The sequence below is a fragment of the Salmo salar genome, chromosome 13, assembly GCF_965601325.2.
Source record: "Salmo salar chromosome 13, fSalSal1, whole genome shotgun sequence".
In the NCBI taxonomy this organism is placed as follows: Eukaryota; Metazoa; Chordata; class Actinopteri; order Salmoniformes; family Salmonidae; genus Salmo; species Salmo salar.
The window spans coordinates 93,430,041-93,502,129 of record NC_138303.1 but is presented as its reverse complement, the minus strand read 5'-3'; the positions used below and the strand labels follow the sequence as shown (position 1 = coordinate 93,502,129).

At 42.2% G+C, this 72,089-nt stretch overlaps 3 protein-coding genes across 4 annotated transcripts; all 3 read right to left on the bottom strand.

Annotated features, from left to right (window-relative positions):
• Positions 1 to 6,111: 6,111 nt before the first annotated feature.
• Positions 6,112 to 8,310, bottom strand: LOC106568216 (heat shock protein beta-1). Its single transcript, XM_014138362.3, has 3 exons — positions 7,448 to 8,310; positions 7,227 to 7,290; positions 6,112 to 6,962 (listed from the first exon to the last, which is right to left on the bottom strand). Exons 1-3 carry the CDS (start codon positions 7,848 to 7,850, stop codon positions 6,803 to 6,805), a joined length of 627 nt encoding a protein of 208 aa, XP_013993837.2. The 5' UTR covers positions 7,851 to 8,310; the 3' UTR covers positions 6,112 to 6,802.
• Positions 8,311 to 11,954: 3,644 nt separating this feature from the next.
• LOC106568204 (sushi domain-containing protein 2) lies at positions 11,955 to 26,526 on the bottom strand. Of its 2 annotated transcripts, none has more exons than XR_006758390.2 (16): positions 26,219 to 26,526; positions 25,312 to 25,510; positions 25,032 to 25,183; positions 24,717 to 24,884; positions 20,519 to 20,693; positions 18,922 to 19,123; positions 16,679 to 16,764; positions 16,334 to 16,602; positions 16,017 to 16,160; positions 15,733 to 15,891; positions 15,096 to 15,344; positions 14,720 to 14,903; positions 14,469 to 14,563; positions 14,133 to 14,353; positions 12,657 to 12,753; positions 11,955 to 12,508 (listed from the first exon to the last, which is right to left on the bottom strand). XR_006758390.2 is itself a non-coding variant. In XM_014138339.3 (16 exons), exons 1-16 carry the CDS (start codon positions 26,280 to 26,282, stop codon positions 12,448 to 12,450), a joined length of 2,481 nt encoding a protein of 826 aa, XP_013993814.3. In that variant the 5' UTR covers positions 26,283 to 26,526; the 3' UTR covers positions 11,955 to 12,447. The 2 variants fall into 2 exon arrangements, 1 of the variants encoding a protein (XP_013993814.3); XM_014138339.3 differs by having other exon boundaries at positions 14,177 to 14,353.
• Positions 26,527 to 40,035: 13,509 nt separating this feature from the next.
• On the bottom strand, positions 40,036 to 67,599 carry LOC106568205 (polypeptide N-acetylgalactosaminyltransferase 9). The gene is made up of 10 exons (XM_014138341.3): positions 66,678 to 67,599; positions 51,252 to 51,441; positions 50,987 to 51,153; positions 50,288 to 50,462; positions 47,212 to 47,409; positions 46,480 to 46,597; positions 44,181 to 44,366; positions 43,830 to 44,063; positions 42,044 to 42,211; positions 40,036 to 41,935 (listed from the first exon to the last, which is right to left on the bottom strand). The coding sequence occupies exons 1-10, from the start codon at positions 66,916 to 66,918 to the stop codon at positions 41,789 to 41,791; spliced, it is 1,824 nt and encodes a 607-aa protein (XP_013993816.1). The 5' UTR covers positions 66,919 to 67,599; the 3' UTR covers positions 40,036 to 41,788.
• Positions 67,600 to 72,089: the final 4,490 nt, after the last annotated feature.

Sequence of the window (72,089 nt, the reverse complement as noted above, 5' to 3'; positions counted from 1 at the left end):
CAGAACGCCGCAGCCCGTCTGGTGTTCAACCTTCCCAAGTTCTCTCACGTCACCCCGCTCCTCCGCACACTCCACTGGCTTCCAGTTGAAGCTCGCATCTGCTACAAGACCATGGTGCTTGCCTACGGAGCTGTGAGGGGAACGGCACCTCTGTACCTTCAGGCTCTGATCAGGCCCTACACCCAAACAAGGGCACTGCGTTCATCCACCTCAGGCCTGCTGGCCCCCCTGCCTCTGCGGAAGCACAGTTCCCGCTCAGCCCGGTCAAAACTGTTCGCTGCTCTGGCACCCCAATGGTGGAACAAGCTCCCTCACGGCGCCAGGACAGCGGAGTCAATCACCACCTTCCGGAGACACCTGAAACCCCACCTCTTTAAGGAATACCTAGGATAGGATAAAGTAATCCTTCTAACCCCCCCCCCTCAGATTGCTGAGGATTTTTTATTTTAATACATTTTAGAATAGGGCTGTAACTTAACAAAATGTGGAAAAAGTCAAGGGGTCTGAATACTGTTTATAACAAATCTAGTAAGTCTAGTCTTGTCTTACAGACAGAATGTACATATTTGTTTTTATTCATAATTTTTGCTTAAAGCATGTTGTTATGGATTCTTACACTGCCAGAAATAGGATAACAAATGCAGACATGATATTCAGCTGACACTGACTTGGGCTTCCAGGGGTTTATGGGGCTGAAGGTACTATCACTAGTTTCCTGTGATGCCCCAAACATAGGATTGTCTCGTTCAAGCTCGACTCCGCTTCTGGACACAAGTCTCACCTGAGGTAAATCATCAAATTTATAGTAGGCCAAATGTATATACAATAGGGCCAGGACTATACCAGTATTGCAATAGTTTTCGGTGTTTTCATAATTTTTCAACAATTCAAAAATGACTGAATCTCACTGGAGAAATCATCCAAGCAAGGGAAACAGCGCCCCCATGTCTCTATGTGTAGGCCATGTATCTGATGCTGTCTGGAACAAAATAGTATGACATATTTCCACCGTAGCATTTGACTGATTGATGCCAACAAGCATTTGGCCTCCCTTGATAAAAAAAATATATAATTAGCCAAACTGTGGATTGTCCTGGCGTAGCAAAACGCCCCCCAAGAGAGGCCAGTTTGGATTTGGCTGCACACCAATCAAATCACATCGTAAGCAAAACGTCATCATTGTCAGAAAACATGTCTGTTTCTCGTCTGCTTGTGTTGATGTCCTGCAGTAGCTAGCTTGCTAAATCGACCCTTTCCTAAGCCATGGATGGAGATGGAGATTTGTACTTGCAGTTTTGACTTCATTCTCTGTACAGGCCAATGATTATGACGCCGATTCTGATCTAACCATGAATTCATACATTGTGCCACTGGCCTGAGACTATTGAAATTCAATATGTAGCCTGGATGTAGGCTAGTAGGCTCACATTAACTAGCTAGTTAACTTAGCTGGTTCATTGTTGCACATGCGAGGAAGTTAGGCTAGCAAGCATTTTAGCTAGGTAGTGTATTGTATGACAGAGCCATAGACAGTTTTGCCAACATGAAAGAGAGGAGGATGGCATTGGCATTCAACTAGTCTACAATTAGAGTGAGTTAACTTTTTTTTTACTTGCATACACAGACAGACAGAAATCAGTACCATGGAGAGCCACATGATATTTAGAAACATTGATTGGAGTAAATAGTTTTTGGTATCTTTAAGTGTGTTTTCAGTGTATTAAACTAAGCATACTGTAGAGAGCCTTGTTGATTTGATGATGTTTAAGTGTAAATGGTGCTGGAATAACAGAGGCAGTGCTCCTGTTGTGTTTGTGCTGACTTGCAGTAACTCTGTGGTTCTAAATCAGTTATTTAGTAAACTGTCAAAACATTAACTTGCTTAACCATGCTGCAGGTCATATAACTGTTTGTTACATGCAATATTTGTTTTGTGGACTTCGCCGAACAGATGTTGCTCTCTGGTTTTGTGATAAAACAAACGTATGTGTAGTTTAATTTATTCCGCCACTATGTGACTGTCTTTTTGTTGTCATGGCCTTGTTGTATATCACGGTGACATATGAACTAATGAGTTCTAGAGCAAACAATGCAATTATCACAACATAGGTTGTAATATGGCCTTTTTACTGGCTTGGCTTTCTCAGTGATATTACCCACGCACTGCTACTGTTTTTTGCATGGGCTGCGTCTCAATCCACCACATCCACCTACAGTATGTCGGCCTTCCGCATCTTTGGTGGAAAGTGGCAGAGCTACAGCTTTGTTTGTCAGACTGGGAGCCATTTGAAAAATCTCACGAAAATGTCTGTAGCATCTGAACGGTTTGTCCATTTTGCTCTATGATCCCCACAAGTGTCACGGGACTCGTCTGAAGTCTGTACCACCGATTTGTGCCAACTTCTGTCAGTACCGTCTGAACTGTTTGGGCTACAAACTAATATGATCCCACTATGTAGTGTTGTTATGTTTGATACCGGAGCTCCGAGGTATGCGTCAAAATCGCTGAGCAGCTAACTTCAAAGCAATGTGCCTATGCCTGTATCACCACAGATAGAACAATGAGACAGATATTTCACCGGATGTATGTGTGGCATCCGCTTGGCGTTTCCACTCACTACCAAAAATGTACCCAGTGGCCGGCAGTGGAAGAAGATGGAACAAGATTGATTTTGGCAGACATTCAGACATTTTCTTGTCAATTAATTATTTGATCTCAACACAGTTTTCTGTTCCCGAAACTAGAATCTGTTAAGGACAGAGTGGACTAAGTTTTGGAGACTTTACCCTTTGCGTTGTTTAGAAGGAGTGCAAAATCGATTTGAGTTATTGCACACGTGCACTTCACATAGTAGGCGTTCACTAACGGAAATATGCAATTGTCTGCTAGAACGCGCCAACAGAATCTCGCTAACTCGTGCTTGGGTCTGCCCACCTCCTTGCTTGTTCTGCCCACTATGACTAATTTGTTCCCATTTGTAACGACAGGCTGTGGTCTATATTGGTTTAGTTAAAAAAATATTTGGTATCACTTTATCAGAAGTATGCCATCAATGATGCCCAAAGCATAGTTTGATCACGTGTTTTTTTAAACCATGTGTTGCAAAATGCGAGATCCTACTGATTTTGCCATGGTTCCAGGGGGATTTCTTCGATTCCAAGCTGCTTTCAAAAACCCACCTCTACCGGACACCTTACTTGCAAATATAGTTAGGATTTTATACAATTAGTTTTACCTGACCGGTAGCTTAGCAGGTAGAGTAGGGCACTATGGAATATTCATGGCCGTGGGGGTATAAGGTTGAATCCTGTTGAACACACACTATTTTGAAGACAAAAATGCATGTGAAACCACACTTTCTGCACGGTTGTTCAAATAATTTGATTTATTTAGCATAGTATAAGCTTCTGTCTTAAGCATCCTAAATAATACCAAAGATTCTGTTTTTGAAAAAGAGTCAACTTAAAGGCAAAAAAGGCTAAGCGTGATGATTGATGCAAACCTGGTATTCCAACTGATTATCAACTACTAAAACCAACGACTTACCGCTGCGCCACAGAGTTTCATTAAACGGAGAAGAAAAAAATATCTGATAATCACACGCTGCTGTTTATTGCTGACCAGCAGATGTCACTAATGTGCATTGTGAACAGAATTAAGCTCTGCATAATGATTCGTTTTTCAACACAATTTGGTGAAAATGCCAATGCCTTCAGAAAGCCTCGGTTTCTTATCAATACCACTATGGAAAGGGCAGACTCACGAAAGCGATTGTGTTTTCCATTTTTACTTTACTACCCCCACAAGTGGTAGAGGCGTCACTACAGACCCTGGTTGGTTCCCAGCCTGTGTCACAACCGGCCGTGATCGAGAGTCCCATAGGGCGGTGCACAATTAGCCCAGCGTCGTCCGGGTTAGGGGAAGGTTTAGCCAGGGGGTTAGGCCCATCATTGCAAATAAGAATTTGTTCTGAACTGACTTGCCTGGTTAAAAAAATAAAATGTAAAAATGTATACAGTGGCAAGAGAAAGTATGTGAACCCTTTGGAATTACCCGGATTTCTGCATAAATTGGTCATCAAATTGGATCTGATCCTCATCTAAGTCACAACAATAGACAAACATAGTGTGCTTAATCTAATAACACAAATGATTGTATTTTTCTTGCCTATATTGAATACAGTTGAGTTGTTTGGAAGGAACACACAACACTATGTGTGGAGAAAAAAGGCACAGCACACCAACATCAAAACCTCATCCCAACTGTAAAGTGTGGTGGCGGGAGCATCATGGTTTGCGGCTGCTTTGCTCCCTCAGGGCCTGGACAGCTTGCTATCATTGACGGAAAAATGTATTCCAAAGTTTATCAAGACATTTTGCAGGAGACATTTTGCAGGAGAATGTTATCTGGCTATCTGTCCGCCAATTGAAGCTCAACAGAAGTTGGGTGATACAACAGGACAACGACCCAAAACACAGAAGTAAATCAACAACAGAATGGCTTCAACAGAAGAAAATACGCCTTCTGGAGTGGCCCAGTCAGAGCCCTGACCTCAACTCGATTGAGATGCTGTGGCATGACCTCAAGAGAGCAGTTCACACCAGACATCCCAAGAATATTGCTGAACTGAAACAGTTTTGTAAAGAGGAATGGTACAAAAATACTCCTGATCATTGTGCAGGTCTGATCTGTAACTACAGAAAATGTTTGGTTGAGGTTATTGCTGCCAAAGGAGGGTCAACCTGTTATTAAATCCAAGAGTTCACATACTTTTTCCACCCTGCACTGTGAATGTTTACACGGTGTGTTCAATAAAGACATGAAAACATATAATTGTTTGTGTGTTATTATTTTAAGCAGACTGTGTTTGTCTATTGTTGTGACCATAGATGAAGATCAGATCAGATTTTATGACCAATTTATGCAGAAATCCAGGTATTTCCAAAGGGTTCACATACGTTTTCTTGCCACTGTATATATATTTTTTAAAGTGTCACTGGACTCGTCTGAAGGTAACCCATACAAATAAATGGAGGTATGGAGGTAGTTTTGTGGAAACAAAAAAAAGGGGTTAAATATGTGTCCAAAAATATATTTCCTGAGCTTTCTTATATCTCCTAGATATAGGACAGACACTTCAAACCTTAATTATTTTTTGACTGTCTTTTTTGCCATTCATGAATGTGTTATTCAATGCGTTTCTATGGTCTATTGTAGTAATTTAATTTAAAAATATATATATATATATTTTTATACTTACAGAGGACCTAAAATTTTAAATCAATTGCCTTTATGATCATTGGTATGACCATCAGTAGTTTGTATACAAAGAGTTTAACAGCTTACATAAGAGCCCCCAACCCTTTCAATATGGGTAGTTTTGCCATGGATTGTTAATTGCTTTTATTTAAAAAATATTACATTCATAGAAATAGCAATATTGAAATGTATGATTTGTAGAACTGTTTCAGCATTCTTAGAACTTCTTAGGGCTAGGCCCCTTTTTTCTCAATTTCTGCCTGAATGACATGGCCAAGGTAAACTGTATGTTGCTCAGGTCCTGAAGCCAGAATATGCATACAATTGGTACCATTGGAAAGAAAACACTTGGAAGGTTGTAGAAATGTTAAAATAATGTAGGAGAATATAACACAATAGATATGGTAGGAGAAAATCCAAAGAAAAACCAACCAGAATTGTTTTTGTTGAAGGAGACCATGCTCTTACAATGGAAAGTATAGGGGCATACTGAATTCTAGCTCCCATAGGGTGTCAGCAGTCTATGTTCAAGGTTTCAGGCTTGTAACTTCCAAAACGAATAAGAAATATCAGTTTTAGTAGAGGGACACAGTTTTGGAAATTCGTGTTTGGGCGCGGCATGAAGACAAGACGCACCTGCTAAAATCGGTTTCCTATTGAACATACTTCTTTCCGTAAGAAATATTATATCTTGATAACATTTTAGGGTATCTGAGGAGTAAATAGAAATGTATTTTGACTTGTTGAAACAAAGTTTAGGGGTAGATTTTCGGATTTCTTTCTCTGCATGTTGAACGAGTGGATTACTCAAATCGATGGCGCCAACTAAACAGACTTTTTGGAATATAAAGTAGAATTTTATCTAACAAAACGACACTACATGTTATAGCTGGGACCCTTTAGATGACAAAACGGAGGAAGATTTTCAAAAAGTAAGTGAATATTTAATCGCTATTTGTGAAAAATATTTTGATTTGGGGCGCCGTCCTCAAACAATCGCATGGCATGCTTTTGCTGTAATAGCTACTGTAAATCGGACAGTGCAGTTAGATCAACAATAATTTAAGCTTTCAACCAATAGAAGACACTTGTATGTACCTAAATGTTTAATATCCATAATTTCTATGATTATTTATTTGAATTGCGCGCCCTCCAGTTTCACCGGAAGTTGTCCCGCTAGCGGGATGCCTAGCCCTAAGCATGGTATTGTTTACTCCCAATGAATCTATAATTTGACAAATGAGAAAGTACATTTCAGCAGTCTTGGTTATTTCTGTTTATCTTGATTTTGCTAGTTAAATCATGGGACATGATTAACCAAAATGCATAGAAAAACCTGACAACCTTGTGGTTACAGTGAGAGTAAATTAAGTTATAGGTTTCAACAGCAATAGAAGCCACTATGTTTGTCATTTTGAATGACCAAGACCTAATACACAATCACATTTTTGTCAAAAGTTGTCAACACTGTCATTCGCTTCTAAGCTTTACCCCAAGCTTTATATCTAATTGTGATGGATCTCAGCATCTGGACAACTGGATTCACTCTTTCCCCTCCTGCTCGTGCTTGATCAGAATGGGGATGACCATGTCACTGGGGAGGATGGTGGTAGCTGAGCCTGGTAGAGGTGCTTCTACTAAGAGAACCCCTTCACCAGACAGAGATGAGCTGATGTGCTGCAAGTCCACACCAGGGGGCAGCCTTCAACAAACAAACAAACAACAACAATTTGCTTACAACACAGACAGGCTACAATGTGTTTACTGTGGTTCAAATGGCTGCATGTCATCTGTTTTAACAAATTGAATTAAACCGTAGGAAATGATTTAATGTCTCCTATAACAATCAGCACGAAGACTTTCAATTGCACACATTATTTATTAAGTTCTTAGTCTCATTACCAGGAGATGTCTTTGCCATAACATTGTGAGAGACCTTGTTTCCTATTCAACCATTACAACTTACTTGTATTTCCTTATAAAGCACCTTGAGACTGATCCATGTTCGTCTTCCCTTTCGTCATGTTGACCTTAATTTAAGTTGAGAACAATTATTGAAGTAATGGAATATGGAGCATGTGGACATCTTAACAACATTTCAACAGTAAATTGTCAAAGATATTTAACAATGGATGTTCCAAAAACCATACTCCATTTTTTTTTTTACCAGAGAAATAATGTTCCTACCTGCAATCTCCAGGAAGCCCCCCTTGGTTTTGATTGACATCTCCTCTGGTGAGAAGTAATTAACATCCAGGGTGATCCTCCAACTGCCCTGTCCCCTCCTGATCTCTGACACTCCTTCAGACAGTTGCCTCTGAAGCCTGGCTGAAGTCTGGGGTGCCACTGCAGCAGGGAGAACAGTGCTGAGGCTGAAGAGGGGATAGCGTGTGTACCCTGGCCAGGAGAATGATGCCAATGTATTCCTAGCCCAATCTATCCAGCTCACATCGCCTGGATCCAGGAAAGGAGGGAGGCCAAAGTCCTTCTCCATGATCATGTGGCTAGGCTGTGTCCACTCACGGAAAGGATCCCAATTTACATCTCGGAGGAAAAGAGGATGTGGTAATACCTTGTTGTGGTCAGCCATGACTTATGAATCACCTTCTGAGAGTGGTACTGGAGGGTGGAACCAGTCTCCTCTCTTAGTTTCCCCTTGGCTAGCTAATGTTATTCAATCTCTATCTATTTACAATGGCTAAGTCTGGTTTAATGACTTAGACTCGCTATACAAAAGAGCAGCTATATTTTCCCCCAAAGAGTTCAGGAAGGCTACCTCATAGTGGGAAGGATTGCCCTGGACAAATCAGCACCACACACAACATTTATATACCCAGCTGATCCATTCAAGCACCTATCAAGCAGTAAGTGTTATCCATGGGATGAGTTGATAGGCATGGTTAGAACTGTGGTGTTGCTCCTCTGTTGCCCTGGGACCTGCAGAGGATTACTCAAATTGTATTTATAGAGCAAATGGCAAGTAGTTGGTGGATGAATCCGGCAACATCAACGATGGGTTTTATTCAGTGATTGGCCTCTGCAGTCTTGTCATATACTGGTGCTCTTTGTCCTCTCCATAGTAATCGTATCGCTCTGCTATGTTCAGGGACAGCATGTACATTCACCACAGAAACTGCTAAGCAACCCCTGAGCTACAGTATAAACGGGGGGTTCCAGCCTCAAACTCCAAAACATTACCTTTCTGTTTACATAAGGTTATTTTGCAGTGACTTCAACTTCTATGTACATTCACTCACATGTTGACCCTGTGGCTCCTACATCTGAGGGGAGAGATGGAGTTCTAATAGAAAGACTGACGCTATAGAGAGGAGGTGGAGAATGTTGATATGACGAGCCTGTAGGTCTGTCCTCTGGGTTGCCCTGCTTCACTCACTTTCAGAGGGGAATGAATCTAATAAGCCTGTGCCAGTGTATGAGATGATCTAACATAATGTCAGCACCTCAAGCCTTCTCCATTCATTATGCTCAACTCCAGTCTCTTGGGGGAAGTTCCACTTGTTGATGTTTCTCTCCCACGTAATCGATAACTCAATGTTATTTAACTAGGCAAGTTCAGACCTAGGGATCAAACCCGGGTCTGTAGTGACACCTCTAGCACTGCGATGCAGTGCCTTAGACCGCTGCGCCAATCGGCCCCGTAAACTCCATTTTACATTTACATTTTTGTCATTTACCAGACGCTCTTATCCAGAACGACTTACAGGAGCAATTAGGGTTAAGTGCCTTGCTCAAGGGTACATCGACCAATTCTTTTCACCTAATCGGCTTAGGGACTCAAACCAGTGACCTGTCGGTTACTGGCCCAACGCTCTTAACCGCTAGCTACCAACTGTAGTAGGGAAATGTGGGTCAAAATTATGTCAGACAGCAAACATTAATTACAGAGTAATAGATTTGGAATGTGAGATAAGTAAAACGCTCTTAATTTTTACAGCTGAACTGAAACTAACATGAAAACTAATCATGAAAAAACAATTTAGTAAACTGAAGTAAAATAATGAACAAACCCATTACAATAAGGTTAACTATACTGAAACTATTATCTTTGACTCCAAAATGAACTAAAATAAAAACCATCCTGAATTATGTTCAGTTCTAGTTTTTTGGGGAGGGGTCAAAAATTGAATAGGTTTTCCAAAGGGGTTTTCCATCTTTTTTTTATGAGATTTTCAAGCTTCTGAATCTGGAGGGTCACATTAAGATTAACTTTATAATTTAAAGGTAGATTCAACGAGATGACGTTGCCAACGAGCAGCACCACAGATATTGGGTGTGTTTGAGTGGTAAGGCTAAATCAACCGACTGTCATGACGTTGGCCTCTTTTGGTACAGGGAGGACAGTTGACCCCCTCCCCTTTGTACCATTTCCCAACCTACCTTCCCCCCACCCAGTCCCTGTGTGAAGGAGTGGTAAAATTCCAGGAGAGTCTCTGTCCACATGGCCCATAGAGAGACAAAGGAAATTCTTCCAACTCACAGAATTGGGGAGCCAAGCGACATTTGTGTTCTGGAGAAGGTATGGAAGATTGGTGAAGAATCCAGCTACGAACTGGTCCGCTTGGTACAATTTTGTGATACTCAGAAGAGACAATGTAGCCATATTACCATAAAACTGTTTATATAATAGCCTCAGCTTGAGACTTGCATCATAATGGTTGTATAGAATGTATTAATAAGGATAAAGCTGTTATAATACATTGAGATGCTATGTACTGATGTTAATGTGATAGAATTGTATTTCTGTAACCAAGTCTAACTCAGTCATAGGCACGCCCCCAGGGACACATACAGGACCAGGCGTCATTTGACAAGCCTGTTCAAGGGTCACTATAAAACCCACCCTGATTTACATTTCTTTAGACCAGGCCTCCACTCCATGGCCAATAGGTTTTACCAACCAATTCCTCTATTGAAAGTGAACCATACCACGTGGTTAACTTTTAGACTATTGATACCGACAGAATAAGAACAAGTCTTTGATATTAATTATTAGTCTGCAGCTAAGTAAATTATATCATCGAACGCGAAGACCAACGAAACATCCATTCTATGACGACATTAATGAATGTCGCTTTGAAAGATCCATTCTAACTGAGAGAGAGAGAGAGAGAGAGACAAAACTCTCCACAGAACAACGCTCCAACAAGGATCTCGACGACACATGAGCGTAAATATATATTGATTGCAATTGTTCCCGAATGAGCGAGCCTTCAATTGTCAATTGTTAATATTAATGAACTCTGTGTACCTTCTCAGCTGACCGTTTATGACCCATTGTCTAACAGACCAGCCATGCCTGTTAGCCATTAGGGCACATTACGATACCAATCCTTTGTGACGATAATTACTGTTTGTATGTTTTCTGTTAATTACTTAGTGTAGTAAATAAATGATTTTAAGACAATTGATGTATGGATGATTTTAGTAAAGACTGGGTTCGTGCAGATACAACAATTTACGACGTTTGGAATGAGACTGAACACGAGGTAAAATACACCATTTAAACCAGAAGATAATCGGCCTATATTATCATATAGGTAAGTTATATTAGGAAAATTATAACTTTGTAATCTGAATATTCTCCTTGGTGCCCCGATCTCCTAGTTAATTACAATTAAACGATTAATCAGTTTAATCGCGTGATAATAATTACAGGGAGTTAATTGATAAACATGTCTTCAGTTTAATGGTACCCCAAAAACACGACAGACTCTAGACGAAAGTGGAGGAATGAAGTCGGAGAAGGTGCATCTGCGACAGCGTTAAGTTGGACATTAATGTGGTTTCCCAAAAGCAAGGCTCCGATCAACATGGCAATGTTGCCATTGTCGAAAAATAAACATGCACTGTATCTAAACCCCATATCCACTGTACACATAAATCAAGGTAAATTGGTTCCTGTTTCAGTCATGTCTTTGCTCACGCGTGGGTCAAATAAAAACACCCTAAAGATTGATTGACTAAAGAGCTTTCCACAATGCAGGCGATGGCTGCAGGATGAAGTTGGTGAAGAGCAACAGCAGAAACTCGCAGTAGACTGCAGTCAAAACTTGATGACCTTTTGAGCACATGATTTTTGTCAAGTTTATGCAGTTGATATGTAGGCGCAAGATCAGCTTGAACACGAGCACAATGCAAGACTTTGCTCTCACATCATGTGTACAGGTGTGCTTCACTCTACTACAACCTGGTAGCTACTGGACCAAAACAACAAAGAAGTTTAGCCTTGCGCTTCAACGCTCCTGGTTGTTGCAGAAACTGTTCGCTTTGTGCATCGACGTCATCTCACTGAGTCTACCTTTAAACCTAACCTAAGATCTGACCCATCACCAAATGCATTACTCCGCCACAGTGGTAAGAAGTGACATACTCAACTTATACAACTATACAGTAAATGGCTCCTGGCCTCCCACGCATAGGCTACTTTCTGTCCCTAACACTAAAACTAAAATTGAAATGAAATACTATTAATATATAAATATTTCTATAAAACTTAAACAAAATAAAAACCTGAATTAACTGAAACTAAACTGAATTTCAAATGAAAATCTGACAACTAATAGAAATAAAAATGAATATTAAACACAAAACTATAATAACCTTGGCTCAAACAAAGCCCAAAACATCTGTCATAAATAATTCAAACGATGAACCTCACACCTGACTCAATCGGTACCGTGAGTGTACAGTGATAGAGTTTATTAGTATGGTAGTGGAAGAGATATCATGAATTTCATTGCTGATATTATTACATGCCATACATTCATATTTTGCATTACAGAGTTAGAAGTGTGGATTTATGCATGTCATTAAGTACAGTACTGTTTTAAATCAACAGGTATTGTGATTTGCCATATAACTAGATACATTATGGTGCAATTAACTCTGTTTTCACTATCAGCAGTAGAATAAATGTATATGTTTGCAACTCTAACCTTGACACATATCTGAGTCCTTTATGCAAAAGTGGGTTACATACAAACATTTATGGAGTGTGTCTATTGAAGAATATAGCCTAGTACTGAAGGTTACTGAAAGGCTTTCTGTGAGACAGTCGAGGCTTTCTGTGACGCAGTCATTCTCTGTGCTGGTATTCTTAAACCAACTATTCTATGTACTGTAGAAGTGGCTGTAAAGAGAGATGTCTGGATCCTGCAGAATGTCTACTATAAAACCACACTGATCTGATCTTGTCCATCATCTGACACAGCAGACGCTGCAGTTTCTCTGAACAGAAAAATAAGAAAACAGACATGTTTAACTGCTGTAGCATTGAGCTCACAACCTTGAATGTACATGTATAGTGTAAAAGGTGTATTTTCCAGAGGAAGTGTGTAAACAAAAATGTAAGGCACTGAAGATCACTATACCCTACCTTTTATGTTGCCTGCTGTTGATTACGAGTGTTACTATCATTAGGATTAATGCTAGTGCTCCAATAACTGAACCAACCACAATTCCCCTGAGATTATCTGCAAAACAAAGAGCATATACTGTAATTTAAGTGTGACTTTAGCGGGAAAGATAAATCATTTTGTTGAGATAGAGTTGTGAGGGCTTTGAAATGCTTCTCTTTTCCATAAAGGAGGAGCCATTATCAGCTTGTCAAAAAGGAGAATGCAAACCTTTGATTTTCAGATACTCAATTTCATCCCTATGATATTCATGATGGGGGGCCTCACGCACTGTAAATAATAGTATAGTGGCTACAGCATCCTTCAGTAACATAACAGTACTATAGCTGGCCTATGCTATGAATATTTAAATAATTTTGTGAAATATATTGTATGTAATGATTCAAATTCACAGTCTGGTCTCATTGCCATAGCAATATGCCCCCATATCTGTCCCTGCCAACTCATGTCAACAGTATTATTGGAGGGATTGTAAAAGGGGTTTAAACAAAGCACATGAATCAGTGGTGAATTTATGATTTTTTGTATCATTTTGGGAAATCTAAAGAAGACAGGACACGCCGTACATAAAAAAGCAACTGATTTCAAACATTAAGCATGGTAAAGTTGATGTGATCTCACTGGCAAAACGCCCATGATATTGATCCTAAGCCAATATTGATTTCATTTTGCAGTAACGTTTTAGTGATAATTTGTTACCAGAATTATAGAGTATTTTGCTGTTGATTTTAGTGATCATTTGTACCAGAATTATAGAGCATTTTGCTGTTGATTTCAGCGATGATAAATACATTTTTACATTTACATTTTTGTCATTTAGCAGACACTCTTATTCATAGCGACTTCCAGTAGTGAGTGCATACTGTGGCATACAGCAGGTCAGCCACTAGGGGGAGACTCGTCAAGGCCTGGTGACAGACGGAGTGTACATCACGAGGCGATGGCTCTATCTGCTGGACGTGCCAGGTCTCGACGTGCTCTCTGGCCAGGACTAATTGGGGCTGATTGGGGATTGGTGAGTAATCAAGGGCTGATTGCTCACCAGCTGTACAAGTCCCATAAAGCTGCCAGAAGGGCAGCACACAGGGGAGAGACTGGAGAAGGAAAGGACTCCTGTATAGTTGGGGGATGGTACCAGAGGTAACAGGATAGAGTTTAGTGTTTGATCCCCACAGGATACAGCAAGACCCAGAGCCCAGAAGATGGTATCCCGGAGAGGGTCTCTTGGGGGAGACTTATTATTTTCTTTGGATTATTATTTTAATAAACACCTTTGAAACTGAGCTAATCATACTCTGTCCATGTCTGATCTGTGTAAATGTTTTGACCAAACCCCCTGGTCTGCCACAATACGTTTTCATACTTTTTCGTACTGGTATTTCCTACATACCAAGAGCATATATCATGTTGCTGTTGATTTCAGCGATGATTCATACCAGTAGCATAGAATTTTGCTGTTGATTTCAGCGATGATCCATACCAGCCACGCAGGTCGTGGTTTCACCAGACCATTGACCAGTCCCCAGGCATGTGTGCTCCTCTGACCCCCAGAGGAGATAGCCAGAGTCACAGGACAGCTTCACCACAGCTCCCTGTAAATATCTGGTCCCGTCCTTCTTTCCATTTGTGGGTGGAGAAAGCCAGCCACAGGACACCACTGAAGAGAATGAGATAAGATGGGCTTAATTTTCCACTATATTAATTCTATGACTAACGGTGCAAATGTGCTTATGTTCATTGTTTGTTATTTTGTTATACAGTAGGTTACCTACCTGGCTCTAGATCCTCCACTACAGACCTGTGGCTCTGAAAAGATACCCTGGTGGCATTGCCCATCTCCAGACTACGAGCCATCAGCGTATCATATCTACAATGCAATTATGATGAGTTATTTCAAAGCAATAAAACAGAAGAGAACATTATCTCTTTAGCTATAAAAAAGTATAGAGTCTCAGTGTACTGTGTGTGATAACAGAGGATGGCAGATGTCTGGCTAGATTCCTCTGATCCATGCTTGTCGTACCTACAGTACAGAGAGCCCTCTCCAGAGCACAGCTCAGAGGCCTGGCTGTCAAGAGGATCATTAGGATCCTCAGGGATGGAAAACACTGGACGGAAACTGGCGTCGTGTTTTGGAGCATGGAGATATGAGTTCAACAAGTGTTCCGAATCGTACGTGAAGAGCGTGGACTCGTTCAATATAGCCCCTGGAAAAATTAAAGTAAAAGCATATTTTTACTGAGTAAAAAATGTATTGACTGCATTTGTTGTGCACATGACAACTGTGTGCAATTGCATTATGAGTACACTGAACCTTAATTAGTGATTAACAATATCTCTGTAATCTGTCTGGAGAACATGTATGATATTAATTAGATGCAGACTTTGTATTTACTCACAGCTTTCCCCGAAATTAAACAGCCCCTCTGCATTGCCTTGATCAGACTCAGTCTGACCATCACTGGTAACCAGGTCATCTTTGGGATCACCGTTCATCTTTCCTAACAGTCCACCGGTAATATCCTTAAACACCTCCGGTAGAAGCACTGTGGTTGTCATGGTTCCCCCTCGCAGTCTCAGTTCCACTCCAGCTCCAGAGGGGAACATGACAGTCACATTTGTAGGGTTGGGCGAAAATACAAACACACCTGGAAAATAAGTATGATAGATCCCTATCTTAGAATTGCACATTTTTCTTATCTTATCTGGTTGACATTTTAGAAAATAGAATCTCCATTCTAGATTCTACATCCACATTTACAGCTCAGTGCAGACTTGGTGAATACTGCTGTCAAACATTTGAACTTGAAATTAAAGTTGAATCATTCTCTTTACGCAGGGAAGCTAGGACTTTAAAGCAGTTGTAAATATATGTTAGTAATTTCACAAGGGCACAGAGAGCCCTTATATCTCTTCATCAGTGAGCCAGCTCAGCCTTATCTCTGCTGCATTATCTCTCCACTGCATTGATTATTTTATGAAAACAATAGCTCTTCCATGAATCCAAAAGTTAATTAAAAAAGTCCAAGGTCTCACCCTTCAGATCCATCCAGCTCTGCTCAGAGAAGGAGAGGGAGGTTTGGTTCTGCAGCACCTGTAGGTGGTCCTGAGGGTTGCCGAGTCGCACCTCAATGATGTCAGAGGTCCCCTCTCTCATGGCAACCGCTGACAGCTTTGTTGCTTTCACCATGCTGCCTGTGAAATTAATGTTTATGAATAATAATAAATATAATAATAATTTCCCAAAATTTGAGGTCAACTGAGATTCTCTGAATTTCTTGTCTCTTTCATTCTAACTATAGGTTTTCTTAAAAACTCACCATTTGTCAGTATTACCGGCTCTGTTCTGCCCTGTATTGTCAGTTCCTTGCTTTCTGAGACCATAATGGTGTATTCCCCCTTTCCATTGAAGGAGTAACTGACGCCATCAAATGTTATGAAGTGGGGGTCTCCAAACACCACACCTAGTGATAAAAAATCCAATACCATTATTATAAATTATTCTAAGATGACATTGAAACGATAATAAATAACAGAAAAAAATATCTACATTTTAGACACTGTATAATATTATGTTCAGACAGCTGAAATGTCATGAATCAGACAGTCATAATATGGACCAGAGCCATTTTCTCACCTGCTTTTGGTGCTTGGTAGGTCCTGCAGTCACTGGAGGGTCTGTGTTTGAAGTAGTAGTGACAGTTGTCAGACCACAGGCAGCAGTAGTAGAAGCTGAGGACGTCGTAGACCCAGTGGGAGAACCCAGGGACTCTGGGGGGCTTTACAAACGGGGGTGAGCCCCAGTCATGGGCTCTGTCTGGGGTACTCCCGCCAATGGAGTCATCTGTCAAAACCTGGGCTCCCGTGTGGTCATAGCAACACTGCTGTCCTGCTGCAAACTTGGGGCTGTCAAACACAGGATACAAATAGGCCTTAAGGACTCTTAATGACTGACAAATCTTTAGATTGTTATGGGACTTACCTGGCTTGTATGGCCCGCACACAGTGCACACTTCCTGGGTGGTAGGTACACACACTCCCCTTCTCTATATCACAGCCATAATCTGTCTGTGGGTGAAAGGGAAAGCATTAATTAAAATGCACAAAGCAAACTGTATCATACTCTTTTATTTTACTGGTATCTATCATACATGTAAAGCAATACTGTATGTATGCTGTGCCTGCACTGTTGGGAGCACAAACATATGAGCCATTACTGATCAAGGTACAGGTGTAGGATCTTAATTTGTGCCAGTTTGCTACAGCAGGAAAATAATCCTGCAGCAACAGGAAATGTGAATTATTTGGATTGTAATTAATGGACATTTTTATAGAGGTTGATACATTCTTTGTATGGGAAAATCAAGTCTGATCACACTCTCCGCAGCCGATGTGGGTAAGACCTTTAAACAGGTCAACATTCACAAGGCCGCAGGGCCAGACGGATTACCAGGACGTGTACTCCGAGCATGCGCTGCCCAACTGGCAAGTGTCTTCACTGACATTTTCAACCTCTCCCTGTCTGAGTCTGTAAGACAAACATGCTTCAAGCAGACCATCATAGTCCCTGTGCCCAAGAACACCAAGGTAAAATGCATAAATGACTACCGACCCATAGCACTCACATCTGTAGCCATAAAATGCTTTGAAAGGCTGGTCATGGCTCACATCAACATCATTATCCCAGAAACCATAGACCCACTCCAATTTGCATACCGCACCAACAGACCCACAGATGATGCAATCTCTAGTGCACTCCACACTGCACTTTCACATCTGGACAAAAGGAACACCTAAGTGAGAATGCTACTCATTGACTACGCTGATCCCCAACACGGGTGCGTGCTCAGTCCCCTCCTGTACTTCCTGTTCACTCATGACTGCACGACCAGGGACGACTCATCAAATCAAATTGTATTAGTCATTTGCGCCGAATACTTACAGTGAAATGCTTACTTACGAGCCCCTAACCAACATTGCAGTTTCAAAAAATAGGGATAAGAATAAGAAATAAAAGTAACAAGTAATTAAAGAGCAGCAGTAAAAAATAACAATATATACAGGGGGGTGCCGGTACAGAGTCAACGTGCGGGGGCACCGGTTAGTTGAGGTAGTATGTACATGTAGGTAGAGTTAATATTAAAGTGACTATGCATAGATGACAACAGAGAGTTGGCAGTGGTGTGGAGAGGGGGGGCAATGCAAATAGTCTGGGTAGCCATTTGACTAGATGATCAGGAGTTTTATGGCTTGGAGGTAGAAGCTGTTTAGAAGCCTCTTGGACCTAGACTTGGCGCTCCGGTACCGCTTGCCGTGCGGTAGCAGAGAGAACAGTCTATGATTAGGGTGGCTGGAGTCTTTGACAATTGTTAGGGCCTTCCTCTGACACCGCCTGGTATAGAGGTCCTGGATGGCAGGAAGCTTGGCCCCAGTGATGTACTTGGCCGTTCACATTACCCTATGTAGTGCCTTGCGGTCAGAGGCCGAGCAGTTGCCATACCAGGCAGTGATGCAACCAGTCAGGATGCTCTCGATGGTGGAGCTGTAGAACCTTTTGAGGATCTGAGGACCCATGCCAAATCTTTTCAGTCTCCTGAGGAGGAATAGGTTTTGTCGTGCCTTCTTCACGACTGTCATGGTGTGCTTGGACCATGTTAGTTTGTTGGTGATGTGGACACCAAGGATCTTGAAGCTCTCAACCTGCTCCATTGCAGCCCCGTTGATGAGAATGGGGGCGTGCTCGGTCCTCTTTTACCTGTAGTTGACTAGTAGACTATTTGCATTGCCCCCCCCCCCCACCCTCTTCTATGCTGCTGCTACTCTCTCTTATTATCTATGCATAGTCACTTTAATAACTCTACCTACATGTACATATTACCTCAATTACCTCGACACTGGTGCCCCCACACATTGACTCTGTACTGGTACCCCCTGCATATAATCCCGTTATTGTTATTTACTGCTGCTCTTTAATTATTTGTTATTTTTTTCTCTTACTTTTTGGGGGGGTTGTAGGTTCTTAAAACTGCACTGTTGGTTAAGGGCTAGTAAGTCAGTATTTCACTGTACGGTCTACATCTGTTCGGCGCATGTGACAAATACAATTTGATTTGATTTGAAACTTCAGAAGCCTTTTTAAACCTCAAATACGTGGACAGTTCTCCTGCAACATGGTGATCAAATTAAGATCCTACATCTATACAATAGTTTACTGCTTTGACTTACATGAAACCTCCCAGTGTCTGCTCTAGCCTGAGCCAGTGTGCATGGACAGTCAATCATTTCAGAGAGGAAGTCTGGCAGTGTCTCCTCCAGCTGGTCCCAGGCTTTACACTTATCCAGTGCCCAGACGGCTGAGTCCTGCCTGAACTTGTCCTCCAGATGCCAGGCTAGAGCATGGTCATCAGTCCACACTGCCTGGACATTCCTATAGGACATTCATATCACGGAGACAGTTTACCTGTATGACTATGTATGCATACACTGATGGAGCATACTCAACTTATTTGCTCAACTTTATGTTGAACAATAACTTCATTTTCTTCATTTTCAGCCAACATGTATGTGGTTTATGACTAGGTAGCTAGCGTCGTTACAAAAACATGTATGTGGTTGATGACTAGGTAGCTAACGCAGTTACAACAACATGTATGTGGTTTATGACTAGGTAGCTAGCGCCGTTACAAAAACATGTATGTGTTTTATGACTAGGTAGCTAACGCAGTTACAACAACATGTATGTGTTTTATGACTAGGTAGCTAAAGCAGTTACAACAACATGTAGGTGGTTTATGACTAGGTAGCTAACACAGTTATAACAACATGTATGTGGTTTATGACTAGGTAGATAGCTCAGTTGCAACAACATGTATGTGGTTTATGACTAGGTAGCTAACGCAGTTATAACAACGTGTATGTGGTTTATGACTAGGTAGCTAGGGCAGTTACAACAACATGCATGTGGTTTATGACTAGGTAGCTAGGGCCGTTACAACAACATGTATGTGGTTTATGACTAGGTAGCTAGGGCCGTTACAACAACATGTATGTGGTTCATGACTAGCTAGCTAGCGCAGTTACAACAACATGTATGTGGTTTATGACTAGGTGGTTTATGACTAAGTTGCTAGGGCAGTTACAACAATATGTCTTCCAAGTATAGTTGGTTCCAGTGGTGTAAAGTACTTACATAAAAATACTTAAGCAGTTTTTGGGGGTATCTGTACGTTACTTTACTATTTATATTTTTGACTACTTTTACTTCACTACATTTCTAAAGAAAATGAAATACTTTTTACTCCATACATTTTCTCTGACACCCAAAAGTACTTGTTACATTTTGAATGGCTAGCAAGACAGGAAAATTGTCAAATTGATGCACTTATCAAGAGAAAATTCCTGGTCATCCCTATTGCCTCTGTTCTGGTGGACTCACTAAACATGATGTCTGAGTGTTGAAGTGTGTCCCTGGCTATCCATAAATACAAAAACTAGAAAATGTGGCCGTCTGGTTTGCTTAATATTGGCAATTTTAAATGATTCATACTTTTACTTTTACTTTCAATACTTAAGTATATTTCAGAAATTCCATTTACTTTTGATACTTAAGTATATTAAAAAGCAAATACTTTTAGACTTTTACTCAAGTAGTATTTTACTGGGTGACTTTCACTTTTACTTGAGTCATTTTCTATTAAGGTATCTTTCCTTTTAGTAGGACAATTGGGTACTTTTTCCACCACTGGTAGGTTGTGCTGCAAAAAAATGCTGTATGGTATTTTTGTTATCAGTTTAAATGTGTGTGTCGAGTCTTTTGCCGTACCATGTTCCATCTGGGTGAGTACTGGGGCTGATGCGTAGACAGCCGACCTCCCAGTCTGAGAAAGGCTTCCCTGCTGTCTTGGGCACAAATCTAAAGGCACCACTGTTAGGCTGGTCCCTCCCAAGAGAATACAGGTACTCCCATTTACCCTGCCAGGACTCTGAGTAGGGATCCCCTATGACATGAAAAATCAGTGAGTATCCTTGGAATGCCAAAAATCCTGAAATTTCCATCCTAACTGTAACATTTTCCGACAAGATAGAAGTGCCAAAGGGGGAGGAGTTGCAATCTACTGCAGAGATAGCCTGCAGAGTTCTGTCATACTATCCAGGTCTGTGCCCAAACAATTCGAGCTTCTGCTTTTAAAAATCCACCTTTCCAGAAACAAGTCTCTCAGCGTTGCAGCTTGTTATAGACACCATATGTGAATTGATCATCCCCCCCATCTATCTTCAGAGTTCATATTGTTAGGTGACCTAAACTGGGACATGCTTAACACCCCGGCCATCCTACAATCTAAGCTAGATGCCATCAATCTCACACAAATCATCAAGGAACCTACCAGGTACAGACCTAAATCCGTAACCATGGGCTATATCATCCTGACCAACCTGCCCTCTAAATAAACCTCTGCTGTCTTCAACCAGGATCTCAGCGAACACTGCCTCATTGCCTGTGTGCGTACTGGGTTCGCGGTGAAACGACCACCCCTCATCACTGTCAAACACTCCCTAAAACACTTCAGCGAGCAGGCCTTTCTAATTGACCTGGGCCGGTATCCTGGAAGGATATTGACCTCATCCCGTCAGTAGAGGATGCCTGGTTGCTCTTCAAAAGTGCTTTCCTCTCCATCTTAAATAAGCATGCCCCTTTAAAAAAATGTAGAACTAAGAACAGATATAGCCCTTGGTTCACCCCAGACTTGACTGCCCTTGACCAGCACAAACTCATCCTGTGGTGTACTGCATTTGCATCGAATAGCCCCCGTGATATTCAACTTTTCAGGGAAGTCAGGTACCAATATACTCAGTCAGTTAGGAAAGCTAAGGCTAGCTTTTTCAAACAGAAATTTGCTTCCTGCAGCACTAATTCCCAAAATTTTGGGACACTGTAATGTCCATGGAGAATAAGAGCACCTCCTCCCAGCTGCCGACTGCACTGAGGATAGGAAACATTGTCACCACCGATAAATCTACAATAATCGATCATTTCAATAAGCATTTTTCCACGGCTGGCCATTCTTTTCACCTGGCTACCCCTACCCTGGCCAACATCTCAGCACCCCGTGCAGCAACTTGCCCCCCCCCCCCCCCCCTGCTTCTCCTTCACCCAAATCCAGACAGCTGGATCCCTACAAATCAGCTGGGCTAGACAATCTGGACCCTCTCTTTCTAAAATTATCCGCAGAAATTGTTGCAACCCATTATACTAGTCTATTCATCCTCTCTTTTGTATTGTCTGAGATCCCCAAAGATTGGAAAGCTGCCGCGGTCATTCCCTCTTCAAAGGGGGAGACACTCTAGACCCAAACTGTTATAGACCTATATCCATCCTGCCCTGCCTTTCTAAAATCTTCGAAAGCCAAGTTAATAAACAGATCACCGACCATTTCAAATCCCACCGTACCTTCTCCACTATGCAATCTGGTTTCTGAGCTGGTCATAGGTGCACCTCAGCCATGCTCAAGGTCATAAACGATATCATAACTGCCATCAATAAAAGACAGTACTGTGCAGCCGTCTTCGACCTGGCCAAGGCTTTCGACTCTGTCAATCACCGCATTCTTATCGGCAGACTCAATAGCCTTGGCTTCTCAAATGACTGCCTCGCCTGGTTCACCAACTACTTCTCAAACAGAATTCAGCGTGTCAAATCGGAGGGCCTGTTGTCCGGACCTCTGGCAGTCTCTATGGGGGTGCCACAGGGTTCAATTCTTGGGCCGACTCTTTTCTCTGTAAATATCAATGATGTCGCTCTTGCTGCTGGTGATTCTCTGATCCACCTCTATGCAGACGACACCATTCTGTATACATCTGGTCCTTCTTTGGACACTGTGCTAACAAACCTCCAAACGAGCTTCAATGCCATCCAACACTCTTTCCGTGGACTTCAACTGCTTTTAAATGCTAGTAAAACTAAGTGCATGCTCTTCAACCGATTGCTGCCCGCACCCTCCCACCTGACTAGCATCACTACTTTGGACGCTTCTGACCTAGAATATGTGGACAACTACAAATACCTAGGTGTCTGGTTAGACTGTAATCTTAGGGATAGGGTCTAGTTTCCTGAATTTCCGCCTGACTGACGTGCCCAAAAATAAACTGCCTGTTACTCAGGCCCGGAAGCCAGGATATGCATATAATTGGTAGCATTGGATAGAAAACACTTCGAAGTTTCTAAAACTGTTAAAATAATGTCTGAGACCTTAACGTAATATGGCAGGTGAAAATCCGAAGAACATCCAACCGGAAATGTTTGTTTTTTGAGCTCCCAGGCTCTTATAATGGAAACCTATTGTTTCGATGTAAATCCATCTCCCAGATTGCAATTCCTATGGCTTCCACTAGATGTCAACAGTCGCTATTCAAGGTTTCAGGCTTGTTTTTTGAAAAACAAGCAAGAATTTGGAGTTTTGCTTACTCACTTTCCTTTCCTATTGAACATACTACTTTCCCTATGAAATATTATAGTTTATTTACATTTTCGAGTACCTGAGGATTAAATAGAAATGTTGTTTGACTTGTTTGGACGAAGTTTAGCGGTAGCTTTTTGGACGCCTTTGTCTGCATGTTGAACGAGTGGATTACTGAAATCGTTGGCGCCAACTAAACAGACTTTTTGGGATATAAAGAAGGATTTTATCTAACAAAACAACCATTCTTGCTGTAGCTGGAACACTTGGGATTGCAAACAGAGGAAGATCTTCAAAAGTAAGTGATTTATTTAATCGCTATTTGTGATTTTTATGAAGCCTGTGCTGGTTGAAAAATATGTTGATGAGGGGCGCCGTCCTCAGACAATCGCATGGTATGCTTTTGCCCTAAAGCATATTTGAAATCGGGCAACACAGTTAGATTAACAAGAATTTAAGCTTTTAAATGATTTAAGATACTTGTATGTTCATGAATGTTTAATATTACGATTATTTATTTGAATTGTGCGCCCTCGAATTTCACCGGATGTTGTCGGCTGGTGTCCCGCTAGCGGCATGCCTATCCCATCTCCAATCCAAAATTAAATCTAGAATCGGCTTCCTATTTTGAAACAAAGCCTCCTTCACTCATGCCGCCAAACATACCCTCGTAAAACTGACTATCCTACCGATCCTTAACTTCGGCGATGTCATTTACAAAATAGTCCCCAACACTCTACTCAGCAAACCGGATATAGTCTGTTACAGTGCCATCCGTTTTATCACCAAAGCCCCATATACTACCCACCACTGCGACCTGTGCGCTCTCGTTGGCTGGCCCACGTTACATATCCGTTGCCAAACCCACTGGCTCCAGGTCATCTACGTCTTTGCTAGGTAAAGCCCCGTCTTATCTCAGCTCATTGGTTACCATAGCAACACCCACCCGTAGCACACGCTCCAGCACTGGTCATCCCCAAAGCCAACACTTCCTTTGGCCGCCTTTCCTTCCAGTTCTCTGCTGCCAATGACTGGAACGAATTGCAAAACCTCTGAAGCTGGAGTCTTATATCTCCCTCTCTAACTTTAAGCATCAGCTGTCTGAGCAGCTTACCGATCACTGTACCTGTACACAGCCAATCTGTAAATAGCACACCCGACTACCTCATCCCCATATTATTACTTATCCTCTTGGTCTTTTGCACCCCAGAATCTCTACTTGCACATCATCATCTGCACATCTATTACTCCAGTATTAATGCTAAATTGTAATTATTTTCACCTCTAGGGCCTATTTATTGCCTACCTCCCTACTCTTCTACATTTGCAGACTGTACATATATTTTTCTTTTCTGTTGTGTTATTGACTGTGCGTTTGTTTATGTGTAACTCTGTTGTGTTGTTTTTGTCACACTGCTTTGCTTTATCTTGGCCAGGTCGCAGTTGTAAATGAGAACTTGTTCTCAACTGGTCTACCTGGTTAAATAAAGGTGAAATAAAGAAAATGCACTGACAGCAGTTGACTGCAAATGGTAAGATTGTTGGAAGGACTTAGCTGTTACTCACCTTTCTCCATGTATCCCCAGAGCTCTATGTTGACCTTTTCTGCTCTGACCTGTGAGGTGTTCCATGTCATGTCCAGCGGGCCTCCAACCTTTGGGGTGCCATAGTACTGCCACTGGGTTGCATTGATTATAGTAGCTTTGAAACTAGGATGTAACTTTCCAGGATGGACTGTAGATTAAAAAACACAAATGGAGTATGAATGCATTTTATTGTAAGTTGGTAAGAAATTTGATTGACACATTTTAAATAAGTGTATCTGGTCGGATTTTGTCATAAATAGCTGCCATATATCAGTGCTGCACAGGCTTTCCCTACCTGATAACCAAGCTCCATGTCTGCTGAAGGTTGTACCATTGTCTGTAGAGATCTGAAGAGGAACAAACCCTGTTTCGTACAGTAGAGGTGATATGCAGTGGCCTCTGCTGTCTGTGTCCACATAGCCCACCGTTTTGATTTCATCATTGAACCTTCAATTATAAAGACAGTTTTCAGTAGATTTAATATGCATATCTACCAGCCATACATTCACAGAACTTAGAATGTAAAACTCAGCATGTGATAGGTAAGTGAACTGAAATAAGTATTTTGCATCTACCTGCAGATTATTTGGGAGCTCTCATTAAAAGTTGCTTTGAGGACAACAAAGTCAGTTCCACCAAATATTGATCCGGAATATGGAGTGACATCGACACAGTACTCCCCATAGTCCGCACAGCAGTTTTTGAGGGATATACAAGTGGCATGGCAAGAACAGGATTCTAATTTGCCACCACATTTTCCTTCACATGACTGTCCTGTAAGAAAAATATGAAATTACATGTGAAATGAGAGTGGAGAAAAATAAAGTGTGTTGTTACAGTATAACACAACCAGTGGTGTAAAGTACTTAAGTAAAAATACTTAAAAGTACTACTTAAGTCATTCTTTGGGGTACCTGTACTTTCCTATTTATATTTTTAACAACTTGTACTTTTACTTCACTAGATTCCTTAAGAAAATATTGTACTTTTTACTTCATACATTTTCCTTGACACCCAAAAGTACTCGTTACATTTTGAATGCTTATTAACAGGACAGGAAAATGGTCCAATTCATGCACAGAATATCCTTGGCCATCCCTACTGCCACTGATCTGGTGGACTCACTAGACACACAGGCTTCGTTTGTAAATTATGTCTGAATGTTTGAGTGTGCCCCTGGCTATCCGTAAACATCTTGTTTGCTTAATATAAGGAAAGTGTACTTTTACTTTTGATACTTAAGTATATTTTAAACCAAATACTCAGACTTTTACTCAAGTAGAATTTTACTGGGTGACTTTTACTTTTACTTTTTTATTAAGGTATCTTTACTTTTACTCAAGTATGACAATTGGGTCCTTTTTTCACCACTGAACACAACTTCCAACCAAGAACCTTGAGCTGCAACATATTTTGTCCTTTTCAAGTCGCATGTGGAACCACCATTAATAGATTTAGTATAATAAAGTTCCCACTACCTACCAGATATCCTGCTACTGGAAACCAAACAGATGAAAATCACAGCTAAGTAAGAGTCTCTTCCCATCCTGATGTTTGACTGTTTGTTTACCAACAGCCTGTCCTTGATACTGTACTATACAATGTACAGAGAGGCTTCCAGCTAGCTGCAATTACTAGATTTTTACCAATATGAGTTACGGGTCGTGCTCAACAGTCCAGTGTCACATAACCTTTCGGTAACTAACATTTACAGGCATCTTTGTTGAGAAATGGTAGCAAAGGTCATTATGATAACACAGTTCTGCATGCTTGTCCTCAGTTGACTAATTCACTCAACAGTGTTTGTGTATTTTGGACCCTATTTTCACAGTTGAGTAATAAGGCTGTATGTTGGGCGTGGGTGGCTCTAGCTGCCGTACAGATTAAAAACCTCACCAAAGAAAAAATATCAGCACCTTGAACTGTGAGTGAGCTGATGAAGAATATCATTACAAACCCGTGGAGGTGACAAGTAATTCCCTTTTTCCATGGTAATGCATTAATTACACACCACAGTGAGAATATAATACATTCTTCTATTGGCCTGTGTTTACTCAAGTTACTCACAATTTGTCATTATAAATACGGTTGATTCATAACTTTGGGTGCTGTTAAGCCATCTGTCTCCTGTGTGATTGGCTGTGGTTATTTAGCACCAACAACACGTTGGGGCATTTTCTTGTACAACTCCGAATACTGTACATAATAGAGCTGTATCATTCAGTAATAGATTGTGTCTTGATCTTTATCATCTGTCAAATGTATTAATCTCTTTAGCCTGTCGTTTTTAACAGGCAATGGATCTACACATATTCTGTTTTTATAGTTTTCAGAAGCTGTAAGAGGCTTTGATGTATTACTTAATTGGTACAAGGAGATGCTGTTGAAAACCGACTGACCTCCGCTTAAGGTATTCAATGATCCTGTACATGTGTCCAGAGAGTGGTAAACCACCCACCAGACCAATACACTGTAAGACCTCTTTCTCGTGAGCCAGTCCCCAGAGGAGGCCAAAACTCCATGCTGAAATCATTGAAGTAAACATACAATTAATGGCATGTCTTGTTTTAAAGCAACAGTGCTAAAAACACTTTAAAGATTATTCACACAGTGAACTCTGTATTCATGGCACTCCAAACAGTGCATGAAATAATTACAATGTTCGGCTTTTTCAAATGATATGATAGTAGTGTTTCACCAATCATAAATATGTTTGATTTTGGTTTGTCAGTTAAAATCTCTTATAAAAAACAGGTTATGATACAACACTTTTCTAATCAGATTTTGTCTCTCAGCCCCTAGATTTCTGTAGCCTACATTATCCATTATTGATCATAATGGTGCCATGTGGGAGTCAGTTAGTTGCCTTGGTAACCTCTGTAGCTAGAGAGCCCTCTTGAGACAGACTTGGTGGGAGGTACAGTTCTTAGACTCAAAAACCTGACTCTGAATTAAGACACAATGATGATATGTAATTACCAGTGAATAGCTAATGAACTCCCTTAGAAAAATCTGAGACTTAAAGTTATTTTTGTGTCTTGCTTGGATTAATCACTTTTACACTTTCATTTATTCTGTTTGAAAAGAGGATGCAAACAGCCAACTTCATAAGTACTACCCTCCACTGCTCTTTTTAAGAAGGGATTCAGGGTACAAAAAGACAAAGCACTCTGCTCACTTACACAAAGGCAAGAAGGTGCAATTACTCCACAGTGGCAAATCTGAGTCATTATGAGCTTTCCAAATGTAGCTGGAAATATGATAATATATTAAATTAGGTTTTGAAGATTTAAACAAGATTTGCATGTGAATGTGTCATTAATTTAATATATTTTTTAGGGGAAATCAACAGAGATCAAGGAGCACAACTAATGTAATCAAATGTTCTACATTCAATTTCCTGCAGCCCTTATCATCAGCTACCTCCACATATTCAGAAATGATGAGATGGCAGCAGTGACAGATAGCCTGCTGTTGGAGATTATGAATTCTACCTATGGGGGAAACTGTTGCCTTCAGCAAGGAAATCTAATTAATACTGATAATCAGTGGTGACGAGTCATTCAGGGCAGAGCCACAAAGTTATTTTTTTTTGCATGTTAGTTTTACATTAGTACGTGTCAATCCAGCATGACTTCCAGCATCCAAAAAAAACTGGAAACTCGGGAACTGGGAAGTCTCAGTGAGTTCAAGACAAGTGGGAACTTGGATAAAACTAGTTTTGAACGGTCATCCAATTCGGAATTACAAATCGGGGTTTCGCTGTAAATGTCAAAAGTGCTGAACAAATAGTTATATTGACTACGTCCGTCCTAGCTCACTCATTAATGTCTTTATCGAAATTACAGATTGCGTCTTTTCTGGTCGCTGTCCCCTTATGCCATAGTTTGTACATCTCAGTTGTCAGTAGAAACCACATTTGTTTAAGCAAGTCAGCCATATCAGCTATGTTTTTTTTTAAAGGCAGTAAATGAGGCTGAATGAACTGTTTCGCTGCCAGACAAGGCTCCTCTGATAGCCAGGTGTTGCAGTGGTAAGATGTGGGGACTGCTGTTGGGACTGCTCCTGGGACAGCTTTATGTAGGCCCTAACAGTTTGTGGGCACTGTTTGTCACCGTTATAGTCCAATTAATGTATTGTTTAGTAATGTGTTGTGTAGTGGCTTTGCTGGCATACATCTAAAAAAAAAAAATAGATATCTCTCAAGAGCATATGGTATGTTGAAACTTTTCAGAAATTGAACAGTAAACACAGTCCATCATAGAGATTGGAGCATCGCTCCATCAGGGTAGTGTATGACATAGCTCTAGTCTAGTGTAAACCCATCTATCTGTCGAGTTGAGGGGAATGGGATGATGCTATCCTAACATCAATCAAGGCCAGGAAATTGCTGTGTCTGTCTTCTGTTGGCACATACAGAAGCTGTGTTGTTACTGGACTTTGATGGATGACATGTTGTTCCACAGCTATGGACAGGGTTAAGCAACATGTTGTTTTTAGTCACTCATTTTACATTTAAGTCATTTAGTAGACACTCTTATCAAGAGAGACTTACAGGAGCAATTAGGGTTAAGTGCCTTGCTCAAGGGCACATTGGCAGATTTTTTTGGTCAGCTCGGGGATTTCAACCAACAACCTTTCTGGTTACTGGCCCAACGCTCTTAACCCCCAGGCTAACTGGAGAAATATCTCATCGTTCAATATTTGGGGCGGCAGCGTAGCCTAGTGGTTAGAGTGTTGGACAAGTAACCAAAAGGTTGCAAGATCGAATCTCTGAGCTGACAAGGTACAAAATCTGTCATTCTGCCCCTGAACAAGGCAGTTAACCCATTGTTCCTAGGCTGTCATTGAAAATAAGAATTTGTTCTTAACTGACTTGCCTAGTTAAATAAAGGTCAAATACATTAAAAAAATTCTATACTAGAGGTATTGTACATGTAATAGCAAAGTTATTGGCTGTGTTATGTTATTAGAGTCAGCTTTCCTGCAAGAGGATAATATTAAAGCACGTCTCTGTGTATGGGATACTTAAGCAGTAAGACACGAGGAGGTGTGGTATATGGCCAATATACCACGGCTAAGGGCTTTATGTACGTCGCTTTATGTACGTCGCAACGTGGAGTGCCTGGATACAGCCCTTAGCCGTGGTATATTGGCCATATACCACAAACCCCCGAGGTGCCTTATTACTATTATAAACTGGTTACCAATGTAATTAGAGCAGTAAAAATAAATATTTTGTCATACCCTTGGTATGCGGTCTGATATACCACGGCTGTTAGCCAATCAGCATTCAGGGCTCGAACCACCCAGTTTATAATAAACTTTCACCCTCTAGTATTGCACATACTGTGGCATCCTACTTGACAAAGTTATTGCATTTGCATTGTAGTAAATCCATATACTGTTCCAGAAACTTTTGGAAATGTTGTTTTTTAAATTATTCAGTTATTCAAAATGTATTAGCAGAGTAACTTATAAAGATGCAAAATCTCTTAATTATACACACACACACACACACACACACACACACACACACACACACACACACACACACACACACACACACACACACACACACACACACACACACACACACACACACACACACACACACAGACAGATTGGGCTCAAATAGCTGGAGGGGCTTTTAGATGTGGCTCCAGGCTGTGCTGACAGGCTGTGGCCAAGTGGCGGTGTGCCACAGTACTCTGGGTATCAGGTCAGAAATCCTCTCCCCTGTACCTGCTAACACTGCCTGCTGGGCTCTGATAAGCCTGCTCCAGCCTCCTAGCAGGTTCACCCAAGCCGTGCCCCATCATCCTCCTATGGGCAATGATTCCAGGGTTTGGACATCAATACATCAATAGTAGGACTTACCTCAGAGGTGAAGTGCTTTCGCAGAGTTATCGCTAACTGCTCCAACAAAACCACTTGTAACATTTATCACTTTTAACATTTAAGATAACATTTATCTTTTGTAGACTTTGGCTGTTTATGTTTCTTACTGAAATATATAGTTTCTGGAAAAACATGGCACAGCAGCACAACAGATACTGAGGAGTGTAAAAGGGAACTGTGCTTGCTTTTATCATAGTGTAAAGATATCCACTGCCAGTTTAATTCTACATTTTATATTCCAGCATTCTATTCTGCCACCTTGGATAGTGGGGGTCATGGCTGGCCACTATCAACGGCGACCCTAGAGCAGTTAGGGTTAAGTGCTTTGCTCAAGGGCACATTTTCACCCTGTCAGCTCTGGGATTTGAACTAGCGACCTTTCAGTTACTGGCCTAATGCCCTAACCTCTAGGCTACCTGTCGCCCCTTCATCACAGAGTGGAAGTGGAGGCCCATCCGTATCTTCCAGCATAGCATGATGAGGGATTGCTTATTGTAACGGCTTATCTCCCAGTAGGGAACAAGTGATTAGTCTTCGGTCTGAGGCAGCTTTCATTCCTCTACGCAAGATTAAAGCCCAGCTATCACCCTCTGTGTCTCATGATACTCATGCTTTCATTAACATATCATTTTCGCTCTACCCTCGTTTTAAGGCACTGTAGAGCTACAGATGCAGGAAATGTAAAACGTGTAGTGTATTTCAGGTTTAAAAAGGCTTCTAAAGTTTGTCATTTCCACTTCATTTTCCACTTAATTGTCCACAAAATGTATCAACCCCCACAAAAATGTCCATTAATTATAATCCACATAATAATTCACATTTCATATTGATGCAGGATTTTTTTCCTGCTGTAGCAAACTTGTTCAATTTACGATCCTACATCTGTAGAAAAACATTTTAAACCTGAAATAGTTTTTGCACAGGTTGCACATGCTCCATTTCAATAGTAGTGAATACCAAACAGCAAAAACCTGTCATGGCATAACCAGATTCTTCAGGGGAAATTAGCAGGTGGTACCAGGTATCTTCAATGTCAAGCATGAAATTGTGTATATTTTCATGAATCAATTTATGCATGTGGGTGGGTGCAGCTTTGTGTGGGTATGTGTGAATGCACTTGTGTCTCTGTATGGAGGCCTGCTCTTACTGTAAAGTCCAAATAACTAGAGGTGACTGTCACAAGTGGAAAGACATGGCCTATCCAGAAACCATAAAGAGCCCTTTCACAATCTCAGCCCCTCTCCATCACACTCAAGTGCTAAAAGCAATTACAACAGCACTCTGTTTGATTGAGCTCTCTGTCGATAGCCTGTCAGTCACAATCAACCTTTCCATTTCTGACCCCACTTTTACTCCCCCGCATCACATCCAGACCTGTTCAGATTTGGACACACGAGCAGCCCCTCTCATATAAAGAGATAAGACTTTGCCTTGTAGCACCATTCACTTAAATCAGTTAACTTTAAATGCAAAGTCTGGCCTGTACATGCAGCATTTATGCCATTAGTACTTTCAGAGTTGTTGGTGATAGGTCTCGCTGGATATAGGACTCAGGGACCAAGACTTTTATGAAACAGACCCCAATAGTGATTAGAAATGTTTAATTTGATAGCTCAGGACTGAATCTCCTCTGATGTACAGATGGTGGAAAATGACAGTTGGAGTAATGAAACATCATCTGACATGACACATCTCATCATGCCTCCCCTGTGCTGGATCACAGAGATTGCAGAGCATATTCACATGCTGCCAGATTGAAACACTTACATCTAAAATATAATCAGAGAGCCTGGAAACTCAAGGTCAGCCCTGTGCATAAATGAATGTGGAACCAGCTCTGGAGGTGGGAAACCAACACTTTTCATGAAAAACAATAGTCTAAAATGTAGCTCTCATACAAAATCACTCGTCAGGAAGGAACACAAACATGTCAGAAAAATGTTTCATCACTTTTTCCTCTTGTCTATGGATTTGAAACAATTGAGGTCTCCATCATTGTGTTCAGAAATTATGATGTGATACGAATCAAAACAAAACACACACAGATAAATGAACACACGGCAAATTGGCCAGCGTAGCTTTTTCAGTGTAACACATCTAGTGTTTACTCAGGAGTTAAATTCACTCTGTAAAGGTGAAATTAACACTCAGTGATGTTAATAACCTGGGTTATTGTTTTACTGTTTTACTGTGGAGAGTAAAACAGTCCCATAAAAACCATTTCCCACCTTGCTCTATTACAGGTATATTTTTTAGGATTGTTTTTAATATCTGTGTTTTTGCAATGATTGATAATTTTTTATTATCCAATTGGTAATCACAGTCTTGTCGCATTGCTGCAACTCCCGCACGGCCTCAGGAGAGGCGAAGGTCGACAGCCGTGTGTCATCCGAAACACAACACCGCCAAGCCGCACTGCTTCTTGACACAATGCATGCTTAACCCGGAAGCCAGCCGCACCCATGTGTCGGAGGAAACACCGTACACCTGGCGACCGTGTCAGCGTGCATGTGCCCGGCCCGCCACAGGAGTCGCTACAGTGTGACGGGACAAGGACATGCCGGCCGGCCAAACCCTCCCCTAACCCGGACGACGCTGGGCCAATGTGCGCCGCCTCATGGGTCTCCCTGTTGCGGCCGGCTGAAACACAGGTGGGTATCGAACCAGCATTTGTAGCAACATAGCTTACAATGCAATGCAGTGTCTTAGACTGCTGCGCCACTCGGGAGGCCCTTGATTGATTAATCTTATGCTACACAAAGATAAATTACATATATTTTCTAAACTAATCCAATCAGTTAGTTAGATTTATTGCTCCCGATACTGAAATAGTTGTACGAGTTTAAAGATGCACTATGCAGAAATCCTGGTTGCAAAAAATTCTAATAGTTTGCTTGATTTGAATTTATGTGAAAAAACAAGCAAGTATAGTGTAAATAATCATTGTGCCATCTAAACCTCTGTGAAATATATGTTCCATAACCAAAAATCTTGTATTTTCAGCTTTGAAGCTGGTGTACAAAACCAATTTTTATCCATATCGGGTGGACCATTGAGAAATTACAGCACTTTTTGTACATAGTCCCCCATTTTAGGGGACCAAAAGTATTGGGACAAATTCAATTATGGTATTAAAGTAGTCAAAAGTTTAGTATTTGGTATGATATTTATGCCTCTGTAACTTTCTCACTCACCATTATTCACGACTCATTCAGGATTGTCCATAATCATGGTAGCATCCACATTAATGTAGAAATGTTTAGAAACACTCAATTCTTATTTACCAGTGTTGTGTTCGAGACAACCTAAAGTGAGATCGAGTCAAGACCAAGAACGGAGGGGGGGCGAGACTGAGTCCAGACCTGGAGGGGGCCAAGGGTTCCGAGACCGAGTCAAAACCGAAACCAGAAAAATGCGAGTCCAATTCCAGACCATGATTATAATTTTGAAATGCTTTTGTAACGGGAAGTAATAGTTGTACATTTCGATTGGGAAATGCTTAATGGTTGTGTTTTTGTATTCTTATGATTGGGACCTACTGGCTTATTATGGACTGTTTATCGAGACGTATGTGGCAGGGTCTACAGACAATCACGGATTACAAAGGGAAAACCAGTCACGTTGTGGACATCGACGTCTTGCTCTCGGACAAGCTAAACACCTTCGCCCACTTTGAGGATAAAACAGTGCCACCAACACGGCCCGCTCCCAAGGACTGTGGGCTCTCATTCTCCATGGCCGAAGTAAGTCAAATATTTAAGCGTGTTAACCCTCGTAAGGCTGCCAGCCCAGACGGCTTCCCTATCCGCATCCTCAGAGCATGCGCAGACCAGCTGGCTGGAGTGTTCACGGACATATTCAATCTCTCCCTATCCCAGTCTGCTGTCTCCACTTGCTTCAAGATGTCCACCATTGTTCCAATACACAAGAAAGCAAAGGTAACTGAACTAAATGACTATCGCCCCATAGCACTTACTTCAGTCATCATGAAGTGCTTTGAGAGGCTAGTCAAGGATCATATCGCCTCCACCTTACCTGACACCCTAGACCCACTTACATTTGCATACTGCCCCAATATGTCCACAGACGATGCAATCGCCATCGCACTGCACACTGCCTTATTCCATCTGGACAAGAGGAAACTTATGTAAGAATGCTGTTCATTGACTATAGCTCAGCCTTCAACACCATAGTACCCTCCAAGCTCATCAGTAAGCTCGGGGCCCTGGGTCTGAACACCGCCCTGTGCAACTGGGTCCTGGACTTCCTGACGGGCCGACCCCAGGTGGTGAAGGTAGGAAACAACACCTCCACTACGCTGATCCTCAACACAGGGGCTCCACAATGGTGTGTGCTCAGCACCCTCCTGTATTCCCTGTTCACCCATGACTGCGTGGCCACGCACACCTCCAACTCAATCATCAACATTGCAGACGACACAACAGTAGTAGGCCTGATTACCAACAATGATGAGACAGCCTACAGCAAGGAGTTGGGGGCCCTGGCGGAGTGGTGCCAGGAAAATAACCTCTCCCTCAACATCAACAAAACAAAGGAGCTGATCATGGACTTCAGGAGACAGCAGAGGGAGCACCCCCCTATCCACATCGACGGGACCACATTGGAGAAGGTGAAAAGCTTCAAGTTCCACGGAGTACACATCACTGACCAACTGAAATGGTCCACCCACACAGACAGTGTGGTGAAGAAGGCGCAACAGCGCCTCTTCAACCTCAGGAGGCTGAAGAAATTCGGCTTGGCCACGAAGACCCTCACAAACTTTTACAGATGCACAACTGAAAGCATCCTGTATCACCGCCTGGTACACCAAGTGCACCACCCGCAACCGCAGGGTTCTCCAGAAGGTGGTGCAATCTGCAGGAAGGCCAAAAAGATCATAAAGGACATCAAACAACCGAGCCACGGCCTGTTCACCCCACTATCATCCAGAAGGCGAGGTCAGTACCGGTGCATCAAAGCTGGGACCAAGAGACTGAAAAACAGCTTCCATCTCAAGGCCATCAGACTGTTAAATAGCAATCACAAACCGGCTACCACCCAGTTACTCAAACCTGCACCTTAGAGGCTGCTGCCCTATATACATAGACATGGAATCACTGGTCACTTTAATAATGGAACACCTAGTCACTTTTATAATGTTTACATACTGCTTTACTCATTGCATATGTATATACTGTATTCTACTGTATTTTAGTATGTGTATGCCTACCCAGTAAAGGAAAGGATCCCTGTATGAAAAATGTTTTCCTGTTTTTTTATGAGTTTTCTATAGATATTTTAGGTTTTCACTCTCAAAACCACACCTTTTTTTTTACAACAACGCTTAAACCACATCAATCTGATTGGGTGGGCTTCTCAGTGCATGGCTTCCCAGTGGGTGGGCCTCTGTCCACCCAGGCCCATCCATGTCTACGCCCCTGATGCAAACAGAACATGATGACAATTGTGCATCGCAAATAGCCTAGTAACCAAAACTCTGGACTTTTTAAAACCTGTTTTGCATACCCATTGTCGTCTTAGTTAGCATTTACTGGTAGATATCATGAATTGAAATGTTTTTCGTACCCTACTGGCTACTGACGTATGCCTCCACTACACTACTTTGAAACGCATCAGTAGTGATTAGTGCTTCGAACACACTGACAGCGTCGTTGCATTTTGGTACACCAGAATGCCTTCGGTGTGATGCATAAATTGGATTTATCGAACGTATGCGTCAAACTGTATGCGTAGATGGCTTGACAGAAATGGTAGCAGAAAGTGAATGTTGAACTTTTGTTGCACACATATCCAGATGATGCTGCATACTATTTTGCACAATGTCGCTTTCTGTGTGTTCGAAGCGTACCACTTTGAACACACTGACAGCATCATTGCATTTTGGTACACCAGAATTACATTAATTTCCAATGAAACGCTGCGTTTGCCTTGCAGCATTGCGTTGCAGAGGCAGTTGCAGTGCATTTGGTGTGGTGCATATGTTGGATTTATCAAACGTATGCGTCAAACTGTACGCATTGACAGCTTGACAGAAAAGGTGAATGTTTAACTTTTGTTGGATATATATCCAGATGATGCTGCGTACTATTTTGCGTAATGATGCTGTCGGTGTGTTTGAAGCGTAAGAAGTGAGTATAGGCAATACTCACTGAAAAAATGTGGGTGTACAGTTTGTACCTGCGTATACCATCCACTACACCATTGGCCCATTTGGTTTTACAAAAAGTGGACTCTCATACATGAGTGAGCTAGTATTACGGTTGCTGTCCTTTCAGAATCACAAACCTGTCACACACTGAAGGCCTATATGTTTGCCACTGTGCAAAAATGTCTATAATAGATATAAAGGCTGCTAAGATATTGTACAGTGGCTTGCGAAAGTATTCACCCCCTTGGCATTTTTCCTATTTTGTTGCCTTACAACCTGGAATTAAAATAGATTTTTGGGGGGATTTGTATCGATTGATTTACACAACATGCCTACCACTTTGAAGATGCTAAATATTTTTTATTGTGAAACAAACAAGAAATAACTTCAGCGTGCATAACTATTCACCCAAAAGTCATTACTTTGTAGAGCCACCTTTTGCAACAATTACAGCTGCAACTCTCTCTTGGGGTATGTCTCTATAAGCTTGGCACATCTAGCCACTGGGATTTCTGCCCATTCGTCAAGGCAAAACTGTTCCAGCTCCTTCAAGTTGGATAGGTTCCAATCTTTAAGTCATACCACAGATTCTCAATTGGATTGAGGTCTGAGCTTTGACTAGGCCATTCCAAGACATTTAAATGTTTCCCCTTAAACCCCTCGAGTGTTGCTTTAGCAGTATGCTTAGGGTCATTGTCCTGCTGGAAATCTCTGGGAGACTGAAACAGGTTTCCCTCAAGAATTTCCCTGTATTTAGCGACATCCATCATTCCTTCAATTCTGACCAGTTTCCCAATCCCTACCGATGGAAAAACATCCCTACTGCATGATGCTGCCACCACCATGCTTCACTGTGGGGATGGTGTTCTTGGGGTGATGAGAGGTGTTGGGTTTGCACCAGATATAGCGTTTTCCTTGATGGCCAAAAGCATATTTTTTGTCTCTTTTGACCAGAGTACCTTCTTCCATATGTTTGGGGAAAATCCCACATGCCTTTTGGCGAACACCAAATGTGTTTGCTTATTCTTTTCTTTAAGCAAAGGCTTTTTTCTGGCCACTCTTCCGTAAAGCCCAGCTCTGTGGAGTGTATGGCTTATAGTGGTCCTATGGACAGATACTCCAATCTCCACCTTGGAGCTTTGCAGCTCCTTCTGGGTTATCTTTGGTCTCTTTTTTGCCTCTCTGATTAATGCCCTTCTTGCCTGGTCTGTGAGTTTTGGTGGGCGGCCCTTTCTTGGCAGGTTTGCTGTGGTGCCATATTCTTTCCATTTTTTAATGATGGATTTAATAGTGCTTCGTGGGATGTTCAAAGTTTCAGATATTTTTTTATAACCCAACCCTGATCTGTACTTCTCCACAACTTTGTCCCTGACCTGTTTGGAGAGCTCCTTGGTCTTCATGGTGCCACTTGCTTAGGGGTGTTGCAGACTCTGGGGCCTTTCATATCAGGTATATATATATATATATATATATATATATATACTGCTCAAAAAAATAAAGGGAACACTTAAACAACACATCCTAGATCTGAATGAAAGAAATAATCTTATTAAATACTTTTTTCTTTACATAGTTGAATGTGCTGACAACAAAATCACACAAAAATAATCAATGGAAATCCAATGTATCAACCCATGGAGGTCTGGATTTGGAGTCACACTCAAAATTAAAGTGGAAAACCACACTACAGGCTGATCCAACTTTGATGTAATGTCCTTAAAACAAGTCAAAATGAGGCTCAGTAGTGTGTGTGGCCTCCACGTGCCTGTATGACCTCCCTACAACGCCTGGGCATGCTCCTGATGAGGTGGCGGATGGTCTCCTGAGGGATCTCCTCCCAGACCTGGACTAAAGCATCCGCCAACTCCTGGACAGTCTGTGGTGCAACGTGGCGTTGGTGGATGGAGCGAGACATGATGTCCCAGATGTGCTCAATTGGATTCAGGTCTGGGGAACGGGCGGGCCAGTCCATAGCATCAATGCCTTCCTCTTGCAGGAACTGCTGACACACTCCAGCCACATGAGGTCTAGCATTGTCTTGCATTAGGAGGAACCCAGGGCCAACCGCACCAGCATATGGTCTCACAAGGGGTCTGAGGATCTCATCTCGGTACCTAATGGCAGTCAGGCTACCTCTGGCGAGCACATGGAGGGCTGTGCGGCCCCCCAAAGAAATGCCACCCCACACCATGACTGACCCACCGCCAAACCGGTCATGCTGGAGGATGTTGCAGGCAGCAGAACGTTCTCCACGGCGTCTCCAGACTCTGTCACGTCTGTCACGTGCTCAGTGTGAACTTGCTTTCATCTGTGAAGAGCACAGGGCGCCAGTGGCAAATTTGCCAATCTTGGTGTTCTCTGGCAAATGCCAAACGTCCTGCACGGTGTTGGGCTGTAAGCACAACCCCCACCTGTGGACGTCGGGCCCTCATACCACCCTCATGGAGCCTGTTTCTGACCGTTCGAGCAGACACATGCACATTTGTGGCCTGCTGGAGGTCATTTTGCAGGGCTCTGGCAGTGCTTCTCCTGCTCCTCCTTGCACAAAGGCGGAGGTAGCGGTCCTGCTGCTGGGTTGTTGGCCTCCTCCACGTCTCCTGATGTACTGGCCTGTCTCCTGGTAGCGCCTCCATGCTCTGGACACTACGCTGACAGACACAGCAAACCTTCTTGCCACAGCTCGCATTGATGTACCATCCTGGATGAGCTGCACTACCTGAGCCACTTGTGTGGGTTGTAGACTCCGTCTCATGCTACCACTAGAGTGAAAGCACCGCCAGCATTCAAAAGTGACCAAAACATCAGCCAGGAAGCATAGGAACTGAGAAGTGGTCTGTGGTCCCCACCTGCAGAACCACTCCTTTATTGGGGGTGTCTTGCTAATTGCCTATAATTTCCACCTGTTGTCTATTCCATTTGCACAACAGCATGTGAAATGTATTGTCAATCAGTGTTGCTTCCTAAGTGGACAGTTTGATTTCACAGAAGTGTGATTGACTTGGAGTTACATTGTGTTGTTTGTGTTCCCTTTATTTTTTTGAGCAGTGTATATATTCACACTAAGATCATGTGACAGATCATGTGACACTTAGATTGCACACAGGTGGACTTTATTTAACTAATTGTGTACCTTCTGAAGGTAATTGGTTGCACCAGATCTTATTTAGAGGCTTCATAGCAAAGGGGGTGAATACAAATGCACACACCAGTTTTCCGTTTTTTCTTTTTATTTAATTCTTTTCCAACTTTTTTTTGTAGTTTTTTTCATTTCACTTGACCAATTTGGACTATTTTGTGTATGTCCATTACATGAAATCCAAATAAAAATCCATTCAAATTACAGGTTGTAATGCAACAAAATAGGAAAAACGCCAAGGGACAAATACTTTTGCAAGGCACTGTATTAGTGTTTCAAGAAAGAAGTGTATATATTTGGCCTGACAAAGCGGTTTTATGCACTGGCTGAATGGAAGCTTTTTAATCCGCTGGTCTCGGTTGGCATCGGGAAGAAATTAGGAGTCCTCACTGTCCAAGACCGAGTCAAGACCGAGTACAAATGTATCCGACACCGAGACAAGACTGAGACACTCAATATGTGGTCCCGAAACCGGACTGTCTTGAGTACTACAACACCACTCTTATTTACAATAAAAGACTCCAAAATGACACAATACACTATTTACCATTCATTTCTATTGGGCACAAAATCATCTTAAACACAACCCAAACAAACAGCAAATGCATCCAAATAGTATAAAATTAAAGCTGACAGTATGCACTTTAACCTTATAGTCATTGTATCATTTAAAATCCAAAGTGCTGAAGTACAGAGCCAAAATAACAACATATTTACCACTGTCCCAATACTTTTAGAGCTCACTGTATGAATTGTATTGTCATAGAGTAAAATGTGTATGATAGCATTTGCCTAGGTACTCACTTGGTGAAAGCCACATGCCTTTAAAATTAAAGAATTCAATAACCTAACAAATCACTAACAAATACAGTCATGGGTAGTAACTCTACAATTCACTCAAAGAAATATGCAAATGAGGCTTTACACCAAACAGTGTTAAAACCCGAAAATGATATACTGTAACTCTACAGTTGTTCATTTCTTACACTGAGAAAGTGTAACAGCATCAGCACTAAGCAAAGGGAGTCCAGTTTATTCTAAATCAGGGCTCTCTAAACCTGTTCCTGGAGAGCTAGCCTCCTGTAGGTTTTCGCTCCAACCCCAGTTGTAATTAACCTGATTCATCTTATCAACCAGCTAATTATTAGAATCAGGTGCACCAGATTAGGGTTGGCGCAAAAATCGGGAGGACGGTAGCTGTCCAGGAACAGGGCTGGAGAGCCCTGCTCTAAACCAAGTGTTATGTTTTACACTGTAGGTGTTGCGTATTTTTCTACAATAGCGCTATGCAAACACCACAATCAAGTTCATTTGAACACTTTAAGAGTTGAATGTGGAGCACTGCAACAGTGTTAAATCTTTAACACTTTCAAACGTGTTAATTGCACACCAGTTCAGTGGGACTCATATGTTTACTGAAAATAGTGTACATTTTACGTTTCAGAGTTAAATGTACACCATTGATTTTACTGTGCAGGTTTGTGAAGAGATGCCAGTTCGTTTATACTAAATCCTTCAGTATCACAGACCACAAATCTCATTGTCTTAGACAATCTTTGTAGTGGATATGGTACATTCTATGGTTCTTCGTAGGGATATGTATCCTCCATACTTTGTGATGACTTGGTCTTGAGGTGCTTGAGATGTTGAAGGTTGGTGTTAAGATGCTTTTGAAATTCCTTGACCTTTCCAGGAGCAGACAACAGAGTCTATAGCCTCAATCCAAAGGAACACAATCTTTGTGAAGAGGATAGTACAAGTGATACAAGTTAAGGGTCCCATGTCCCTTTGTAGACATCAGCTGGCCTGTACATGGTGTACCTCCTTTTTGAGTATGAGACCGCCCTCAGTGTCGTGGAGGTTTGATCCAGTTCCTAATAGTCCACCTCTGACCAGAGCACCTCTGGACCACCAGGCGCAGGCCGAAGCTGGCCTCTCTAGACATCTCTACTTCCAAACAACGACCAGTGTCTCTGCTGATTATTGGGCCATTCTACAGAGGGAAGAGGAACAAGCTGTGATTATTATTGCAGTATTAACAAGCAATATAGATTTGGCAGGCAGGATTCCTTGTTTCCCCACAAGCCATGACATTTTTTACCTGAGTAAAGTCCCAAAGCCTCTGTGATGAGCGTGACATTCCCTCACATTTATTTAGACTTGGCGTCCGCCCTCGTCCCTCATCCACCAGACACTTGGTGTTGGGCAGGAACGTAGTGGAGCCCAGGGGACCAAGCTGCAGAAGCCCCGCTGAGGTGTAACGGGCCAGCTAAAAAAAAATCACGTCAATGGCAGGTAAACGTCAATATGAAAGGTTTTACACAAATTCTTCCTATGCAAGCACCCATATAGTCGTTGGACACTACAAAACGTTTCTAATACATCTGTACATAGAAGTGGTACATGTTATTGTGTACATAATACTTGAGCTGTCTCATGAGAAAGATCTTTCTTGACGCATTGAGTACAAACAAAGGTAAGTAATAGTGCCTCTTGAAATTTTTGCTGCGTAATTGGCTGAAATAATAGCTAATGATAATGTATCCTTGGTATCACAGGGATGTGTGCATGTATCAACACCATATGTATTTGGACAGTGAAGCAAAATTATACTCCAGTATTTTGGATTTGATTTGAATCTGAGCCTCAACAGAATCCTGTCTCGGAGCTCTACGGACAATTCCTTCGACCCTATGGCTTGGTTTTTGTGGGACCTGTGGGACCTTATATAGACAGGTGTGTGCCTTTTCAAATTATGTCTGATTAATTGAATTTACCACAGGTAGACTCCAATCAAGTTGTAGAAACATCTCAAGGATGATCAATGGAAACAGGATGCACCTGAGCTCAATTTCGAGTTTCATAGCAGATCCTCATAGCAGGATTCCTTGTTTCCCCACAAGCCAAGACATTCGAGTTTTACCTGAGTAAAGTCCCAAAGCCTCTGTGATGAGCTTGACATTCCCTCACATAGACTTGGCGTCCGCCCTCCTCCCTTGTCCACCAGACAGGGTCTGAATAATTATGTAAATAAGGTATTTCCGTTTTTTGCAAACATTTCTAAAAACCTGTTTTCACTTTGTCATTATGGGGTGTTGTGTGTAGATTGATGGGGGGGGGTTTATTTAATACATTTTAGAATAAGGCTGTAACGTAACAAAATGTGGAAAAAGTCAAGGGGTCTGAATACTTTCCGAATGCACAGTATATATGGTGTTGACTGTATGTTCCATGCTGGTGAAAGCTCAATTGTTTATGAGTTTAATGGACCACACATACCTTTGTTTGAGTGCATGTTTGATAAATGACACCCAGTGATCCTATCTGCCGAGTTAATTTCACACAGCTCCTAATATTTAATTTCATAAGCCAAAAGTTAGCTTCAATCCATTCACAGTGAAGGGCACAGTTGATTACAAAAGCCAGGGTTTAATTATTCATAGTGAACAACACTCAGGAAACTAGATGCCAGAGAGGATGTTAGAGCCCATCACAGGTGCTGCTGCACTATTCTGAGTAGAGGGATAGCCTAACCTTACAGTGTATAATTGGCTTGTGTCAAGCATATTCATTTGGAAATCACAGAAATACCATGCTAAAGCAAGCTAGATAACATCACAAACAACCACTGTGAGATGAACAATGGAAGGGCTTGAAAGCAAAAGTGCAGGGATGGATGATGTATTGTGGTTTTGTGTGAGGGGGCAGGGTGTATGGGGAAGTGATTTATGTTTTCTAATGTAAGCGCTTGTGTAAGAGAAAGCCAGAAGATCATATTTTCTCCAGCTATATTTAAACAGGAAAAATCCTGGGATATACCCTACCTGTGTCACAGTTAAAAAAAATGTAAAAAATGTTTTAAGTTAAACAGCAGAAGATCCCCTGACCTGAGATGTCATGCCGTGGCACGGGTAGAGAATTGGACTGTTGTCATCATCTGGTCCTTGGTCTAAGCAATAGCCACTGGCCTTGCTGTTCCGCACCTCGCCGTAGGTGATGGTGTCGTTGTACACTCGCATCTCTGGATACACATTCTGCAAATACCACTGGAAACTGCGACATTGCAATTTCTTCCTCAAGGCAATTCTCTCAGAAACATCTCCAAAATCAACCCCAGGGTTCTGATTTGTTAGAAAACAATTCACAGCACCAAAAACAATGACCAATTAAGATCAGAAGTTAGTAGATGCAATTGAGCTGTAAAATATTGTTCCCTTAGGGAACTACACTAGACTCACATTGATGGGGATATTCCAGGCCATGTATACATGGGATTTGTAGTCATCCATCCATACCTCGGCTGCCCTCAAGGCATTGCGCTTGGCATAGTAATCAATGTCGTTGTTGTAGGGTTTCTTGGTGCGTTCAATGTGTGCCACCCGAGCACAAGGTAAAACCTCCATACTCCCTCCGCACTGCCATACCTAAGCAATAACATAGACAGTTCAAGAAAGAAAAAGAAAGAAAGAAAGAAAGAAAGAAAGAAAGAAAGAAAGAAAGAAAGAAAGGAAAGAAAGAAAGAAAGAAAGAAAGAAAGAAAGACCAAAACCTGCCCTGAGCACAATAGCTATATAGTTTTGTATTCTAAAAATGAATCTTGTTGAGAGAGTTGCAGAGGCAATTGCCCACAGGCACATGGAGAGCTGTTAACAATCAGCAATTGCCTAGTTGCTGAATTGCTTGGACATTTTTCAGACAAAGGGTCACTTCATTGTGTGTATTATTATACTGTGCTGGTGGTGTTGCCAGAGAGTTGTTTTTAGAGTACATCTCCATACTCCAGCGCTGTGAGCACAGCACAGAGTTGTTTTTTAGAGTACCTCTCCATACTCCAGCGCTGTGAGCACAGCACAGAGTTGTTTTTTAGAGTACATCTCCATACTCCAGCGCTGTGAGCACAGCACAGAGTTGTTTTTTAGAGTACCTCTCCATACTCCAGCGCTGTGAGCACAGCACAGAGTTGTTTTTTAGAGTACCTCTCCATACTCCAGCGCTGTGAGCACAGCACAGAGTTGTTTTTTAGAGTACCTCTCCATACTCCAGCGCTGTGAGCACAGCACAGAGTTGTTTTTTAGAGTACCTCTCCATACTCCAGCGCTGTGAGCACAGCACAGAGTTGTTTTTTAGAGTACATCTCCATACTCCAGCGCTGTGAGCACAGCACAGAGAGTTGTTTTTTAGAGTACCTCTCCATACTCCAGCGCTGTGAGCACAGCACAGAGAGTTGTTTTTTAGAGTACCTCTCCATACTCCAGCGCTGTGAGCACAGCACTGAGAGGTACCTCACAATAGTATTATATGGCTTAAATCTCTTTTGATACAATCAACTTTCTCTCATTGAGTTTCTATTGTTGTGCCGTCTCCCTCTTCCACTCCCACTGTCTCTTCTACCTGGACCACATTTTTTGAATTTTATTCCCCGCTGACAGTAATAGGTGCAAACATGGGCTCTTCTCCTCCTCTCCGTACCCCTCCCTCTCTCCACATCCATCTCTCTCCTGCTGTCTCCTGTGTGTCCTCTCGTTTCCCACACACTGCCTCTCACATCATAACGATCATGTCTGGGGCAATGAAGTGTAAAATATGCCAACGCACCAGCCTGTGTGCCAGTGGGACGCTGGTAGGTGACTGCAGAGTTCTGGATCACATTCAATTCTCACACTGGGACACAACTTCCACACCAATGTCACTGCAGACTTTTTGACTGTCTACAAACCAAAATAGTCCACTCCCAAAAACATTTAAACTATCTCAGTAATATTATTACAGAGTAAAGGAATCCAAATGGGTACAGACCTTTTGTGAAATAAAGAATTCACAAATCACTTGACACAAATGTTTTTGGTGCACTAAAAGGGCATGTTTTTGTTATTCAGCAGAATACCAGGTGCCACGGTGCAGGATAGCTTTCATCCATATTCATGCCAACTGGTCTCCCTGTATGCTTAGAGCCTAATGACTACTTAATGATCTCAGCAGAGCCACACAGAAAACATGATTGCAACATGAAGGGAGAGAAATTAGTCAGAACAACCCCATATGTTTCAATAACAAGACATTGATGCCAAATCACCGGAAACTATCAGGATTAAGTTATTTTTGGACCTCCTCAGGTCAATGATAGGATGGATTTTTCCATTCTGTTTGCTAGTAAAACTGAACTTGTTCTGAATCATACTTCAGATAATGGCAGCCGATCCCTTTTAATGATTTTGAAATATATTTGGATCACTCAAATGAAAATGAGGCCAAAATCAATAGAATAATTTGCTGTAGTTACGTTCAAATGAAATCACACCCACATCCTTTTTACTGTGATGGAGCTAAATTGAACTTCATTCATGACTTCCAGCACACAAACACTTAAACTCTCCAGTCACAAAGACCTAATGATTTTGTTGCTCTATAATATCTTTGTACTAGGCAAACACATCATGGATCACAGGGTTTGCATCTTATCAAGCTTAAACTAACGGATTACTTTACACAACATTTTCCTCAGTTCTTAGTTTAAGCATGTACCACTTAGAAACTTACCCTCATGCCCAACTCAATGTTCTCTCCTCCATACACCTCCATGCCTGAGTCTAGAAGGCCAATCTCTCTAAAGTATTCTCTGTTCACCACAAAGGAGCAGCCAATCATGGCAGGGGTCCTGAACAGGAGAAATTACATCTTGTATAACTACCCAGTACAAAAATTTGTTGTAAAATATTGTATATTTTAAGAACATGTTTTTCAAGCCCTCATTTACAGTAAAACAACATACATCAGAGTATTGCACCAGAGTGCTGCCAAAGCACCTGCCCCCTGTCACGCACTGATCTGTTTCAACTGTCCTTGTGATTGTCTCCACCCCCTCCAGGTGTTGCTTATTTCCCCCGGTGTATTTATCCCTGTGTTTCCTGTCTCTCTGTGCCAGTTTGTCATGTATGTTCAAGTCAACCAGCGTGGTTTTCCCGTGCGCCTGCTTTTTCTATCCTCTTTCTCTAGTCATCCCAGTTTTGACCCTGGCCTGTTTCTGGACTCTGTACTCGCCTGCCTGACCATTCTGCCTGCCTTGACCTCGATCCTGTCTGCCACTCTGTACCTCCTGGACTCTGATCTGGTTTTGACCTTTTGCCTGTCCTCAACCATTCTCTTGCCTACCTTTTTGGATCATAATAAATATCAAAGACTCAAACCATCTGCCTCCCGTGTCTGCATCTGGGTCTCGCCTTGTGCCCTTATAGCCTCCAATAATATCTAAGATATATATTTTTCCCATACCTGATGGGGGCCGTCTGATCTCCTGTGTCCAGCCAGGCCTGAGGGGGGATGATGTACATACACCACAGGCCCCAGTTGTAGCCATGGGCCGCGTTAGCATACTGCTGCACCTCAAACGTGTTGTGCTTGATGTTGTCGATCGACGGCAGAATAATACGTGTTCGATCCTCCCTGATTCTTGTTAGGATTGGCTCTGCCCTATCAAAGGAGGAAAGGAGACACATTTTAGTCACATGTTGTACCTCTATAAATGTTGTAATATCAGGAGCTTGAGATGTTTACTGGTAACTGTACAATATCAACCATACTCAACAAGTGGTCCAGATCCAGACCCAGAACAGGGTCAATACGGATGTTTTTAGGAACTCAGTCGGGCTTTCAACTTACTGCTGTTGAGTGTTTTAATAGTATCATGAACAGGGTGCAATTTCACAATGTGGTAGGGCATGGGCAGTTTCCCTCTTGTTATGTCATTCACTGACAGACCTTAGAGAGCTATTTATAGCCTGTCAGAAATGTCCATGTGATCAACTAGCTCATGTTAGATAGGTAGGCCTAACTTATCTTCATCTTGTAGGCTATGTATCATAGCCACATTGGCCAGATTAATTGCCCAGGAGCCTTGCCAGGGGATCCCATTGATTTTGCTGAGTCAGCCAGTTATTATATCAACACACAAGATATGGCAAAATGTGTAGAATTGCAGGAAATTAGCTTTAAAACTGCAACATTTTAAAACTGGGGGTTTCTTACTGTGCTGATAAATGGACACGTGCAAACAAATCACATCTTTATTTTTTTTATGTATAATGTTCATGAGTCAGACAGGTGATTTTCAGACAAGTGTGAAATTTCACATAGATTTTTCCCATGTTAATCTTTCACATGACTCAGACATGTGGTTTCCCAACATTTCACATGTGAGATTATAAATTGCACATGTGCTTTTGTAACTGGTGGGATTAGAACCCAGTCTACCACGGGAGAAGTCAACATCTTGACCATTCCACCAAGAGGGCCAACAATCATTTTGAAGTTGCAGGCTGGGCTACCTCATCACATGACCATGAGCAACTTGACTGACTCATGTCTGCTACACTTTCACATGTGCATTTTTACATTTTAATGTCAGCTAGGGCTGTCAAACGATTCAAAAACGTAATTGAGTTTATCGTAGGATTTGCTGTGATTAATCACTATTAATCGCAAATTCATAATTCGCTCAAATGTAGCTGTAATTTAAGGTTTTTTATACAAAAAGCATTGCAAGAATATTGCTGTTTTGATTTTGTCCAAAGTAACGGTTAGCAAAATCAGGTAACTTTCTTTAACCTCAAAGTCGACTTGTTTTGACATAGCTGTATAGATGATGTATTTTGAATGTTTTCAGGGTATTTTGAACACTTTCAGACAATGCAATAAATCTTTTTTTTTACACAAAAATTGCGAAAAGTTAACTCGAGTTAACTGATTAACTCTGACAGCGCTAATTTTATAAATAAGGAGACACTGAGCGCTAACTTCTCTGTTCTTTTCACTGAGCTTCTTCCAAAGGTCACTGACCAACATATGAAGAAGACAGGCGTGAGCCTGCAGCAGTAACACCCCGAATTGACGGCTCAGAAATGATGAATAATTTTTTATTATTATAGTTACCTATTTACTTTATTATTATACTCAGGCAGGCTAAGTTACCTTTTTACAGAATTACATTACAGAATTTGCAATTCCAATTCCATAGCAATATGTTAACACCACCTTTTCACATGTGAGGAGAATAGCACTATTTCACCACCACATGTGAATTGTAATTCCACATGTGAAAGCTAGATTTTCACATGTGAAACTGAAAATACGATTTTGACATGTGAAGTTGCAATTCTATATGTGAAACTGCAAATTCGATTTTCACGTGATTGATTTTTACATGTGAAACTGCAAATTCGATTTTCACGTGATTGATTTTTACATGTGAAACTGCAAATTTGACAAGTTTTCACATGTGAAACTGCAAATTTCACGTGTTTTTTTGTAAGGGCAGACCTTTTCAAATAGTACTTGAGTACCCCTGCTGTAGATGTAGTGTACGTGCTGACATGAAAGGAAAGCATGACAGTAAATCATGTTTCTGTCATCTCATCTGTTCCCAGGTGGGAAACGGGACCACCGCAGTCTGTTCAAATAGTTCATCATCATCAAAACATCCTGACGTCTCACTGCTAGCAGAGGGAGGTGCACTTCTCATTTTTCCCTTCACTTGACACCTCCTTTCCCATTTCACGCCTGTTCCAGAGATCAAAACTAAATCAATATTAATATATGTAGCTAGCAGTTCTCTGTATTACGGCTGTAGTGAAACGCTCAGGCTGATGGCCTCACATGGGACACATGGTTCTGTGTAAAACTAATTTACTGATACAATCAGAGAGAATTTTCCAACGTGGTCATAACATTAGCAAAGAGTGCAAATTTATTTTATTTAACTAGGCAAGTCAGTTAAGAACAAATTCTTATTTTCAATGACGGCCTAGGAACAGTGGGTTAACTGCCTTGTTCAGGTGCAGAACGACAGATTTTTACCTTGTCAGCTTGGGGATTTGATCTTGCAACCTTTCAGTTACTAGTCCAACGCTCTAACCACTAGGCTACCTGCCAAGGAGTCTACATTTTAGAGCTGCAATATCATTTTAGAACAAATAGGGATAACCTCTGAGAGTTAGTGTAACCTTTCATGAATGAATTGCTCTTTCCAAAGTGGCGTGGTGAAGATGGATTGCAGTGACTACTGTACCTCCTTGTCTTTCCATTACTGAAGGAAAGGAATACCTCTGATATGCAAATAAGAGTGCTCTTGTTCTGTCAGACTGTCTTAAGACTCAAACGCACAAACTCTATCAGCAGGTCTCAGTGTAATGAATTCCAGGCTTATAATAGTACAGTATGTTGCTACATATTGGAGGACATATGAGTGTTGCACCACAGTGTTGGGAAGAATCTGCATCTGATTGATTGATAATGCATGAGATTATTTTAAACTCCTTTTCAATCTGAGGGAAAATAAGAATCTCTTTCTCACCATGCTGTGTTGAACTCAACATGTGCGTCAAAGAAGCCAACAACTGGTGCAGTGGCTGCTTTCCATCCAAGGATTCTGGCCCGTATAAGTCCCTCTCGTCTGCTATTTCTGACAATCTTCACTAGGCCTGGATAATTCTTATTCACATACTGATCCAGGTTCAGCTTTAGATCCACTGAAAAAAACAAACAAAGAATCAAGTGTTGGAGCAAAAACTAGAAAACAATCATTTCAGGGAAGTCTCTCTCACTCTCTGTCACGCTTACACACACACACACACACACACACACACACACCCACGCACATACACACAGTCTTGTATAACTAACCTTGTGGGGACAAACAATTCAGTCCCATTCCAAATACTATTTTCCCTAACCCCTAACCCTAAACATTACCATAACCCAAACCCTAACCTTAACACCAAAACCTAACCCTAACCCTAAATCTAAACCTAGCGCCTAACCCTAAAACTAACCCTAGCTGCTAACCCTAAACCTAATTCTAACCCTAACACTAATTCTAACCTTAACCCTAAACCCACTAGAAATAGCATTTGACTTTGTGGGGACTACCAAAATCTCCCCAGATGGTCCAATTGTTATTAGTTTACAATTCTTGTGGTCCCCACAAGTATAGTTAAACACGTCCACACACACATACACACACACACAAGCACTGAAAAAGCCCTTGAGTTACCACTGTCACTGTTGTCGTCCACCAGGATGATCTCCTTGAGGATGTATGCAGGTGTGTGACTGACCAGGCTGTGGACTGACCGTAGGATCACAGACAAGGCCTCGTTTACAAAGATGAACACCACCGTCATCTGAGGGAGGTCATCTGGGTAAGTCATCAGCTTGCACCTGTCAACACAATTTAGTGAGAAGCTGTCACATCAGTGCCCTAAACTCAAATGTTATCTTTTGTTTTTCAAGCTGTGAGGGCAGGGTTTAGGACCTACTTTTTCGGCCTGTAGTCGGGAATGGATCTATCCAGCGGGATTTGATTGCTCAGCTGTGCGTTGTAGCCATAATCTTTGTACTTTCCCCCATCTGGGTCACGGACAGGGTTTCTCAGGGTTGCAGGGTTCCTGGCCTCCCACTGTCTCAGACTCATTTGTCCCTCCAGCAATCCAACCGGCTTTCCCAGCCCTGTGGAAATTCAGAGGAAAATGTTAGACTCATTTTGCTGTCTGAGGTGCCAGCAAGCTGTTACACCTTTCATCTCAATTCGTCAATAATTTGAGCTGTCTCTTTTCCGTTGAGAAACTAAACAAAATGTGAGCATCTAGATGAATTGGAGAGTTGGCAATTGAAATGTAGACAGGGGAAATAATTGACATGTCTACTGGATGAAATAATACTAAAAATCATCTTCAGAAACTCCCAGTCTGACTGACAAACAGGAGAGCCAGGTAGAAGGAAGCTCAAGGTTGTTATTATTATTCTTTATCTAGACTCTACTAGTGGAGAGGAATACACAACAAGGGGACAGGATGACTGACTTGTAATGTGAGTAGAATGGCTTATACTGTCAGTATTACAGCAGGACCTGGCATCTTGCTAATCCAATTTCTGAACTGATTATGCATTTAAACACTGATAATAAGTGTCAAAGTGACATAGTCGAAACTTAATTATTGCATTAATTAAATGATTAAATTAGCTTGTCCCTTGAGGTGGATTTTAGAAAGCAAATGGATCAGACAAACACCACATTGGATACTGAAGATGAATCTGTAAATGTGGTATACAGATGTAGGATCTTAATTTTACCTATATTGTCACAGTAAAATAATCCTGCAGCAACAGGATTTGAACATTTAGTGTTAGTGCGGGTTTTCAGAGAATTTATGTAAATCCCGAAGCTCATCTGCATATCCTGCAGTTCAGGAAAATTCTCAGCTACAAAAGAGTGATCAAATTAAGATCCTACATCCTTAATAGTCAAACCCTTTGGATCCTGCGACGCAGTTGGCATCAGTTGCTGGGACTGCTAGTCTCTGTTCAGTGATCCTGCCAATCAAGGACAGGTCTGATTAGCTATTTGGCATTTCAGCTATGTGTTGCAGCTAGCTAGCTGCATATCAAGCTAACTGGGTTTTCTTGAGGGCTTGAACACAGCCCGCGACGCGGTTAGCCATTGTGGCTGAGACCGTGGATAGTCCCGGTTTTGTGGCTGTCTAGATCCCTGCTATTTGTTGTTTTCAATCTTCCCTGTGACCTGCCCTGTCTGGAACTGCGAGGAGTAACAGCGTAATCTACCTTGCTAGCTACCATGACAAAGACCATAGCCGGCGGAAGTACTGTTGAGGACAGTGGTGTCTCTTTATCACAGGTAAAGGATCTTTTAAACGAACAAAAATATAAATTAATTGATTAATGGACAGCTGAATGTACATATTTTTCTCTCTTGCTTTGTTTGCTCTTTTCAGTATTATGTCTATCTCTGATAAGCTTCCCAGGAAAGCGCTGAAAATAGCCCACATAAATAATGAATTCAATAACTTGCTAACATCAGATAACATTCATATATTAGCCATTTCTGAGACTCACTTAGATAAATAGTTTGATGATACAGCAGTAGCAATACAATGATATAACATCTACAGAAGAGACATAAATGCGTATGGGGGAGGTGTTGCTGTATATAGAGATATATCCCTGTAATGCTTAGAGAAGATCTCATGTCAAGTGTTATTGAAGTGTTGTGGTTGAAGGTTCTCTTGGCACATCTAAAGCCTTTTCTTTTGGGGTGTCGCTATAGGCCACCAAGTGATAATAGTCAGTATCTAAATAATATGTGTGAAATGCTTGATAGTGTATGTGATGTAAACAGAGATGTCTACTTTCTTGGGGACCTGAATATTGACTGGTTTTTATCAAGCTGTCCACTCAAGAGGAAGTTTCTTACTGTAACCAGTGCCTGTAATCTGGTTCAGGTTATTAATCAACCTACCAGGGTGTTTACAAACACTACAGGAACAAGATCATCCACATGTATCGATCACATTTTTACTAATACTATAGAACTTTGTTCTAAAGCTGTATCCGTACCCATGGGATGCAGTGATAACAATATAGTGGATATATCCAGGAAAGCCAAAGTTCCAACAGCTGGGGCTAAAATAGTGTATAAGAGATCATACAAAAGATTTAGCTGTGACTCTTACAGTATGTGGATGGTGTTAAAAATATTTGTTGGTCTGATGTAATTAATGAGGAGCACCAGACGCTGCACTTGAATTTATGAAATTGCTTCTTTCAATTATTGATAAACATGCACCTGTTAAAAAAATGATTGTTAAAACTGTTAAGGCTCCATGGATTGATGAGGGATGTTAAAACTGTATGGTTGAAAGAGACGGGGCAAAAGGAGTGGCTAATAAGTCTGGCTGCATATCTGACTGGCTGACTTACTGCAAATTGAGAAATTATGTGACTAAACTCAACAAAAATAAGAAGACACTGTATTATGAAGCCATGATCAATGATATAAAGAATGATGGGGGGAAAAACTTTGGAGTACTTTAAATGAAATTATTTGCGGAAAGACAAATTCAACTCCATCTTTCATTGAATCATATGGCTTATTCATCACAAAATCATTTGATGTTGACAATTATTTGTATGATTTATTCATTGGCAAAGTGGGCAAACTTAGGCAGGAAATGCCAATAACGAACATTGAGCCATTGTATTCATGCATAAAAAAACAAATAATGAAAGAAAAGCATTGCAAGTTGGAATTTTGTAAAGTTAGTGTGGGAGAGGTGGAAAAATTGTTATCGATCAATAATGACAAACCTCCTGGCATTGAAAACTTAGATGGAAAGCTACTGAGGATGGTAGCTGACTCTATAGCCACATTTTTTTTAAATAATATGTTTATTATTTTCCAATAAAACATTTTTTTTTAAAAGACAGCATTACAGACATTGACATTCATTGTACTGTTGAATGGGATGGCTAATTTTAGAGGACAAAACAAACCTTAATTCACACATATGTAAAATAAAACAAAATCCTATTAGGTGGTACATGTATAAGAAGACAGCATATAGTCATTACAAGCAGTGTAGTTAAGCCAAAAATAAATATTGAGTGGAGTACAGCACAGAGTAGCAGCAGATCATCAACCCAGTTAATGCGGGACTAGACCATTTATCCAGTATCAGCTGCCATATTTTGTAAAACATTGGACTTCTATTGGAGATATTGTATCAAATCTTTTCCATATGTATTACATTCCCTAAATCCCGTAACCACATTTCAAAGGTAGGTACAGTCTCCAATTTCCAAAATTGCAATATGAGCCTTTTGGCTTATAGAGTACAAAGAGAGACAGCCTTTCCCTCCTGGTTATTCCCATCAACTGTGCCAAACAGAGCGATCAATGGGTCTGGGGCTATAACTCTATTGAAGATAAGTAATCAAAAATGAGAGCCCAGTAAGCATGTAACTTAGGACATGTCCAAAATAAGTGGGTCAACGTCCCCTCATCCTGCTTGCACCTCTCACACAGTGGTGAGATGTCCGGGAATATTTTATGCAGTTTTACTTTTGAGTAATGTAACTTGTGTATCACCTTAAACTGAACAAGGTTGTGTCTGGCATTCACTGAACTGTGGTTTATATTCCTGAGAGCTTCTACCCAGTCCTCATCTGTCATTTCTGAACGAAGTTCTTGTTCCAAAGCCTTTTTAATAGTGTCTGTGGATACCTCTGTGTGGGCCTGTAGCACATCATACAGTCTAGAGGCCGACCCTTTTGAATGGGGTTTGACAAGGATCAGGCTATCTAATGTAGGACTATTTGGCTTAATGCCATACATTTACATTACATTTACATTTACATTTAAGTCATTTAGCAGACGCTCTTATCCAGAGCGACTTACAAAATGGTGCATTCACCTTATGATATCCAGTGGAACAACCACTTTACAATAGTGCATCTATCTAAATCTTTTAAGGGGGGGGGGGGGGGGTTAGAAGGATTACTTTATCCTATCCTAGGTATTCCTTAAAGAGGTGGGGTTTCAGGTGTCTCCGGAAGGTGGTGATTGACTCCGCTGTCCTGGCGTCGTGAGGGAGCTTGTTCCACCATTGGGGTGCCAGAGCAGCGAACAGTTTTGACTGGGCTGAGCGGGAACTGTGGTTCCTCAGAGGTAGGGGGGCCAGCAGGCCAGTGGTGGATGAACGCAGTGCCCTTGTTTGGGTGTAGGGCCTGATCAGAGCCTGAAGGTATGGAGGTGCCGTTCCCTTCACAGCTCCGTAGGCAATCACCATGGTCTTGTAGCGGATGCGAGCTTCAACTGGAAGCCAGTGGAGAGAGCGGAGGAGCGGGGTGACGTGAGAGAACTTGGGAAGGTTGAACACCAGACGGGCTGCGGCGTTCTGGATGAGTTGTAGGGGTTTAATGGCACAGGCAGGGAGCCCAGCCAACAGCGAGTTGCAGTAATCCAGACGGGAGATGACAAGTGCCTGGATTAGGACCTGCGCCGCTTCCTGTGTGAGGCAGGGTCGTACTCTGCGAATGTTGTAGAGCATGAACCTACAGGATCGGGTCACCGCCTTGATGTTAGTGGAGAACGACAGGGTGTTGTCCAGGATCACGCCAAGGTTCTTAGCACTCTGGGAGGAGGACACAAGGGAGTTGTCAACCGTGATGGCGAGATCATGGAACGGGCAGTCCTTCCCCGGGAGGAAGAGCAGCTCCGTCTTGCCGAGGTTCAGCTTGAGCTGGTGATCCGTCATCCACACTGATATGTCTGACAGACATGCAGAGATGCGATTCGCCGCCTGGTTATCAGAAGGGGGAAAGGAGAAGATTAATTGTGTGTCGTCTGCATAGCAATGATAGGAGAGACCATGTGAGGATATGACAGAGCCAAGTGACTTGGTGTATAGCGAGAATAGGAGAGGGCCTAGAACAGAGCCCTGGGGGACACCAGTGGTGAGAGCGCATGGTGCGGAGACAGATTCTCGCCACGCCACCTGGTAGGAGCGACCTGTCAGGTAGGACGCAATCCAAGCGTGGGCCGCGCCGGAGATGCCCAACTCGGAGAGGGTGGAGAGGAGGATCTGATGGTTCACAGTATCAAAGGCAGCAGATAGGTCTAGAAGGATGAGAGCAGAGGAGAGAGAGTTAGCTTTAGCAGTGCGGAGAGCCTCCGTGACACAGAGAAGAGCAGTCTCAGTTGAATGCCCAGTCTTGAAACCTGACTGATTAGGATCAAGAAGGTCATTCTGAGAGAGATAGCAGGAGAGCTGGCCAAGGACGGCACGTTCAAGAGTTTTGGAGAGAAAAGAAAGAAGGGATACTGGTCTGTAGTTGTTGACATCGGAGGGATCGAGTGTAGGTTTTTTCAGAAGGGGTGCAACTCTCGCTCTCTTGAAGACGGAAGGGACGTAGCCAGCGGTCAAGGATGAGTTGATGAGCGAGGTGAGGAAGGGGAGAAGGTCTCCGGAAATGGTCTGGAGAAGAGAGGAGGGGATAGGGTCAAGTGGGCAGGTTGTTGGGCGGCCGGCCGTCACAAGACGCGAGATTTCATCTGGAGAGAGAGGGGAGAAAGAGGTCAAAGCACAGGGTAGGGCAGTGTGAGCAGGACCAGCGGTGTTGTTTGACTTAGCAAACGAGGATCGGATATCGTCAACCTTCTTTTCAAAATGGTTGACGAAGTCATCCGCAGAGAGGGAGGAGGGGGGGGGGGAGGGGGAGGAGGATTCAGGAGGGAGGAGAAGGTAGCAAAGAGCTTCCTAGGGTTAGAGGCAGATGCTTGGAATTTAGAGTGGTAGAAAGTGGCTTTAGCAGCAGAGACAGAAGAGGAGAATGTAGAGAGGAGTGAGTGAAAGGATGCCAGGTCCGCAGGGAGGCGAGTTTTCCTCCATTTCCGCTCGGCTGCCCGGAGCCTTGTTCTGTGAGCTCGTAGTGAGTCGTCGAGCCACGGAGCAGGAGGGGAGGACCGAGCCGGCCTGGAGGATAGGGGACAGAGAAAATCAAAGGATGCAGAAAGGGAGGAGAGGAGGGTTGAGGAGGCAGAATCAGGAGATAGGTTGGAGAAGGTTTGAGCAGAGGGAAGAGATGATAGGATGGAAGAGGAGAGAGTAGCGGGAGAGAGAGAGCGAAGGTTGGGACGGCGCAATACCATCCGAGTAGGGGCAGAGTGAGAAGTGTTGGATGAGAGCAAGAGGGAAAAGGATACAAGGTAGTGGTCGGAGATTTGGAGGGGAGTTGCAATGAGATTAGTGGAAGAACAGCATCTAGTAAAGATGAGGTCAAGCGTATTGCCTGCCTTGTGAGTAGGGGGGGAAGGTGAGAGGGTGAGGTCAAAAGAGGAGAGGAGTGGAAAGAAGGAGGCAGAGAGGAATGAGTCAAAGGTAGACGTGGGGAGGTTAAAGTCACCCAGAACTGTGAGAGGTGAGCCATCCTCAGGAAAGGAACTTATCAAGGCGTCAAGCTCATTGATGAACTCTCCAAGGGAACCTGGAGGGCGATAAATGATAAGGATGTTAAGCTTGAAAGGGCTGGTAACTGTGACAGCATGGAATTCAAATGAGGAGATAGACAGATGGTGTGGGATATGTGCCCTGAAGAAATTCCTGATTTGGAGGTATCTGAAAAAATGTGTTGTTGGCATGTTGACCTTTCCCTGTAAATGTTGAAATGAAGCTAACTGACCATGAATGCATAAGTTACCAATTGTTGTGAGCCCCTTCTCCCTCCACCCCTTCTCCCTCATCCAATGCAGGGTGGAAAGCGTGATTCAGGCAAATCGGGCTGTCAATGTATACAGTGGGTGACAAATGACTGGATTAGAGTCATAAGTGGCTTTTTTCACATATGATGGACTATTAACAAGTGCAGGGAGTGAGGAACGTTGACAGGAGGCCTGCTCAATCAAAAGCCATGAAGACATACCATTCTGTCGCATCCCAGGTAAACTTTCCCTCCAGAAAGACACAATGTTCAGATTAGCAGCCAAATAATACAGTTTAAAGTGAGTAAAGCCAAAGCCCCCCTCTATCTTGTACTTGCATAAATGCTTCTTTGAAATTCTGACTGCCTTGTTATCCCATAAAAATGGAATTACTATTGAATCCAGTTTCTTAAAATAGCTTTGTGGTATGAAATTGGGTAGACATTGGAAGAGGTAAAGAAACCTGGGTAGGACAACCATTTTAATAGCGTTTATACGACCAACCAAGGAGATAAGCAGAGTTTTCAAAAAAATCTATATTTTGTTTAAGCTGATAAATTTTCATGTCCCAATTCGCTTTCAATAGCTGACAAGGTCTCTTGTCACTACAATGCCAAGGCTTGATAACTTGTCCATCACTGTTCTAAATGGGGTAGATTGCAGAAATTGCATATCCACAGGCTGTGATATCGGCATCAATTCGCTTTTTTGGCAGTTTATCTTGTAGCCAGAGAAGGAGCCGAATGTATTTATCAAGTTAAGTAAGGGGGGAATCGAAGTTGTGGGCTTGGATAAAAACAAAAGAATATCGTCTGCATATAGGGACATTTTGTGCTGCGTGTCTTTTATTTTAACCGGAGCTATATCGGCACACGCACGAATGCGTCGTAGCAAGGGGTTCCATGGCTATAACGAAGAGAGCAGGCGAAATAGGGCACCCCTGTCGGCAGCCCTTGAACAGGCGGAATGACTGTGACATTTCCTGGTTGGTTACCACGGACGCCATTGGGTGTGCATAAATAATTCTTATCCAATTCATAAATTCCTTTCCAAACCGGAAATGCTCCAGAACCGACATCATATACTTCCACTCAATCTGATCAAATGCCTTCTCTGCGTCAAGAGCAATTACCACTGCCTCAACTTTATGATCATGATGCATTACATTGAAAAGGCTTCTCAAATTGTAGTATATATGTCGGCCCGGTCTAAAACCTGTCTGGTCAGGGTGTATGATGTCAGAAATATATTTTTTCAATCGGTTTGCCAATATCTTTGTCAACACCTTATTTTCTATGGGGAGTAACGACACGGGGCGATAAGACGACATCTCCATGGAATCTCTATCTTTTTTCAAGATCAGTGCTATTGTAGCCTCATACAGTGTTTGCGGGAGTTTGGCATTTTCTTTGGATTGTTTAAACATTCGCAACATAAGTAGAGCTAGACTGGCGCAGTACTTCTTATAGAATTCTATTACATATCCATCGGGCCCAGCGGCCTTGCTGTTTGGAAATTGTGCTATCGCTGTGTTCATTTCCTCTAAAGTTATCCCAGCATCGAGTGCATCAGCTGCCCCCTGTCTAGTTTAGGAAGTTCACATTCAGTGAGAAAGCGTTCCATAGTTTGTGGATCAGTAGCATAGCATTTTGATTGATATAGCTCTGAGTAAAACTGCACAAAGCATTTATTAATATCCTGCGGATCTGTTACTATTTTACCCTTCTTGTCTTTTATTTTGTGAATAGCTCTAGATGCCTGTACATGCTTTAGCTGTCTTGCTAATCATTTATGTGGTTTGTCACCCAGTTCAAAATAACTTTGTTGCGTTCTAGCAAGTAAAGAGCCCACCCATTTCGAAAGAATGGTATTGTATTCATATTTCAACTTTGTGATCTTCTCAAGGACTGCATTCGAGGAATTATGTTCCCCTTATAGCCACATTTTTAATCTGAGCGTAGAGGAAAGTCTTTGTCCTCAGGCCTGGAGGGAAGCCAGAGTAATTCCGCTACCCAAGAGTGGTAAAGCGGCCTTCACTGGTTCAAACAACAGACCTATAATTTTGCTGCCAACTCTTAGCAAACTGTTGGAATAAACAGAATTTGCTTTTTGGAGTGTGGTGTCAAAAAAGCAGAGGATATCTTTTTTACAGACAGACCTCTCCCCATCTTTACAACCGTTGAATCTATATGTTTTGACCAGGCCAGTTTACAATCTAAGGTAACGCCAAGTAATTTAGTCTCCTCAACTTCTTCAACAGCCACGCCATTCATTCCCAGATTCAGCTGAGGTCTAGGACTTAGGGAATGATTTGTACCAAATACAATGCTCTTCATTTTAGAGATGTTCAGGACCAGTTTATTACTGGCCACCCATTCCAAAACAGTCTGCAACTGTTTGTTAAGGGTTTCAGTGACTTCATTAGCTGTGTTTGCTGATGCATATATAGTTGAATCATCAGCATACTTGAACACCCATGCTTTGTTTAATGCCAGTGGCAGGTCATTGGTAAAATAGAAAAGAGTAGAGGGCCTAGAAAGCTGCCCTGCGGTACACCACACTTTACATGTTTGACATTAGAGAAGCTTCCATTAAAGAAAACCCTTTGAGTTATATTAGATAGATAGCTCTGAATCCATGATATGGCAGAGGTTGAAAAGCCATAACACATAAACTACCGTTTGAAAGTTTGGGGTCACTTAGAAATGCCCTTGTTTTTGAAAGAAAAGAAAAAAGATTGTCCATTAAAATAACATCAAATTGATCAGAAATACAGTGTGAACATTGTTAATGTTGTAAATGACAATTGTAGCTGGAAACGGCAGATTTTTTATGGAATATCTGCATAGGCGTACAGAGGCCCATTATCAGCAACCATCACTCCTGTGTTCCAATGGCATGTTGTGTTAGCTAATGCAAGTTTATCATTTTAAAAGGCTAATTGATCATTAGAAAACCCATTTGCACTTATGTTAGCACAGCTGAAAACTGTTGTACTGATTAAAGAAGCAATAAAACTGTCCTTCTTTAGACTAGTTGAGTATATGGAGCATCAGCATTTGTGGGTTCCATTACAGGCTCAAAATTGCCAGAAACAAATAACTTTCTTCTGAAACTCATCAGTCTACTCTTGTTCTGAGAAATCAAGGCTATTCCATGCGGGAAATTGCCAAGAAACTGAAGATTTCATACAACGCTGTGTACTACTCTCTTCACAGAACACAGCAAACTGGCTCTAACCAGAATAGAAAAAGGAGTGGGAGGCCCCCGGTGCATAACTGAGCAACAGGACAAGTACATTAGTGTCTAGTTTGAGAAACACATGTTAGTTTAACACATGTTAGACTGAAGTCTAACAAAACAACCCCCACAATCTTTTTATCATCAATTTCTCTCAGCCTATCATCAGTCATTTGTGTAAGTGATGTGCTTGTTGAATGTCTTTCTCTATAAGCATGCTGAAAGTTTTTTGTCAATTTGTTTGCTGTAAAATAGCATTGTATCTGGTCAAACACAATTTTTTCCAAAAGTTTACTAAGGGTTGGTAACAGGCTGATTGGTCGGCTATTTGAGCCGAATTTAAAATGACAATGCTTGTCTTTCATCATTTGGTCAGATATACTTGGATGTGTAGTGTCAGCATTTGCTGCTAGCATGTTATGCCTAAGTTTGCTAATCTTGCCAATTAAAAAAATTATTAAAGTAGTTGGCAAAATCTGTTGGTTTTGTGATGAATGAGCAATCTGTTGCAATGAATGATGAGGGTGAGTTTACCCTTTGATCCAGAATTTCATTTAAGGTGCTACAAAGCTTTTTACTATCATTCTTTATTTCATTTATCTTGATTTCATAGTGTAGTTTCTTCTTTTTATTTAGTTTAGTCACATGATTTCTCAATTTGCAATAAGTTTGCCAATCGGTTGGGCAGCCAGACTTATTTTGCCTCATCCCTCTCAACCATACAATTTTTCAGCTCTTCATCAATTAACAGTTTTTACATTGTAATCAGAGGGCTGTGATAAATACTATGCATATCAGTCTCTCTTATTTTTATGAGAAACAATGTGTTGAAAATCCAAAATTGTTTGCATAGTCCACTTACACACAGCTCTGACACACACACTTACCCCACCAGACATGCTACCTGGGGTCTTTTCACAGTCCCCAAATCCAGAACAAATTCAATAAATTATATATAGAGCCATTATTGCATGGAACTCCGTTCTGTCTCATATTGCTCAAATAAACAGCAAACCTGGTTTCAAAACACAGATAAACCAACACCTCACAGCACAACGCCTCTCCCCTATTTGACCTAGATAGTTTGTGTGTATGCATTGATATGTAGACTACCTGTGCCTTTAAAAAATGTTTATGTAGTTCTGTCCTTGAGCTGTCTATTAATGTTCTGTATTATGTCATGTTTCATATTTTGTGTGGACACCAGGAAGAGTAGCTGCTTCTTTTGCAACAGCTAATGGGGATCCTAATAAAATACCAAAAATACCAAATACCAAACCTGCTGCAGAAATGTCACTATCTGGCGTTGAATTTCATCACTGAGGCCTGATATATAAACTTTATATCTGATACAGTTGAAGTCGGAAGTTTACATACACTTAGGTTGGAGTCATTAAAACTCGTTTTTTCAACCACTCCACAAATTTCTTGTTAACAAACTATAGTTTTGGCAAGTCGGTTAGGACATCTACTTTGTGCATGACACAAGTAATTTTTCCAACAATTGTTTACAGACAGATTATTTCACTTATAATTCACTGTATCACAATTCCAGTGGGTCAGAAGTTTACATACACTAAGTTGACTGTGCCTTTAAACAGCTTGGAAAATTCCAGAAAATGATGTCATGGCTTTAGAAGCTTCTGATAGGCTAATTGATATAATTTGAGTCAATTGGAGGTGTACCTGTGGATTTATTTCAAGGCCTACCTTCAAACTCAATGCCTATTTGCTTGACATCATGTGAAAATCAAAAGAAATCTGCAAGACCTCAGAAAAAAAATTGTAGACCTCAACAAGTCTGGTTCATCCTTGGGAGCAATTTCCAAACGCCTGAAGGTACCACATTCATCTGTACAAACAATAGCACGTATGTTACGTTCGTCTGAAGGATGAGACCAAGGTGCAGCGTGGCAGGCGAACATTTTCTCTTTATTTAAATGAACACCGTCAAAACAACGAAATACAAAAACAAATGTAAAGTTCTGCAGGCTATAAAGCAGCTATACAAAAACAAGATCCCACAAAAACTCAGTGGGAAAAGTGGTAATCCCCGCTGGAGGCTCTGAACTGCCGATCGCCGCTGGAGGCTCTGGACTGCAGACCGCAGCTGGAGGCTCTGGACTGCAGACCGCCGCTGTAGGCTGTGGACTGGAGGCTCTGGACTGCAGACCGCCAATGGAGGCTTTGGACTGCAGACCGCCGCTGAGGCTCTGGACTGCAGACCGCCGCTGGAGACTCTGGACTGCAGACCGCTGCTGGAGACTCTGGACTGCAGACCGCCGCTGGAGACTCTGGACTGCAGACCGTCGCTGGAGGCTCTGGACTGCAGACCGTCGCTGGAGGCTCTGGACTGCAGGCTGTCGCTGGAGGCTCTTGACTGCAGGCCGTCTCTGGAGGCTCTGGACTGCAGACCGTCGCTGGAGGCTCCTGACTGGGGACTGTCGCTGGAGGCTCTTGACTGCAGGCCGTCTCTGGAGGCTCTGGACTGCAGACCGTCGCTGGAGGCTCCTGACTGGGGACTGTCGCTGCAGACTCCGGACTGGGGGCCGTCGCTGCAGGCTCCGTGCCATGGATCATCACTACAGGCTCCGCGCCATGGATCATCACTGGAGGCTTCGTGCCATGGATCATCACTGGAGGCTTCGTGCCATGGATCATCACTGGAGGCTCCGGCCCATGGATTATCACTGGAGGCTTCGTGCCATGGATCATCACTACAGGCTCTGGGCCATGGATCATCACTGGAGGCTTCGTGCCATGGATTATCACTGGAGGCTCCGGGCCATGGATTATCACTGGAGGCTTCGTGCCATGGATAATCACTACAGGCTCCGGGCCATGGATCATCACTGGAGGCTTCGTGCCATGGATCATCACTGGAGGCTTCGGACCATGGATCATCACTGGAGGCTTCGTACATGGAGCCGGAACAGGTCTCACCGGACTGGGGAGACACACTGGAGGCCGGGTGCGTGGAACAGGCACAGGGCGTACCAGGCTGGAGAGACGCACTGGAGACCGGGTGCGCGGAGCTGGCACAACCCATCCTGGCTGGATGCTCACTTTAGCCCGGCAAGTGCGGGGCGCTGGCACAGGACAAACTGGGCTGTGAAGGCGCACTGGCGACAGAGTGCGTAGAGCTGGCGCAGGACATACTGGGCCGTGGAGGCGCACTGGAGGTCTGGAGCGTAGGGCTGGCACAACCCGTCCTGGCTGGATGCTCACTTTAGCCCGGCAAGTGCGGGGCGCCGGCACAGGACGAACTGGGCTGTGAAGGCACACTGGTGACATAGTGCGTAGAGCTGGCGCAGGATATCCTGAACCGAGGAGGCGTACTGGAGACCAGGAGCGCTGAGCCCGCACAATCCGTCCTGGCTGAATGCCCACTCTAGCACAGCAAATGCGGGGCGCAGGCACGGAGCGCACTGGGCTATGAATGCGCACTGGAGATACAGTGCGCATCACCTCGCCCTCTTCGCTCCAGCAGCTACCTACTTCTTCAAGTCCCCAAGACACGTCTCCATATTATGGGGGACAGAGCCTTCTGCTCCCTTGCCCCTCGCCTATGGAATGCTCTCCCTGACCATCTGAGAGCTGCTTCATCAATCGGATCTTTTAAAACGGGCCTTAAAATCAGGGGCGCAACTTTGGTTTTAGAAGTGGTGGGACATGCATTATTATTATTGTTTTTTATCCAGCCGGATAAACACTCCAAACAGCCTACGTCGCCCACAGGTCCTAAAGCACACCGTTCCTTCGTTTTGTATCACATTTCAATGATACAACTGGTGGGGACAAAAATGCAATTTCAGAATGTGGGGGGACATGTCCCCCTGTCCCCAGTGAAAGTTGCACCCCTGCTTAAAACAACATATTTCTACTGACTTTCTATTTTATAGTCCTAATCTGGAAAGTCCTTTTAGGATTCAGAATTGCTATTCCTGCTTTGATTCTAAATGTATGATGTTTATATCATTTTTTGTATTTTATTGTTATCATTGTTTGTATTTTTGCCTATGTAGAGCTTTGAGATAACACTAATGAAAAGCAGTAAACAAATTAAATGTACTATTATTTATTTATTATTATATAACCTCAGGACAGTGGGGTATAGAGATTTCTTCTTGGGTGACTTTGTTATTCATTGATTTTAGTCCTTAGTCCTTGTGCAGTAAAAGAAGAGGTGATATTGTCCTTTACAATTGTTTGGAGCAAGATTGAGACCCATCTATTAAGGCTGACACATCATCCATCCTTCTAAACTGCTTTGTAATGGATTTTAATTATACTCCTCAAAGAGAATGTTATTAAATATTTTAGGTGCTAAAAAGAGGGGCCATGGAGTGGCCATGGACATTAACCATGGAGAGCTACTGGATGTGCAGGCTTTTGTTTCCAGACAGTCCTCTAAAACACATCTGATTCAGCTAATCAAGCTGCTGATGAGCACCTTATTAGTATCTTCCAGTAAGTATTGGCCACCCCGATCTAATAAAAAATATTTAATTATGGCCAGTCACACAGTCTATATACTGTAATAGTTTTAATGATCCACAATTAATTGTTATATAAAACAAACTATACTCTCCATATGGATTAGACTTGTATAATGCTAGTATTTTGGAAGGAAAACAGCCCTTTGTCTAGGTTATTTTTGGATGATTGAAAAGCAGGGTAGACATGTGGGCTGAAAGTGAAGCTAGGTATGGTACTGTAAATATGGATGAGGTAGATGCAGGCCAGGTTGATCAGTTATTCCAAGATAAGAGAAGTACGATACCCATTGGGTTGTATTTTATTTATTTATTTAATTTTACCGTTATTTTACCAGGTAAGTATGGCACCTGAGATGTGGCAAATCCACGAAACACTGTAAAATGCATTTACTCGAAGCACTATGCAATTCATTAATAAAGCCCTGACATGGGGTGAAATAAAGTTACACCAAGCTGACTCTTGATGTTCATGATCACATCAATCAATCATAGCCAGCAGCATACCACCCTGCATCCCACTACTGGCTTGCTTCTGAAGCTAAGCAGGGTTGGTCCTGGTCAGTCCCTGGATGGGAGCCCAGATGCGCTGGAAGTGGTGTTGGAGGGCCAGTAGGAGGCACTCTTTCCTCTCGTCTAAAATAAAAAATATCCCAATGCCCCAGGACAGTGATTGGCGACATTTCCCTGTGTAGTGGGATGTTAAATGGGTGTCCTGACTCTCTGAGGTCATTAAAGATCCCATGTCACTTATTGTAGGAGTGTTAACCCTGGTGTCCTGGCTAAATTCCCAATCTGGCCCTCAAACCATCATCGTCACCTAATTATCCCCAGTTTCCAATTGGCTCCTCTCTCCCCTGTAACTATTCCCCCAGGTTGTTGCTGCAAATGAGAACGTGTTCTCAGTCAATTTCCCTGGTAAAATAACGAAAAAAAAATAAAAATATATGTACCGTTTAATTGATGGTAGACCACGTCCTCAAGATGCTCGAGCCTTTGAAGAATAGCCTGCTTGTCCACAAAGTTAGCGACTTTCCCATTTCTACGGTTAGATCTTTGCTCAGTGGTCCTGCCGTTTTTCATGAATTCCTCTGAGCGATCCTGAAATCTGCAGTAAATCGAGAACAGTATAATGCCCACAAAAACGCAGATGTTTACAGTCAACAAAGTTTTTATCCGCCGTGCCCCAGCCATGAAACCGATAGGAATCCGTCAGCATCTACCCATGAAAGAATAACACGTGCAATCCAAGTTTGGTGGCCAATCTTTGTGTATGTGTATTGGCACGTAGTCTCGTCATAGCCACCTCAGTGCTCCCGCGCATGAAAGGAGCTGTCCATTGAGCACCATCCTCGCTGCAGGGATAAGAGTCGGCAAGAAGGCTGTCAAAAACAATAAGCCAACGTAGAATCACATTTCCATTGTATTGCCCAGGGCATCCTCTCCAAATTGGTTCAAGAGAGAAGATATTGTCGGGCGAACTCCTGCCCCCAACTGATTGCTTACTCAGCGACTGATTGCTTACTCCTTAGCAGCATGGCAGTATATCTCGCTCCAGTGCTCTAAACGCGGGGCTTGTTTCCAGATGCCAGTAGTACAATCGAGGACAAAAGAAGCGAGTGTAGCCTAGGCTAATACCCCATCTGGGTCTCCTCAGTCACACCACTTGAGATTATTTCATAAAATCTGGAACAAAACACCAAAGCGTTACTAATGAGAAGTGAATGTAATCCTTAATCGCATGTTACCTTGCTCGCTTGATGAAGATTGTTAAGTAAAGATAAAAGGGCTGCCATAGGCTACCAGTAACCAAGGTATGTCTGATATCGCCCCGATGCACTCTGTTTCTGTACAGAGAGATGGAAAGCATCCTTGTTACAGGTCTCTCTCTCTCTCTCTCTCTCTCTCTCTCTCTCTCTCTCTCTCTCTCTCTCTCTCTCTCTCTCTCTCTCTCTCTCTCTCTCTCTCTCTATGTTCTCACGATTAGCCCTATTGCACTCAGTGTTCAAAGCTAACCAAGAGTTGAGGTAACAACTTGTTTTAATCTGGTGCAATTTGTAATTTTGTAGCTCGGGCTATTTAAAACGTTTATTGATTTGTAATCTATTGTTTGTGCTTTGCAATATATTCCTCCTTAAAAGGCATATCATATGTCAGCTCAAAGCATATGTCAAACCCCAAACATGACTAGCCCTACTTCCATCATCAAGAAACTAAGCCACCAAGGTCAGTCAATGATGTGTGGTGGTGTGCTTTCTAGGAAACACCAAGAATAAAGCCAGGAAGGTACACAATGTCATTCTGGGGCGGCAGGTTGCCTAGTGGTTAGAGCGTTGGGCCAGTAACCAAAAGGTTGCTGGATCAAATCCCTGAGCTTGACAGTGTGAAAAAAAATACAAATCTGTTGTTCTGCCCCTGAACAAGGAAGTTAACCCAGTGTTCCCCGGTAGGCCATCATTGTAAATAAGAATTTGTTCTTAACTGGCTTGCCTAGTTAAATAAAGGTAAAATCTGTGTAGTTTTGCTGCTGTTGTTTTATGCTGTATACTAATTTCCCAGGGCACCCCACATAAAGCAGGCGGGTGCTGAATGTGCGTTGCTATAATTACACAATCCACTCAGAGGTCCAAACTGTTCCTCAGGGCAACAGTCAATAGTCTAGACAGGGGGTATGTGGGGCCTCAAATCATATAGAATAAATAAAGCTGGTCCCAGGATATCCAAATATAATAACAAACTTCCAAGGAGGGAAAATAAATATCCCCATGTGTAAAATTGCATAATACCTTACATTATAAAATATATCAGCTAGAAATAAATGATATTGAAGCAATAAAGGACTGGAGCCATGTCCTGTTAAATAATGCTACAGTAGCATTATGCATCGAAGAAGCTGCACTGTAAGCTAGAAAAAGAAAAAAATGGAGACATGGCAATACTTCTATTTACTTGACCAGAATTATCCAAGAACAGTCATGCTCTGAGTACATTCATGTCATGGAGCACATTCATGTAAATCTTTACAATCTGATAGGTGGATCTGGCAAATCCCTTATTTGCATGTAATGACATTAGTAAAACTGTTATTCCTTTGCTTGTTGAAATTGACCACATGGAAATGCAGACAAACCAAATTGTCCATAAAGAATATGAATGTACAGCTTAACAACCAGCAGCATAAATCTGACTTCATACGATCTTTTACATGTTAGGTAAAAACTGCTGAGGGCAGCTTAATGTTTCTAACAAAAGTTGATTTGGGACCAAAGCAGTATTTATTTTAAGCAAAGTGATGAATGAAAATGTCTGCACAGAACAGAAATGCCAACTGTTTATATTTTCTTACAGAATCGTGCGATAAAGGGCACAGGACAATAGGCTAAGGCAAAGAATCTTCCATTAAACTTGTTATTGTAAAAAAATATATATAATACACTGACCTTTAGCAACGTAAAGTGTCCCTTAAGATATATTTCACACTAGCAAAAGGTAGCCTGTCTGCACATTTTAAAGTTGGTTTGGCATTTCTATCTTAAACCATTCAAGAGCAATATCCCGGCCCTTCCATTTAGGAGCTATTCTGTAAACCAAAACTACACCTCGTTGCTGAATAATACCCCATGGAAACTCACAACACCACCCTGAGTATATCTTAAAAAGCCACAGCGGAGGTGACACTGGGTATGGCTGCTCTCTCTCTCTCTCTTTTTCTCTCTCTCTCATTGGCCTTCCCACTGAATCCATCCAAACACATTTCCCAGGCAATCCTGCCTCTGTATTAGGAAATGTCCAAAGCCATCACATCCTATTCAGAGCCAGTGGCAGCCTGAGTGCCAGACATGCTCTCTTAGCCAGATTAACAGCTTCATGAGAGCCATCAGGCTGCAGCTGCTGTGGTCATACAGCGCATTATACAGCACATCACAGGCAGGAGAAACATGTTGAGAATAACAATAAAACAGTTCCTTGCCTCATTGCAATAGGCAAACATTGTTTAGGAAGTCTGCCTAACATGTTTCAATTACGTTTTTTTCTTTGAACTCTGAGATGGGGGTGGGAGACAATTGATACAGACAATCTGAAGTTCTATCTTCTTTTCCTTGATCAGAGTTTTGTAATAAATGTATTGTTTTTTTGCTTAGAAAATAGTTCTACCATATGGGAACATTCCATATCGTCCTTAAAGGCCCAGTGCAGTCAAAAATGATTTTGCTGTGTTTTACATAAATTTCCACACTTTGAGGTTGAAATAATACTGTGAAATTGTGAAAATGAGGCCTGCAAATTCAGCCTGTTTTGGTGGAATGGAGTTTTGGCCTGCCTGGCAGTAAATTAGTTAATAGGCTAATAAGAAAGAGAGTTCCAAACCTTTCTACCATTAACAGCTACTTTTCAGCTTTCCACGCTCAGACCACTCCCAGACAGTCCTAGCAAATTTCTTGCTTGAGAAATTGCTCTTTATTAAGATGCCATTTTTGTTTATTTTTTATTGTTTTAATTGAACCCTTGTGTGGTGGTCTATGGGACCCATTTTCAATGTTTACTAAAAGACAAGTGATACAATCAATAATTTTTTAAACCTGAGTCTCATTGGCCTTGGCTCATTTTCTGTAAAGAACATTTAAAATAACACATTTTCATTGAGTGACACCGTGCACCCCCCTACACATTTATAGTACATATGTGGTGTTCGGGTCCACTGTAACCGAGGGTAATAAAAGTGTGGAAAAATATGTGTGTAGGTGAAAACATGTAAAAATGAAACAAAAAGGTTTTCTGTGTGCCTTGACTCTTTCTTCCTCCTCCCAGGGCCTGCTGTTTCAACATAGCCCCAATAACCTGTCTGTCTCCCTGCCTGTCTGCCTGTCTCCCGCTTTTCTCACATTCTTTACCCTCTGTAGTATGTGAAACTACACAATATCTTGTGGGAACCTGCACATTGTTATTATAATACATTATTTCAATACATTATAACAAAAATCTGTATTTTCCCACACTCTACCCCAGCGAGGTACAAATTTGGGGAGGGACACAGCAAATAAATAGCTTTGCATGTGTGGCTCCTTACCACAATCAATCAGTATGGCAAAAATAATCTCTGCCCAGAGGGCCTTAGAAATAATCTTTGTAGAGAGAGAAGCTAGTGTGGAAAGAACGTCTTTCACTTTGGAAGATGAAGAATTTTCTGAATATGAGGATCATGTCTCTGTCAATTTGGAGTCTGAGAGTGAGTTGGAAGAAGAGGGTGAGATTGACTCTCAGCCAGCCCCAGGACCAGCCCATCAGCAGCCAGCCCCAGGACCAGCCCGTCAGCAACCAGCTCATCAGTAGCCTGCAGGAGGAGAAATATGGATGTCAAAAAATGGTGATATTGAATGGTCTTCTTGCCCAAGGAATGAGCCACCCCACATGGCTGCCAATGTGATAAGGATGCAACCAGGGCCGACGCGGATGGCGGTTACTCATGTGCAGGACATAAAGTCTTCTTTTGAACTGTTCATCCCAGACACCATCCAGAAAATCATTCTGGAATGCACTAATATGGAGGTGTGTTTTTGGAGAGAGATGGAAAGAGATGGACCAAACTCACTTACATGCATACTTTGGGGTTCTTATCCTTGCTGGTGTTTTCAGATCCAGTGGGGAATCCACAGAATCCCTGTGGGGTGCAGAAACTGGCAGAGAACTTTTCCATGCAACAATGTCTCTGGAAAACTTCCACATTATTTCCAGGATTATCCACTTCGATAACCAAGACACCAGACCAGCTCAGCGGCAAAGAGTCAAGATAGTTGCAATCAGGTCAGTGTGGGACAAGTGGGTGGACAGCCTTCCCCTGTTTTACAACCCTGGGCCCAACGTTACTGTTGATGAGCAGCTTATGGCATTTAGGGGCCGCTGCCCCTTCAGGCAGTACATACCGTCTAAACCCACAAAATATGGAATGAAGATCTGGTCTGACTGTGATGCTGCTTCATCATATGCGTGGAACTTGCAAGTGTAGATGGGGAAGCCAGATGGAGGAGCCCCTGAGAAGAATCAAGGGATGTGGGTTGTCCTGGACGTGACACAGGGACTCTGTCACATGTGATAACTTTTTTACTTTGTACAAGCTGGGACAGGAGCTCCTCAAGAGGAAGCTGACGATGGAAGAAACAGTACGAAAAAACAAGCCAGAGCTCCCACCTCAGCTGTTGAATACACGGAACAGAACTATCAATTCCTCTAAATGTGTGTTCACGGCTGACACGTCCCTAGTGTCCTATGTGCAAAAGAAAGGCAAAACTGTGGTACTCATGAGTACGCTGCATAGGGATGGGATAATCTGTGGCCAGGAACATGAAAAACAGAAATCATAATGGATT

Excerpts from the sequence above, each read along its gene's own strand:
- LOC106568216 (XM_014138362.3), bottom strand. The coding sequence starts at position 7,850 with ATGGCTGACCACAACAAGGTATTACCACATCCTCTTTTCCTCCGAGAT. Across the intron at positions 7,291-7,447 it reads GGGCTTCCTGGAGATTGCAG|GTCAACATGACGAAAGGGAA; the intron begins GTAGGAACATTA and ends ACTTAAATTAAG. Across the intron at positions 6,963-7,226 it reads TGCTTTATAAGGAAATACAA|GCTGCCCCCTGGTGTGGACT; the intron begins GTAAGTTGTAAT and ends TGTTTGTTGAAG.
- LOC106568204 (XM_014138339.3), bottom strand. The coding sequence starts at position 26,282 with ATGGGAAGAGACTCTTACTTAGCTGTGATTTTCATCTGTTTGGTTTCC. Across the intron at positions 25,511-26,218 it reads TTCCAGTAGCAGGATATCTG|GACAGTCATGTGAAGGAAAA; the intron begins GTAGGTAGTGGG and ends TTTTTCTTACAG. Across the intron at positions 12,509-12,656 it reads AACAGCAGGCAACATAAAAG|AGAAACTGCAGCGTCTGCTG; the intron begins GTAGGGTATAGT and ends TTTTCTGTTCAG.
- LOC106568205 (XM_014138341.3), bottom strand. The coding sequence starts at position 66,918 with ATGGCTGGGGCACGGCGGATAAAAACTTTGTTGACTGTAAACATCTGC. Across the intron at positions 47,410-50,287 it reads GTTGAGTTCAACACAGCATG|GGCAGAGCCAATCCTAACAA; the intron begins GTGAGAAAGAGA and ends CTCCTTTGATAG. Across the intron at positions 44,064-44,180 it reads CCTGGAATATCCCCATCAAT|AACCCTGGGGTTGATTTTGG; the intron begins GTGAGTCTAGTG and ends CTAACAAATCAG.